General features: G+C 39.9%; 2 protein-coding genes and 3 pseudogenes across 2 annotated transcripts; 4 read left to right on the plus strand and 1 right to left on the minus strand.

Moving 5' to 3' along the window:
* Positions 1-22,709: 22,709 nt before the first annotated feature.
* Positions 22,710-23,706, plus strand: LOC124967980 (putative gustatory receptor clone PTE01; annotated as a pseudogene).
* An 11,747-nt stretch (positions 23,707-35,453) lies between these two features.
* Positions 35,454-36,414, plus strand: LOC124967981 (olfactory receptor 7E24-like; annotated as a pseudogene).
* An 11,649-nt stretch (positions 36,415-48,063) lies between these two features.
* Positions 48,064-48,957, plus strand: LOC124967982 (putative gustatory receptor clone PTE01). The gene has a single exon (XM_047530397.1). The coding sequence runs from the start codon at positions 48,064-48,066 to the stop codon at positions 48,955-48,957; it is 894 nt and encodes a 297-aa protein (XP_047386353.1).
* A 5,369-nt stretch (positions 48,958-54,326) lies between these two features.
* Positions 54,327-55,220, plus strand: LOC124967831 (olfactory receptor 7E24-like). Its single transcript, XM_047530186.1, has one exon. It carries the CDS (start codon positions 54,333-54,335, stop codon positions 55,218-55,220), a length of 888 nt encoding a protein of 295 aa, XP_047386142.1. The 5' UTR covers positions 54,327-54,332.
* Positions 55,221-67,576: 12,356 nt separating this feature from the next.
* On the minus strand, positions 67,577-68,439 carry LOC124967983 (olfactory receptor 7E24-like; annotated as a pseudogene).
* Positions 68,440-72,089: the final 3,650 nt, after the last annotated feature.

The raw sequence follows: 72,089 nt of genomic DNA on the forward strand, positions 1-72,089 counted from the left end.
CTGGCCACCATTGTGGCCTGCACCTCCGAGGACCTGTTCTTCTCTCTACCCTAATTCCCTGGGAACACTAGTGTTTCTTGATCCCTGGCCCGTAGCTCTGGAGGCTCTGACCTCCAGTGTCCTCCGTTGCAGCCCCACTCCAAGACCCAGCTCCCCAGGCCCCTGACCCTTACGCCCTGTCAGCTCAGGGCGGAGGCAGAAATGCGTCTCTGGCACGCCCTCAGGGCCGCCACCTCCCGGGCCGCTCCTCAGTCCTCCTCCCGCTGTGCCCGCCTGTCCCCGCCTGGTTCGGGAGGGAGGTGGGGCGCATCCCGGGCTGGTCCCGCCGCCCGATTCTCCCCCAGCCGCGAGCCCCCAACCCCGTCGGCTCCGCCCACCGAGGTTCGGTCCCGGTGACCACAGCGGGGACCCCGGGCTGCGCCCATGTCCGCGGCTCCTGCGGGCTGGAGCTAGTGCGCCCCGCCGCGTTCCGGTCTACACCGCAGAGACCTCGGGGCGTCGGGCCGGGTCTCCGCAGCTCTGCGGATCTGGGCTGAGAGGGGCTTTCCGTCCCTGGTCGCCCGCCTAGAGCGCGGGTCTGCCCCCACCACGGGCCTGCTCCACGGGTCACATTCAGGTACAGGAGCCACTGATTTTTAAATGTGCCAACCCGCCTTGTGGCAGGTGCATTTGGTCGTTGATAAAGTGACGCATTGAGCCGCGTGTCTGTCTGCGGCGCTTTAACTCACGGGAACGTGCTCACCTGCCAACTTGGACTTTTCCTCTCCGTTCCTCGTACTTCCTTCCCTCTTGAGTTGCTTTGCTGCGCTGGTGAGGCTTTGGAGTTCAGTGGAGAGTGGCGTTCAGGGTACATCCTGGCCTCCTTCTGATATCGGAGAACTGATCTGCCCTTTTCACTGTTAATAGGACGTTTGCTGTACATGCTTGTATTTTATTCCTAATGAGACTTTTCCCTTCTAGTCCTCTAGTAGGCTAAATTATCACCACCCATGGGTATTGAAATAGTCAATGTATCTTGCTGAGGGAATGAGCCAAATCATCTTTTTCTATTTATGTCGTGAATTAATCAGATTTGAGTTTTAAACATCCTTTATTCCCAGGATGAAATGAATTTGGTTTATGATTTATACTTAATTGTTCATTTCTCAAGTGTACTGATATTTTTATATTTATTTGCACTTTGTGTATGAGATCTTGTTTCAGGTTGTACTCTTTTGGTCCTGGAAATACTCAGGAAAACAGTACCTCTACCCGACATTGGGTTTATGAATTTCTTCCTTAATTGGTGAAACTTCCTGTAAAGGAATTTGCAACTTCCGTTTTCTTTGTGGGCATACATTAACCTGTTTGTTTGTTTGTTTTTTAATAACTGGTTACAACAAGGAATTTGTGTTTCTTTTAGATCATTGTTGGAAAATTGTAGTGCTTTCTAGAAATTCATTGATTACTTGTACATTTTGTGTCTATTTAATTTTTTATTCTTGCAGTGTACTGGCATCAGCTGCTGCCATTATTCTGTCCTCAACACCCCATTTTTCAACCCAGATCGTCAGTCTGCAAACATCCTAGCCAGCTATTGGTCTGCTTGTCAGCCTGGGGCAAAATTTGACTACTTAAGAACAGCTCCACCACCATTCTCTTTCCCTTGCTCTTGTATGTGCTCTTTTGTACTCTCTCTCTTTTTCTCTCTCTCTTTAATCTCTCTCTCTCTCTCTCTCTCTCTCTCTCTCTCTGTCTTTCTCACACACACACACACACACACACACACACACACACCCTCACACCCTGTGGGCAGACACTCTGCCTGTCCGCTTAATAAAATCTCTTGCTTGAGTTCCCAGGTCCGGAATGGTTTCTGGGTGCTTTCACAATGTATATAATTATGATTCATTCTTAGAACTATCATTTTGTTCTATTCTCTGTTGCTCAAAATTCCTGAGTTTGCAGTGTTATTAATTTTCAAAGGATATTTCTTTAGATTTTCTGATTGTAAGGTTTTTTAAACATTACTAATTTTGTCCTATTTCCTTTCTAAACTTTTATGCTGTTCTTTTTCCACCTCCTGAACCAATGGTTAGTTATTCCACGAATACTAATTTTTATTCTCCTGGAAGTTGAAGCTCATACATGTATGAACTAAACCAGCTATGGATGTCTAGTTATTTTAATTCTCTGCTTCTACCCTGCCACATAAACAGTCCAGAGTCACTATATATAAATATGTGTCTCCTTAACCCTATACTGTGATGTATTTCTATGGAGCATATACCACAACTTGATATGTTTTGTTAATTTAACTATCTTCCCCCCAAAAGATTCTAACATTCATGTTAAAATTTCTGTTTACTATTCTATTTTATTCAGTGCTTCATTTCCCATGACTCTGTTTAGTGAAGTCAGGGTAAGTATGACCAAAATAAATATGTAAACGAAGGAACAGGAGATAAGGGCCTTGAGAGAACCATCCTGGCCTGAGACCTAGGACTTGGGGGAAGGAGTACAAAGAGGGCATATTTGAATGGAGTCTCTCAGTCTTCTCTCCAGAGTGCCCAATGGGATTTTGGGTCAAATGCCAGTAATGCTAAGGAGTAATGGATATAATAATAGCAACTAAATTGTAAGAAGTGTTCAGAAATGTGCTCATTGGACATTTAGACTTTAAAAACAAATAGCCTTGCATTCATACCCTGCTGTAGCAACTTTGTAATGGGGTAACACGTGCATGTGGTTAATAATACTCCTCAACTCTAAACTGGTGGTCAAAATAGCTGATTTGCAGTGTTTCAGTAAGAAATAATTAACCTCAGGTGTAGACATCTCTGCACATTGACTCACATATCAGCATTACTCCAATGGCTTCTTTTATTATAAATTAGTAAAGAGTGTTAAAAATGTTTTCTTGAGTTTTAAATACACTTCTTGTTCACTGCAGAGGAACTGTTGAATTTTCATTGTTTGAAATGTGTGAAACAGCACATATCACTATTAGGAGTGACACAAATCAAACATTCCTCCCGCTACTAGTATACTGTCCAGGGAAACTTAGCATGTGAATCACAGTAAAGCAGGAGTCTTTGCTGCATCCATATGGAATTCTGTGAACTGATGATCACAAACTAGGTTTGAGAGGAACTGTGCAGTTCACTGGTGTGGAGGGTTGTCAGGGACCAAGAAGTTCTTATTCTGAGAACATTCTGATCTTTACAATAAGCAGCAGCGCCCCTCCCTTTCCGCCGGCGCAAACTTCACCTTCCCGGCGGCGCGAACCTCACCTCCCGGCCGGCGCGAATTTGCACCCTATCAGGAACCCAGCAGAAGAACACAGCCAACCAGCCTGCACCTTGTCACACCCCTCCTTCCCTCAGTATAAATACCCTGTGTGAACAATAAAAATTTGCAGCTTGATCAGAATTCCTGTCTTGCTGCCTCTCCCTGCGTCTCTTGTCCCTTCATTCCTTCTCTCTCAGGTTTGCGGTCCCGTGTTGATGTCCCGCGGGCCGGGACAGTTGGCGCCCAACGTGGTCGATTGGAAACTTTGAGAAGCGGAACGCTGCCCTCCGGGGAAGACTTGGCCAAGCAGGATTCGGGATCGCCCTGGTAGACGCAACCGGGAGTCAGATCCAGGAGGAGAGTGAGGTCAGCGCAAGGTAAGTGACGTACCATGGGACAAGCAGTTTCGTCACATGATTTGTTTCTGACGGGTCTCGAGGAGGCCCTCAAGACTCGGGGAGCGCGTGTTAAGAAAAAGGATTTAAGATTATTCTTTTCATACATAGAGGATTTGTGTCCTTGGTTTCCCCTCGAGGGATCAATTGATGGTAAAAGGTGGCTCAGAGTAGGAGACTGCCTCAAAGATTATTATGAGACTTTTGGTCCTCAAAAGGTGCCCGTCACTGTCTTTTCTTATTGGAATTTAATTAATGAGATTCTTAAAAGTTCACCCTTTGACAGTGGTACTTTAAAACTTGTAAAGATTGGGGAGCAGGCAATGCAATCTACCTCTCGCCCCCCATCGGCATGCCCTTCGGTTAGTATTCAAATGCCCCCTGCTCAGGCTTCTCAGGACCCTGGGACCCTCCCAGACCCTGGGAACCTCCCAGACCCCACCTTACCAAAGGAGTCCCCTAAAAATCCCCCTAAGATTTATCCGGTTTTAAATCCCTATGATGACGTGACCCCAGAGGAGGAGGCCACCCTGGAGGAGGCAGTGGCTCAACACCATTTTCCAGACCTGCCACCTCTTACAAATCCACTTCCCACTTATACACCCCCTGCCTTTCGTGCTCCGGCCCCTCAGGGACCTACTGCCCCCCCAGACATTTTTTCCCCGCTTCCCTTGCCTAATCTAACCCCTTTACGCGAGTCTCTCCAACATAGGCGGGAACAAATCCAACTTTTAAAAGAACTAAAAGCCCTTGATGCCGAGCTTCGCTCACTGGCCTTGGGCACGGAGTTAACACAAACTGGCCCAAAACCCCTTAATACTCGTAAGGTGAAGCCACGTGGTCAGCCTGTTCTTGCCTTTCCAGTCACTCGCAGTCAAGCAGATCAGCCCCCCCAAACTGAAGCAGAGAATTTAGAAGGAAGTCAGGAAGAGGAACCAGGGGAGGAACAAGAGGTAGAACCAGAGAGGGAACAAGAGGAGGGCCAGGAATCAGGGGATGAGGAGGAGCCCACCTCTGGACAGAGTGGAGCCCTTGGTTCTTATAAAAGGCTGAGCCTCCGCTTTCTTGGAAGAATTAAAAAGGCTTGTACACAGTATGGCCCCACTGCACCTTATACACTGGCCTTGCTAGAGAACCATAGTACACAGTGGCTCACCCCTAATGATTGGAAATTTTTGGCCCGAGCCACCCTCAGTGCGGGTGACTTCCTGTTGTGGAACGCAGACTTTAGGGAATACTGTCGGGAAACTGCCCAAAAAAATTCAACCAAGGCTTCCTCTAAATCCTGGACCTATGTTAAATTAGTGGGTAATGCGCCATTTGATACCAACCCTAAACAGGCGCGCTTTCCTACTGGGCTCCTAGTGCAGGTTCAAACTGCTGGTTTGCATGCTTGGAGACGGCTCCCTCAAAAGGGCTCGGCCACCACCTCCCTAGCAAAAATTCATCAGGGTCCAGGCGAGCCTTATAGTGACTTTGTTGCCCGGCTTAATCTAACTGCGGAGCGCTTACTTGGACCAAGTGAAAACGAGAGCTCCTTTGTAAAATATCTTGCCTTTGAAAATGCCAACCCAATATGTCAAGATGTTCTTCGGCCTCACAAAGATAAAGGGGACCTTTCTGACTTCATTAGGCTGTGTGCCGGGGTAGGAACAGCCCATGCCATGGGTCTCGCCATTGGTGCCGCCTTCACCAAGGCCCTTCACCACCCTGGCCCACGTACTTGCTTTACTTGCAAACAACCTGGCCATTTTGCGCGAGACTGCCCAACAGGGAAACTGGGTCAAGGACCCATATTTCCTCAAACAGGGGCTAAACCACCTCCGCTCACCCTTTGCCCTAAATGTGGTAAAGGTCGCCACTGGGCCAAGGAATGTAGATCCAAGACCAATGCCCTTGGACAGCCTATTCCCTCTAACTTCTCAGGAAACTCCTCTCGGGGCCAGCCCCTGGCCCCGACCACCCCCAGAACAAACCCAGGGGCAATAAGGTTTGTTCCCTCTCAGACTCCCAACCCAATCCAGGCTCCCTGTCCTTCTCCACAATCACCTCCCTCCAACGTGCTACCCCAGGCAGCGCAGGATTGGACCTCTGTGCCTCCACCGATACAATATTAGACTCTATGCAAGGACCTCAAATAATACCCACTGGGGTTGTAGGCCCCCCTCCACCTCATATGTGTGCTCTTATTCTTGGGAGAGCTCCTACCACCTTACAAGGTGTTCAGGTCTTCCCTGGCATTATTGATGATGATTACACTGGAGAAATTAAAATACTGGCCACAGCTGTTAACGGAGTAGCTGCCATCCCTGCAGGAACAAAAATTGCACAATTAATACTCCTTCCCCTCAATTCAGGAAATTCACCAGGAAACACAGCCTCCTTAGGTTCCTCTGATGTGTATTGGGTCCAACCTATCTCCCACAAAAGACCCACTCTTACCTTATTTATTGAAGGAAAGAAATTCCGAGGGATCCTAGATACTGGTGCGGATGCCACAGTTATTTCTCAAAAATATTGGCCATCAGAATGGCCCCTCACCTCATCACTAACTGACCTTAAAGGAATAGGGCAATCAAGAAACCCCTTAGTTAGCTCCAGGGTGCTTAATTGGACTGACACAAAAGATAACACAGGGAATAAAGGAACCGTTACCCCCTTTGTTGTTCCTGATCTCCCTGTCAACCTTTGGGGACGAGACATTCTAAGCCAAATGAAAGTTATTCTTGCTAGTCCCGACTCTTTAGTCACTCATCAAATGCTTCGTATGGGCTTTATCCCTGGTACAGGCCTTGGGAGGCTAGGACAAGGACAGGTTGAGCCTGTACAGCCCATACAAAAAACAGACAAATTTGGACTTGGGTATGTGGATTTTTAGTGTCGGTCCCTGACCCTCCTGTACCCCATGCAGACAAAATTATTTGGGAAACTCAAACTCCTGTGTGGGTGGATCAGTGGCCCCTTACCCAAGAAAAATTAGAGGCTGCCTCCATGTTAGTACAGGAACAGTTGACAGCCGGCCATGTGGAACCCTCAACCTCACCCTGGAATACTCCTATTTTTGTTATTAAGAAGAAATCAGGCAAATGGCGCCTTTTACAGGATTTGCGCGCTATCAATAAGGTTATGCGCCCGATGGGGGCATTACAGCCAGGCATCCCTACACCGGTAGCTATTCCTAGGGACTATTATAAAATGGTCATCGACTTAAAAGATTGCTTTTTTACTATTCCTTTACATCCTGATGACAGACCCTATTTTGCTTTCAGCCTCCCCCGCATCAATTTTCAGGGCCCTATGCAAAGATTTCAATGGAAGGTCCTTCCCCAGGGTATGGCTAACAGCCCTAGTCTTTGCCAAAAATATGTTGCTCAAGCAGTAGACCCTGTGAGAGAGCGGTGGCCACAAGTTTATATATTACATTATATGGATGATTTGTTAATTGCTGCACCTAATACCTATGATCTTAATAATTGTTATTTGGATCTCTATAAAGCCCTTACTGCCTTGGGGCTTCAGATAGCCCCTGATAAGGTTCAGACACAGGACCCCTACACCTACTTGGGCCTCAAACTTCAAACTAATCAAATTCAAATCCCTAATATACAATTGCGTGTGGACCATCTCCACACTCTTAACGATTTCCAAAAACTACTAGGGGATATCCAATGGCTAAGACCATATTTAAAACTGCCCACCTATGTGCTTTTGCCTCTTAATGATATTTTAAGGGGAGATTCTGACCCTTCTTCTCCTCGAGAGCTTACTCCCGAGGCACAGCAAGCATTAATTCAAGTCACAGAAGCCATTGCTCAACAATTTGTTACACAAATATCTTATAACCTTCCTTTGGTTTTGGTTATATTACACACCCCTCATACACCCACGGGACTATTCTGGCAGCGGGATCCACATTTTAAAAATAAAGGTTGCCCCTTGCTTTGGGTTCATTTGCCCGCCACATCCTCTAAAGTTATTGCTGTCTATCCTGCTCAGGCAGCTTCTATCATTATTAAAGGTCGCTTGCTTTCTCGACAACATTTTGGCAAAGACCCTGATAGCATTCTGATTCCATACACTAAGGATCAAACCCAATTTTTGCTACAGACGAGGGATGAATGGGGTATTGCTCTATCAGGCTTTTTGGGAATAATCGATAACCACCTTCCCAATGACCCCCTTTTGCATTTTGCTCAGTTACATCCATTTATTTTTCCTCGGGTTACTCGGAAGGCTCCTATTCCACAAGCCCTTACTGTTTTTACAGATGGCTCCAGCAATGGCCGTGCAGCCTTTGTTGTTGATAATCAGCCCACCACCTTTGACACTGCCTATCCATCAGCACAGCTTGTAGAATTGTTTGCTATAACACAAGTCTTTATGACATTTTTTGATAAACCTATTAATATTTATACAGACAGTGCTTACATTGCCCATTCTGTGCCCCTATTGGAGATTTCACCCGCCATTAAGGCTTCCTCCAATGCAGCCTTTTTGTTTAACCAGCTTCAACGACTAATTCAGGCTAGAAAACATCCATTTTTCTTAGGACACATTAGAGCACATTCTGATCTTCCCGGTCCCCTATCACGGGGTAATGCTCAGGCTGATGCAGCCACTCGGTCCCTTTTCCCAGTTCTTATTGGATCCATCCGAGAGGCCACAGATTTACACAAACTTCACCACTTAAATTCTCAGAGCCTTCGGCTACTTTGTAAAATTACCAGGCAACAAGCAAGGGAAATTGTAAAAGCGTGTCCTGCTTGCGTTGTCTCCCTTCCTATTCAACATCTGGGTGTTAACCCTCGAGGATTACTGCCCAATCAGATTTGGCAGATGGATGTTACTCACTTTCCTGAATTTGGGAAAACAAAGTACATACATGTTTCCATAGATACCTTTAGTGGCTTTATTTTTGCATCACCGCATTGCGGAGAAGCTACCAAGGATGTCATTTCTCATCTTGTCTCAGCCTTTTCCATAATGGGAAAGCCAGCACATATTAAGACAGATAATGGCCCTGCATATACCAGTACCAAGTTCAAACAGTTTTGTGCCACTCTTCAAATCTCTCATACTACTGGAATTCCATATAACCCTCAAGGTCAAGGCATTGTGGAACGTGCACACCTCACCTTAAAAACCTGGCTTACCTGCCTTAAGGCCTCTTCCCTTGCATTTACCACTCCCAGGGATCGCCTTAATCATGCATTATTTGCTCTTAACTTTCTTACCCTAGACAATGAAGGACATTCGACCGCAGACAGACATTGGCATCCCTCTTCTAGTTCTGCTCGCCCATCTGTTATGTGGCGCGATCCTTTAACAAATAAATGGAAAGGCCCAGATCCCGTCCTCATTTGGGGACGAGGCTCAGCTTGTATTTTAGATCAAGAACAAGCAGCCCCAAGATGGTTACCAGAACGCCTGGTCAAACAGGTCAATGATTTACCACAACCCAGGGACGGAAACCTTCCCCCTGAGGATGAATCTTCCTCTCTTATAGATGCAGCTAACAATCTATGCGAAAAATCCCCTGAATGACAGACCCTGTTCTTGCACAACCTCTACAGCAGTGGCCTCAGGTACTGCTGGTTTGGGGGTCTCTCTTACTCAATATACAAAATTATCCAGACAATTGATTTCTGATGTACAGATACTCTCAAGCACCATACAAGATCTTCAAGATCAGGTGGATTCCTTAGCAGAAGTGGTCCTACAAAATAGGAGAGGTTTAGACCTTCTAACTGCCGAACAGGGAGGCATTTGTCTGTCTTTGCAGGAAAAATGCTGTTTCTATGCCAACAAGTCAGGAATTGTTAAGGACAAGATCAAACAGCTGCAGGAAGACTCAGAAAAACGCCGACAAGCACTGGCTGATAATCCACTATGGACTGGATTCAGTGGACTCCTTCCCTATCTTCTTCCCTTCTTAGGTCCCCTCCTTTGCTTGCTGCTTATTGTATCTATAGGTCCTTTGATATTCAACAAGATCATGGCTTTTCTTAAAGCTCAAATTGAGGCTATACAGGCGAAACCTATTCAGGTTCATTACCATCGACTGGAGATGATGGATCGTGATGATGATCTTAAAAGACCATCACCCCTGTGAGCTGAACTGGACAGCCAATGACGGGTAAGATTCGTGAGAGCTCATACCAACCTAAGACAGGAAATGAGGGCTAGAGCCTCATTATCCAATGATGGGTAAGGATGCTGCTCTGCCACGGACAACCTAAGACAGGCGCAGTTCCCGAGGGATTGTCACTCCAGTTCTGTACCTGTTCGGGCAAGCCGCGCCCCCGCCTCAGCGCATAGCCTCTATCACCCCCTTAAAATATGGCTATCGAAAAATGGTCAATAATTTTATATAAGAAAGGGGGAAATGTCAGGGACCAAGAAGTTCTTATTCTGAGAACATTCTGATCTTTACAATAAGCAGCAGCGCCCCTCCCTTCCCACCGGCGCAAACTTCACCTTCCCGGCGGCGCGAACCTCACCTCCCGGCCGGCGCGAATTTGCACCCTATCAGGAACCCAGCAGAAGAACACAGCCAACCAGCCTGCACCTTGTCACACCCCTCCTTCCCTCAGTATAAATACCCCTGTGTGAACAATAAAAATTTGCAGCTTGATCAGAATTCCTGTCTTGCTGCCTCTCCCTGCGTCTCTTGTCCCTTCATTCCTTCTCTCTCAGGTTTGCGGTCCCGTGTTGATGTCCCGCGGGCCGGGACAGTGAGGGTGGTCAAAGGCAGTGTTGGAATGCTTGCTAGCTGGCCAGGGGCAGCTGAAATAGATGTGTGTGAAACTTGTAGAAGCCTGTTGTATAAATCATTGTTTTCTTCAACTTGAAATAGGGAGGAGACATTCTTAGGGTTGAAGGCACTTGCTTAACAAATTTTATGTTTTTTGTTGTCATGGAGAAATTGACAGCCAAACTTTTTTAGACATCAGTTAACTTACAGAATGTCGCTCTTAATCACTATGATCAGCAAAGACAGGAGCACCCTTTTCTGGCTCTGAGGGAGAGGTAAGGTTATTTTGCCTTCATGTGTTTGCTTGGGCATCGTGGGTGTGTGTGCTTGGGTTTTCAGGGGAGTTGTGACATTGATGTACTGCAGCGCACAGGCACAGGGGCGTGGGGATTGTGGGGCGGTCTGGATTCCAGTGTCAGCTATTGCCTTTCCTGTAACTTCTCCACATCACGGAAGAAGAAAGAATAGCTGCTAAACCTCAGAAAGCAGTGATACAGTTAAGCCAAAGGTAATAATTCTCCAGAAGAATATTTCCATTCAACTAGGTGCCCTAGGTGCTTTTGAGCACAAGTTAGCAATCTGTTTTTTATTGGAAAGTATTTTAGGTTTTGAGGGCCGTAGAGTTTCTGTTGTAATGAAACTTTCATACAAAATCATCTATAGAGAGTACATAAACAAACGCTTTATTACGTTCCACTACTTCATTTACATAGGCAGGTGGCAGGCTGAGTTGGGTTCCTGTACTATAGTTTACTGATTCCTGGCCTAGAATACAAGAAAATATGACCAACTGTGGGGCTGGCATGGAAGAGGCACTTGTTTAGGGTCCTGGGTCTCTCAGGTTTGTGAGGAAAACAAAAATGAGAAAAGTGCCTTTTCCCTCAGTGTATGGCAGGATACTATCTCCAGGAGGGAATCAGTGCTGTTCGTGTTGTGATGATCACTATGATGGAAATCAGGTAGCAATGTAATGAGGCGCAACTTAAGAACAGACCGATCACCACTGAGACGTCCAAATTTGAGAGTCTTTGTTAAGCTGACCGGCTGACTGTCTCACACAATGCCCCAAAAATGACTATTGGGAGAAAAGCCCCGACCACAGGGTTGTAGAGGTTCTTATACCAAAAATCACATCGATCATAAGTGTCTGTTGCTATGATTCAAAATTACAAACTAACATCATGAGATCATCGACAGAGGGGGAAGTGGGTCAAACTGACCCTTACCTAGGTACAAACTAAAGAATGGTTGCTAACATCCACACAATTACCATTTACATGGTACATTGGTTAAGAGCAATAGAAGTCAAAGGAGAGCAATTTTTACTACATAGGAGTTGCCATTGTATATTATTAAACATGTCATGCTAAGTAACTGATGATGGGCACAGAAGCGGGGTGTTCCCATAGGAGAAACTTATTTCTTACATAACATGGAGTTTCAGAGCAAAATGGAGTCTGTTTAGTCATTTCCCTTAGAGTCTGGCCTACAACATTCTCATGGAGCCAGATCTGTCAGCCCATCACAGCAAGTGATTGTTTCTGTAACAAGGAAATTGACAGTGTCAGTGTGGAAATTATTTCATTTTAGTGCATTTCTCTCATTTCCGTCGTGTGTCGTGGACTGTTCTGGACCATTGCAGAACTGCACTGGATCACCATCTGTGATGATGGTCAGTATATGGTTGATCTTAGACCAATGTCCTTGGCATAGGGCTCCTGAAATCTGTGTGGCCTGCCTGAAGTGGTAAGAGCCTAAATAGCCTCGGGATGTTTGTTCTGGAAAGAGGCAGGTGTGATTGAAGAGATGGGACTTTTCACCCCACCCCCATCTCCAGAGGTGGGAGAGGACCTGTGGTTTAAGTTCATCACCAGTGGTCAGCTGTTGAATCGGTTACACCTACTAGTGCAGCCTCCATAATATCCCAGTAAGAGTGGGTTTGGATAGTAGAACATGTGGAGGTTCCTGGGGAATGGTACCCCAGTAGGCATGGAAAATCTGTACCGCTTCCTACCCACCTTGCTCTCTATCCATCCCTTCATCTATTTCTGTGTACTTTGTAATACCCTTTATAATAAACATATAAATATAAGGAAACTCCTCTTGAATTCTGTGAGCTGTCATAGTTGATTAATCAAACTCAAGGAAGGCTAATGGAAGCCTTGATTTTTAGCCACTTGATCAGAAGTATAGGTGACAACTATACTTTTTGTGATTGACTTCTGAACTGGCCGTTCTGTGGGACTGAGTCACCAACCTGTGGTATGATACTATTGTTAGCTAGACAGTGTGATTATTTAATTGAATTGTAAGATATCCAGTTACTAAATCCGGCACACATCCAGTATCAGAAGTGTTTTGTGCTGTGGGGAAAATCTGTGTAAGAGTGACTGTGTGATCTCATTACTATAAACTGCAAAGAGAGGAATTTGATGTTTTAGGATTATAAAGGTTATGATACAGGATTCATTCAGTCACTAAGTATATGTGGGTGGAAAGGGAAAGAGATCCGCTGACTGGGTCCTAACATAGATTCTGGGAGACAGAATCTTCTGAACTTCCTTGAATTGATTCTCAGGTCCCCAGTGCTGTCAGCCTCACCCATCCTCTTGCACACACTGGAGGAGTTGTACCTATCTAAACAGAATTCGTGGCATCTTTTAGGACTTGGTGACCTTTGAGGATGTGGCTGTGGACTTCACCCAGCAGGAGTGGGCTTTGCTGGATCTTGCTCAGAGGAGCCTCTACAGAGATGTGATCCTGGAAACCTTCCAGAACCTGGCCTCACTAGGTAAGATGGGCAACATTAGTTCACATAGTGGTTTAGAAAACAATTTTATCTCACTGGTTGACCTTGTTCCAGGATTTGGGCTGAGGAATAGGCGTGTGTTGGTAAATAAGACAGATGTGGTCACAGACTGCGGGGTGCTTACAGTCTGGAGGCTTCGTCATGAAAATGAACCTCAGTACATTAAACTTCCTTTTTCTTTTTCTTATGGTTGAAAGCCTTAAGATGTATTAAGTGTTGTCAGTGTGGACATTCAGGGGTCACTCTGGGGCACAGGGAGAGTTTGTGATCTGAGACCTTTGAGGATTCTACTGCTGTGAGTGCCCTTTACTCAGAGACCACCAGGAGAACATCTATAGTTAAACAAATGGGGTTTATTTTGCAGTGTGTCATGGGAGAGCACACCCCATGGAGACTCATGGGGCATCATAGTAAGAGGGTATTAGAAAGTCCCTATGACAGGATTTGGCCTTTTCTTGCATGGTTCAGGAATGATTCTGTATAAGTGGGTTATATCAGTTCCTTGGGCCCCCTGTAATGAAGTACCATAAATTCATAGCTAAGAAGTTCAGCAATTTAATCTTTTGTTTCTGGAGGCTGGGAGTATGAATTCAAAGTGTCAGCAGGGCTAAATTCTTTCTAAAGACTCTAGGGAAAAAGTCCCTTCCTGTCTCTTCCTAGCTTTGGGTGGTTGCTGGCAGCACTTGGTGTTCCTTGGTTTATAGATGGATCACTCATTCTCCGCGTCCATCATCTTCTTCCTGTGTTCCTGTATCTCTCTCCTAATAGGAATGCTAGTCATTGGATTTAGTGCTCACTGTAATCCTAATAACCTCATTTGGACTTAACTTATTTACAAAGACTGTTTTTCTATAAACTTACCTACATACCTACCTTCCTTCCCTTCTTCACTTTATTTACTCTTAGAGCAGTTTCAGGTTTGCACCAAAATTCACTGGAAGGTAGAGAGATTTCCATATAACCCTGTGTAGCCTCTTCCACTCTGAACATCCACCACCAGAGTGGTAAATTCGTTACAATAAACGAACCTACACTGACATATCATCTTCACCTAGAGTCCATAGGATATGTGAGTGGTCACTTGTGTGGTATATCTTCTTTGGGTTTTGGGCCAATGCATTATGACATGTACCCACCATTGGTACATGTGGTATCCTTCAGAGTAATTTCATAGCTTTAAAAATCCTCTGTGCTCTACCTTTTTTAATCCTTCGTGCCCCTTAACCCTTTGGGAACCTCTGATCTATAAATTCTCTCTAGTTTCATCTTTTGCAGGAAATCACAGAGTTGAAACCATATAGCATGCAACATTTTCAGATTGACTTCTTTTACTTAGTAATATTCATTTATTTATTTATTTATTTATTTATTTATTTATTTATTTGCAGTACCAGGGATTGAACTCAGGGGCACTCGACAACTGAGCCACATCCACAGCCCTATTTTGTATTATATTTAGAGATAGGTTCTCACTGAGTTGCTTAGTGCCTCACTTTTACCGAGGCTGGCTTTAAACTCACCATCCTTCTGCTTGAACCTCCTGAGACACTGGGATTACAAGCATATGCTATTGGGCCTGGCTACAATACGCATGTAAATTCCCTTCATGTCTTTTCATGACTTGATAGCTGATTTCTTTTTAGTGCTTAGTAATATCCCAGGATCAGGATTTGCCACTGTTTATTTATTCATTCATCTACTGGTGACATCCCGATTGCTTCCACATTTGGGCAGTTATGAATACAGCTGTCATAAATATTCATGTGCAACTTTTTGGGTGCATGTAAGTTTTCCACTCCTTTGGGTGGATTCTAAGTGGTACAGTTCAGTTGTTGAAACGTGTGGTAAGAATATGTTTAATTTATAAGAAATCACCAAACTGTCTTCCAAAGTGGATGTCCCTTTTTGCCTCCCCACCAGCAATGGAAGAGAGGGAGTTCCATGCTTGCCAGCATTTGGCATTGTCAGTGTTGCGAATCTGGGCCATTCTAATAGATTTACATTGGTATCTCATTGTTTGAAATTGCATTTTCCTGAGTCTGTCTGATGCAGAACATGTTTTTACATACTTATTTGCCATTTGTGTATCTTCTCTCGTGGGGTGTCTGTTTAAGTTCTTCAGCCAAAGTTTTTTTTTTAATATTTTTTTGTTTTTACAGACACATTTTGATTCATTGTACCCCAAACAAAGTTTTTATGAGGTTGTGTTCTTACTGTTGAGATTTAGAGCTGATTGACACTTCTGTCAGTGAGCCCCCTAATAAATTTTATTCTGTGCAATTCTTTATCTCTTTCTTTGGTCTTACCATACTTTGGGGTCCTTCCTAATATGTTAGGATCAGGCTTTTCTGGAACAGATTGATGGGAGAATATGAAAAATTTTATCTCAGAGAACAAAATTTATAATTTGGTTCTGGAATGGTCTGGAATTCTTGTTCAGAGTTCTGCTGTCCTCTCACACTGGTCCTAGCTCCTATAGGCATCTCTCTAAGCTGTCCCTTAAGCAATCCAAAATTGTCATGCAAGAGATGATGAGATTGTAAAAAGAGATTATAAAAAGGGGATTTATTAGATCAGAAGCTGGATAGCTCTGCAATGGCCATCTGCAGGCTGGAGAACTGGATTCCTTCAGTAGCTTCTTAGTCCCAAAGCTGGGGCCTCAGAACGAGAGGGATCAAGGATGCAGCCCCAGTCTGGGATAGAAGGCCTAGAAACTCCCTGGAGAGCTGCTAGTTAGAGTCTGCTTTGGAAGAGTGACAGAGCTAGAGTTTGATGTCCTCAGACAATTGCAGGAGCATTCAAAGCACTCTCTCAAGAAGAATCAAGCTTTTTAAGGAAGTCAAATCCTAAGCTAACATGGTGAACATTTGGGCCTACTTTTTCTTCTATTAGGCACAGGCTCTCTGTTCTAGTGCCTAAGCCTTTGATCCACTTTGAGTTGAGTTTCATGCAGGATAAGAGATAGGGGTTTAATTTCATTTTGTTACATATGGATTTCCAATTTTCCCAGTGCCATTTGTTGAATAGACTATCTTTTCTCCAGTGAATGTTTTTGGCACCATTGTCTAGCATGAGATAACTGTATTCATGTGGGTTTGCCTCTGTGTCTTCTCTCTGTGTGTACCATTGGTCTACCTGTATATTTTGGTGCCAATAGTACGCCATTTTTGTTATTATGGCTCCGTAGTATAGTGTTGTGATGCCTCCTACTTCACTCTTCTTGCTAAGTGTTGACTTGGCTATTCTGGGTCTCTTATTTTTCTGAATTAATTTCATGATTGTTTCTTCTGGTTCTATGAAGAATGTCTTTTGAGTTTGCATCTGCTTCCTCATTCTTCCATATTTCTTTTCATCCAGGCCCCCATCTTATTGAACTGTGCTGCCTGCATTAAGGGTGGGTCCTCTCAGTTCATTGTCCTCCATGCAGCAACACCCTCACTGACACACCCAAAAGCCTTTTAATCTTAGGCATCTCTTAATCCAATCAAGTTGGCAATTCAGATGAATCATCACATGGAAGACAACAGCAACCATGACACCATGAGCCTTTATGAAGATCCTCCTAATTGCCAAGCTCTCAGCTTTGTATTCTGTGTAGCCTGTTTCATTTCATCTGCATAGTCTCCAAGTTATAACTCTTATCCTATTTTAAGGATGTGGAAATTTCTAATTTATTCTGTGATCTTTCTCAATTTCTTTGACTTGTCTTTCTCAAACCTTTATCAAAAGCATGGTCGCATATTTTGTTGATGCTGTATATGGTTTTCCTCCTTTTCCCAGTATTATTTTCTCTTACTATAAAGTCGTTTTTACTATTTTGAGAATCCCAACACCAGGTGGTAAGTATGAAGTCTTCACCTGTGGGTCTCACCTGTCAGTTGCTTGCTTACATTATGAAGCAGAAATTGGAGTGTCCCTTGCTTCAGCTGTATCACATTTTCCAAAAATGGTCCAAGTGGCCTTGGTGATATACACTACAGTCACCCCCAGGCTGAATCCCTTCATCCATAGTCTGAGAAAGAGGGACATGAAAAGTTTCTGAGAAGTCTCCACAGCAGAATGGCTAATCTCTGGACCTGGGGCTTCCTTTTAGAATATTGGTTGGGAAAGACAACAAATCTATCTATACCTGTAAATCCTGCCTCCTTGGTCTTATTATTTTTGTAGTTTAATGTTTTTAACCTCCATCATCTTACATAGTAGAGAGATGGTTTTCAGGGTTGGTGGGAGGGAGGAATGGGAACTTTATAAAAGTAGGCACTGTTCAATTTGAGAAAATGAAAAATTTCTGGAGATGGATAATAGTGATGGTTTCACAACAATGTAAATGAAGTTACTGCCATCAGGGAGTGTATTTTTAAATGGTAAATGTTTGTTATGTGTATCTTAGCACAGTACAAATAGAATAAGTAAAAATGACTCTTTAAAAAAAAAGATACAAATGAAGTGACTATTACACATGAGCATCCTCCAGAGTACACAAAGGTTTAAAAACTTTGGTGGGCATTCTTTTCCCTTACACTTCTTTCTCCATTAACATTTATTAATCCATAGAGGTTGGGATAACACAGGCCAATTTGTCTAATTATGAGCACTGTGCATTGAGGCTTCAGGGGCATATAATGGTAAGCATTCACCTTGTGTCTCCAGCCTTCAGCATGATGATTCTAGTCCAGTGGCTCTATGCCTGTGTCTGCTCTCCCATGTTTTCCTGCACCAGGAAGGTCCTGTCACTATATTCATATCAATCCTGAAGACAAGAGTCTGAAACTTCACTGGGCTCCAGGCAGAGGAGGAGTGTTGGATTCATAGTTCTTGGTCACGATGCAGCAGACACAGAGTGTAACCAAGTAAGTGCTGAGGGAGTCAGGGATGGAGGAAGGACTGGCTATGGGAGCATTGTTCCTTTATTATTGAGACAAATACAACAATTGCATTTGGCAGCAGGGAGGATGAGTATATGAAAAAAATCAGGTATGTTAACTTTAAATTCAATGTCAGTTATGGTGAAGGTGCCAAAATTCTCATCCAAAGTAATGCTTTCCACCCACACCAGTTCTCCTTCTATAGACATCTCATGAATATTAGCTAAAACTGGTCCCTGTAAATGGTTTCAGGAGTACTCCAAATCCTTTATGATGCAGACAATGGTGATGTGGAGGAGGGTGACAGTAGCCATAACATTACGTACTCATACTTGGAGCTTCCGAAGTGATAATCATGATCTATGCATCCTATGCACCTTGCTTCATTTCATGAACATAGTTTTCCCCAGATACAGACTCCTACATTGTTAATCTGATTAGGACTTATGTCATTCTTGCCAATAGAATCCTGGTAAGTTGTGCTGTTGACAACTCGACCTGATGTCCACTTCCCTTTCACTCCAGGAGATACCTTTTACTTCCTGGGGGTTCCAGCTAGATCACAGTGGAGAGCTGTGATTGGGACTTGCTGCATGAATTATAGGTAGGATAGCTTTGGTCACAGACAGTGTTCACAGAGCAGTGACTTGTAATTCAGCACAGACCTCTCTTTCCCTCACCATTCTTACAATCCTCCATCATTCTTACAATCTGCCACTCAATCTCAAATGGAGGAATAAAGTTGTCTCCTGGCATTCCTAGTCAGGTGTCTGGAGACCTTAAAATGAACTTTAGATGTCCCTGTGGTTAATGCCTCTGGGTTTCTCCTTAAAACTGATGGTTGAGAAACAAACATTTCAGTGTTCTAGATCCAGAGACTGGCAACATAGTTTTGAATTCTGTTGACTTTACTTTTCTTTCTTTCCTTCCTCCCTTTGCTTTTCCCTCTTGTGCATGCACGTTGTCTCTCTCTCCCCCTTTGTTTCTCTTTCTTTGTCTCTGTCTGTCTGTCTGTCTGTCTCTCTTTCTCTTTCTTTGGATTACTATTGGGGATTGAACCTAGGGCCTCATGCTTGTTAGGCAAGTGCTCCACCAATGAGCTGTATTCCCAATCCTCCATTTATTATTTCTGTTATGTAGGGTAAATGTTTAGTATCTCTGACACTCAGTATGGTCATCTGAATTGGATTATAGTTGATAGAACTTCACCATGTAAGGATTTCACAGATAAAACATGCTCTCTATGTGATTAATATAGAATGGATAAATGGACATAAAAATAAGTGCAAAATAAAATTTAGAAAATATTATTAATAATGATGATTTTAACCTTCAAACCATTCAACAAAAATGTCCTGTGACTTGAAGCAACTCTTTTTCTTTACCTGTTGTAGAGCATTTTATTTTTGCCATTATGTTAGTATATGCTATATATCTGGTGTGAAATGACTAACTCTCATTTCTGATTCCTCAGCACCTATTCCTTGTTCACTGAAAAGGAGATATCACAAAAACATCACTTATAAATATTCCATAGATCATTCTTTTGTTCACAGAAAATGACCATAATCAACGTGAATTCAACACAAGTGACATTTCATTTCAAGAATGTCCTATAGAACTGGGGATAACATAAAATAGCTCTTGTTTGTGTCTATGTCATGAGTTCTATAATTCCAATTATCAGCATCTGTAATATTTAGTTTTTCACAGACTGTGGTAGAGATTTTCATGGGTACAGAATGACAAAAAGATGCAGATAGAGAAGGAGGTAGAGAATTCTTATTGCTTGGAGTGAAACACAGTTTAGAGTTTCCAGTCATCCCAGGAATGAGAACGCTTTGACAATTAATATCAATAAATTAACATTCATAAGACTTGAGTTCTTTAGTTCTTTAAACACAATGGCCAATATTTATTGGGTTCTAAATTTCCCTAATGTCTCATAAGTGACATAAGTGTTATTCTTTCCATTTCCATTAAGTAGTATAAGCTCAGAGAGGTGTAAGAATTTATACACATTTTGCAGATTATAGCAGGTCAATGGTGTTAAATCAAGATGTTCATTTTCTGTCTCCCAGTGCAGGATACTCTGAAGGAGATGAAATTTCTTAGTATGATACCATGGAAACATTATTATTAGGACCACTGCAGGGATATTTTGATGGTATATCTTAATAAAAGAGGATATATTGATAATAACTAATATTCTATTTGAATAATGTGGGTGATAATAGTAAAACTATACATGTCTCAATTATTGGAAGTCAATCATTATCCAATACACACACACATATTGCATAGAAATTCTCAGTTGTGTGATGTAAAGAGAATAAGAAATTTGAAAGGACTGTCATAATGATGAAAAATTACATAATATTCCTTCCCCAGGTAATTCTGAATGTCACTTAAAGCATTTGAAGTTGTGCTATGTACTTCATAGAAAGACATAAATAAACATGTCAGTGAAAACTAGTGCATTTCAGGAGAAATGGGTCTTAGTTCCACTGGGGAGTTTTGTCAAATGCTGTTCCTGGATACATAAATCAATATGACATGGAGACAATGACAGGAAAATACACTAACCAAACTGCTGTTACTAGTGCTTTGGGGGGACAGGAGGGTAGAAAATGTAATCATGTGAGATATGAAAACTTGAAATTTCATAAGTAACCATCAAAATATGTGTCAAATATGATTTTTGAATATAGTATGAATACAGAATGGATATTTTTCTACCAAAAAGAAAAATATTATGTGAAATAAGCCAATCCCAAAAAAAAAAGGCCAAATATTTTCCCTGATAAGTGGATGATGATATACAATGGGGGTGGGGGTGGGAAGTGAGAGCAGAATGGAGGAACTTTAGATGAAGTAGAAGGAAATGAGAGGGAGGAGGTATGAAAAATGATGGTAAGAGATAGACATCACTACCCCATGTACATGTATGAGTACACGAATGGTATGAATCTACATTGTGCACAACCATAGAAATGGAATGATGTGTCCCATTTGTGTACAATGAATCAAAATGCAGTCTGTAAAAAATAAAATGAATAAATAAATAATTTTTAAAAAAAGAAAAATGAAGTTGTGTCATTTTCTGGAAATTTAGATGGAACTTCAAAGTATCATGTTAAGCCAAGTAAGACAGACTTAGAAAGATAAGTGTTTTATGGTTTCTCTTCTGTGTGGAAGCTAGAGAGTAAAAGGGGTAACAGGGATCTCACAAAAACAGAAGGAAGGCCATCAGTGTAAAAGGGAAGGGGGGAGGCGAGATGGGTAAGGGGAGGACTGGGGAGTGAAAGTGGTCAAATCATGTGCATGTGTGAAATGCCACAATGAAACCCTCTATTCTGCACAATTATTATGCACCAATAAAACATTTAGGTATTATTTTCAAACCAGTATCATTAATGTTTACATTTTAATATAGGTAGTGAATATTATTGACCTTAATAAAAATTATGTAATTTTATGAGGTCTCAGGAAATGCACATGGGCAGTGATTCTCAACTCTAGTGTAAGAAACGGGCATGAGGAACTTCACATGCAGGTAGTACGATTGCGCTGATTTTGACTTGTGGTCACTGAATCTGGATATTTTAAAAAGCTAACCAATAAACCTGTTGATAAAGGAAACTGAGAATTACTAATATATGCAATTCAAAATATTTTCTAAAATGCTTTCTTATATGTCATTTTCACCTCCGTTATGCAAATGAGGAAACCACCCAGGGGTGTCCTATTATCTTTTACAGATTTCCCCAATTGAATCAGAGTATGAGTTGGCAAATTAACGAACTTGACTTGCCTTTGGGTAGCTGAAGTGAGACAATTGCAATCCATTTGTCAGGAAGATTTGATGTTAAAATCCAACTTAACATAAGAAGGTGAGGACTCAACCCTAGGGTTTGAAACTCTTACTGACGCTGAACTGCTAAGATGTAAGAAGTATTATGGTCAACAAAACAATTAAACAGATTGTAAGGCCATTTAGGGTAGAATTTACATATTAAATGATCTTTAGAAGATAAACTATATTTGATCAAGTATATTCTTGAAGGAGGGAAATCTGAAAAATTGAACAGTGGATTTATTTGCTAGCAGATAAATGGCAAGTTTTTTGATTATAAACAATCGACTTTTATTTTGTGTGAAGATTATTTCTAGCACTTTGTTTATAAATATTCTCAGATAATTGAACTTACGTCATGGTTGTTGAATAAAATGTAGATGTATTCCAGAGTCTAAATTTCTTTCAATTAGAATGATTTTTTTCCTACATAGAGAAGAATATGTCTTATTCTCTATTTTATCTTAAGCAAGTAGGTTGTTATTTAACTGTGACCATGAACTTGTGTGTAATGTGCTTGGTCATTGAACATTACTCAGTTGAGTGTCTCTAAAGTAGTTGTGAACAAGAGGTAAATAACACAGATGCAAAGAATGGAAGAGTTCTAGGAAAACTGGATATATCATACTCAGAAATGTTTCTCAAAGTCATGGAACACAAGTGTGGAAGCTTTACTTGGGAATACTTTAATTTAAGATATATACAGAATCTTTGATGACTCTTTAATTCTGTTTCCCACTGTCTTTTATTTCTCCAAAGGTGTCCAAACAATAAAGAACCACAAAATGTAACACAGCTCTCAGAATTCCATCTCCTACAACTCTCAGAGGATCCAGAGCTACAACCCATCCTCTTTGGACTGTTCCTGTCCATGTACCTGGTCACAGTGCTTGGGAACCTGCTCATCATCCTGGCTGTCAGCTCTGACTCCCACCTCCACACCCCCATGTACTTCTTCCTCTCCAACCTGTCATTGACTGACATTTGTTTCATCTCCTCCATGGTTCCAAATATGATTGTGAACATCCAAAATCACAGCAGAGTCATCTCCTATGTGGGCTGCCTGACACAAATGTCTCTTTTTATCATTTTTGGATGCATGGATGATATGCTTCTGACTGTAATGGCTTATGACCGGTATGTGGCCATCTGTCACCCTCTGCATTACTCAGTCATCTTGAACACTCGCCTCTGTGTCTCCTTAGTGTTGATGTCATTCTTAGTTAGCCTTTTGGACTCACTGTTGCACAATTTGATTATATTACAATTTCCCTACTTCGAGGATGTGGAAATTGCTAATTTCTTCTGTGACCCTTCTCAACTTCTTAATCTTTCCTGTTCTGATGCTTTTACCAATAATATAGTCATGTGTTTTGTGGTTACCATATCTGGTCTTCTTCCCATCTCAGGAATCTTTTTCTCTTATTATAAAATTATTTCCTCCATTCTGAGAATCCCATCTTCTGGTGGGAAGTACAAAGCCTTCTCCACCTGTGGGTCTCACCTGGCAGTTGTTTGTTTATTTTATGGAACAGGCTTTGGAGTGTACCTTGGATCAACTGTGTCAACTTCTCCCAGAAAGGGTGCGGTGGCCTCAGTGATGTACACAGTGGTCACTCCTATGCTGAATCCCTTCATCTACACCCTGAGGAACAAGGATATTAGAAGAACCCTGAGGAAACTCAACAACAGCAGTTTAATCTCATGAACTTTGGTTTCCATCTTGGAATATAAGTTTGGAAATACAGCCAAAGTAAACATGTAAATCATGTCTTCCATGTTACATTAGATTTGTACTTTGTGTACTTTAATTATCATCATGTTTCATAGTAGAATGGAGGTAGTGTTATTTGGGAGAAGGAGAAATGGGAGAATTTTAAAATAGACACAAAGTTTCAGTTTAGAAGGATGAAAAATTTCTTGGGATGGACATCATTGATGACTGGACATTGATTTAAATGTAATTAATGTCTGAATTTAACACTTTTTACTCCATGTCTTCTTAGTTATAGTATTACTTTTGGTTAGCTCTTCTGACTCCTGGCTGCAGAAATTGAATGCCTTACAATTTACGTTAAGGAGGTAGAAAATTCCAACTTCTTCTATCACCCTTCTCCATTTATTAATACTGCCTGTTCTGATACTTTCACTAATAACATAGTCATTTATTTTCTTGGTGCAATATCGTGTACTTCCTATCTCAAAGATCCTTTTTTTCTTATTATAAAAGAAAAAATTATAAAATTATAAAATTATCCATTTCTTCATTCAGAGAACCCTATCATCAGGTGAAAAGTATAAAGCCTTCTCCACCTTTGGGTCTCACCTGGTATTTTTTCTTACTTTATCAGACAATCTTGGGGGTATGCATTGGTTCAATTGTTTCACATTCTCCAAGAAACTGTGCAGAGGCTTCAGTGATGTACACTGTGGTGACCCCTATGCTGAATCCCTTCATCTACAGCCTGAGGAAGAGGGACATGAGGAGGCTCCACAGCGGAACACTCTACCTTCAGGTCCTGCAGCATGAACTAGGACTGTAGTTTGGAAAAGGCAGTCAAACTAAGCTCACAGACCTGTAGTCGCAAAATGCTAATTTGCAGTTTGAGTGCTTAATTCCTCTTCTTGTTTCACAGTAGAATATTGTCAGATACTGATGGGAGATAGAGGATAAGGGACTTTTAAAAATGTGCACAAAATATCAGTTTGGGAACAGGAAAATTTTGTACAAATGCATGGTGGTGATTATTATTTTTAAATTTTGATTCATTGTAAACAAATGGAGAACAACTATTGTTTCTCTGATTGTACACATAGTAGAGTCCTACCATATGTGTACATACCTGTACACAGGGTAATGATGGTTGTCTCATTCTATTTTATTTTCTTCTCCTGCCCCTCCCCACCCCTCAATTCCATCTACACATTCCATCCTTCTTCCATTCATCTCTTACCTCTTCCCCCATTATATATATATCACCAAACACTTATCAGATAAATCATTCAACCTTTGGTTTTTTGGGATTGACTTATTTCACTTAGCATGATATTCTCTAACTCCGTCCATTTACCTGCAAATGCCATAATTTTATTCTTTATGGTTGAATGATATTCCATTGTGTATATATACCACAGTTTCTTTATCCATTCATCTATTGAATGGCATCCAGGTTGGTTCCACAATTTAGCTATTGTGAATTGAGTTGCTATAAACACTGATGTGGCGGCATCACTGTAGTATGCAGATTTTAAGTCCTTTGGGTATAGGCCAAAGAGTGGGATAGCTGGGTCAAATGGTGGTTCCAGTCCAAGTTTTCTAAGGAATCTCCATACTTCTTTCCAGAGTGGCTGAACTAATTTGCAGCCCCACTGGCAATGTATGAGTGTACCTTTTTCCCCACGTCCGTGCCAACACCTATTGTTGCTTGTATTCTTGATAATTGCCATTCTAATTGGGGTGAGATGAAATCTTAGGGTAGTTTTGATTTGCATTTCTCTAGAGATGTTGAACATTTTTTCATATATCTGTTGATTACTTGTAGATCCTCTTGTATGCTCATTTCCTTAACCCATTTATTGATTATTTGTATTCTTAGTGTAAAGTTTTTTGAGTTCTTTATAGATTCTGGAGATTAGTGCTCTATATGAAGAATGTGTGGCAAAGATTTTATTCCACTCTGTAGGCTCTCTCTTCACATTGTTGATTATTTCCTTTGTTGAGAAAAAGCTTTTTCATTTGAATCTCTCCCAATTATTGATTCCTGCTTTTATTTCTTGTGCCTTGGGAGTCATGTTAAGGAAGTCTGGTCCTAAGCTGATATGATGAAGATTTGAACATACTTTATCTTCCATTAGGTGCAGGGTTTCTGGTCTAATTCCTAGATCCTTGATCCATTTTGAGTTGAGTTTTGTTCAGGTTGAGAGATAGGGGTTTAGTTTCATTTTGCTACATATGGATTTCCAGTGCCATTTTTTAAAGAGGCTATCTTTTCTCCATTATATGATTTTGTCTAGTATGAGATAACTGTATTTATGTGGGTTTGTCTCCATGTTATCTATTCTGTAACATTGGTCTACCTGCCTGTTTTGATACCAGTACCATGCCATTTTTGTTACTATTGCTCTGTAGTATAGTTGAATGTCTGGTATTGTGATACCCCCTGCTTCACTCTTCCTGCTAAGGATTGATTTAGCTCTTCTGGGTCTCTTATTCTTCCAAATGAATTTCATGATTGCTTGCTCTCTTTCTATGAGGAAAGTCGTTGGGATATTAATTGGAATTGCATTGAATTTGTATAGTGCTTTTGGAAGTATGGCCATTTTGACAATATTAATTCTGCCTATCCAAGAACATGGGAGATCTTTCCATCTTCTAACATTTTCTTTAATTTCTTTCTTTAGTGTTCTGTAGTTCTCATTGTAGAGGTATTTCACCTCTTTTGTTAGATTGAGTCCCAAGTTTTTTTTTTTTTTTTTTTTTTTTTTTTTTTTTTTTTGAGGCTATTGTGAATGGGGTAGTTTTTCTAATTTCTCTTTCAGAGAGTTCATCACTTATGAATAAAAATGAATTAGATTTGTGAGTATTGATTTTATATCCTGCTATGTTACTATATTCATTTATGAGTTCTAGAAGTTTTCTGGCAGAATTTTTTGGCTCCTCTAAACATAGAATCATGTCACTGGCAAATAGTGATAGTTTGAGTTCTTCTTTTCTTATTCATGTCCCTTTAATTTCTTTGGTTTGTCTGATTTCTCTGGCTAGAATTTCAAGGATGATGTTGAATTGAAGTGGTAAAAGAGGACATCCCTGCATTGTTCCAGATTTTAAGGGGAATGCTTTCAGTTTTTCTCCATTTAGAATGATGTTGACCATGGGCTTAGCATAGATGGCCTTTACAATGTTGAGGTATGTTCCTACCACCCCTATTTTTTCTAGTGTTTTGAGTTTGAAGGGGTGCTGTATTTTATCAAATGCTTTTTCCTGCATCTATTGAAATAATCATGTGATTCTTAACTTTAAACCTGTTGATGTGGTGGATTACATTTACAGATTTCCAGATGTTGAAACACCCTTGCATCCCTGGGATGTAACCCACTTGATCATGGTGCACTATCACTTTAATATATTTTTGTAAGTGATTCACTAAAATTTTGTTAGGAATTTTTGCATATATGTTCATTAGGGCTATTGGTCTGAAATTTTCTTTCCTTCATGTGTCTTTGTCTGTTTTTGGTAACAGGGTGATATTAGATTCATAGAATGAGTCTGGAAGGGTTACCTCCTCTTCTATTTCATGGAATACTTTGAAGAGTGTTGGAATGATTTCTTCTTTGAAGGTCTTGTAGAATGCAGTTGAGAATCCATCTGGTTCTGGACTTTTCTTGATTGGTAGGCTTTTGATGACTTCTTATATTTCATTGTTTGAAATTGATCTATTTAAATTGTGTATGTCCTCCAGATTCAATTTGCATATATCATATGCCTCTAGAAACCTGTTGATGTCTTGAAGATTTTCTATTTGGTTGGAGTATAGATTTTCAAAGTAGCTTCTAATTGTATTTTGTATTTCAATAGTATGAAATTAAATGAAATAGGTAGTTACCATGAGAAGAGGGAGAAAGAGTCTCCAAGGAAACAGATAGATAAGAGGAAAATAGAGTGAGAAAAATATTAATAAAAGAAAAAAGTACAAATAATAGTAGGTATAATAGGAATAATTATAATAATACTACTAATAAAATATTCTACAGTAAAACTACATTGTACTGTTTAATCCTCCTAGTCTTCAATAGCCTGATGCTGAGAGGAACTTGATAATATGGTGACCCAGGAAGGCTGCTGTCCCACTAGGGATGGTGGCCTTCAGATCAGGAATAATCAATGCTAGTGGGCAAAGGTGACCCCCCATGTTGATGGAAAGTCAGCTGCATCCCGGACACTAGACTGTGTGGGGCTCAGGCACTGGACACAGAGGCAGGCCGCGGTGTGGGCCTCTGCTTGGCCTGGGAGATTTGTGTGGGCCCATGGAGGTGATTATTGAACAACAATGTGAACCTAATCAATGCCACAGTAGTATGCACCTAAAAATGGTTAAAATGGCAATATTTCTCATGTATTTTTACCACTATAATGGATGGAACTAAAGCAAAAATGTTCTCTAAAAATTGAAGATATGATAGAAGTTAATATGCACAGCCCAATTCACAATAGCTAAGTTTTGGAATCAGTTTAGATTTCTGTCGACAGAAGGATTTATAAAGAAAATGTGTTGTATATACACAATGGAGATTTTTTTCAGCCTTAAAGACATTATGTCATTTGCACTAAAATGGATGGAAGTGGACAGTGTCATGTTCAGTGAAATAAGTCAGACACAGAAAGACAAATATGGTATGTTTTGTCACATATATGAAGTTAGAGGGAATAAAAGAAAAAAGTGATATCATGAAAGTAGCCAGGAAACATTTGGGTAGATGAGGGGAGGTAGGAGGAAAGGTAAGGGGAGGCATTGGAGATTAATGCTGACCAAATTATGCTATGTACCTGCACCAATATACCCGGTAAAATCCACTGTTCAGTTTAATGAATGTGAATCAATCAGTAAATAAGTAATGTATAAATAGTGTATATTACACACGTGCTTCTTGCTCAGTACTAGAGGAGTCCACCCAATACCTTTGTGGACATTCATTTTCTCTTGTTTTTTACTCCACTAACATTAGAAAGTGCCTACATATTAGTGTAACAGGGATCAATTTGGCTAATTATGAACTCTGTACAAGGAGTCTCCAAGGTCATATAATAGAAAATAATCAGCCTGTACTTCCAGCCCTGGACTTCAGCATTCCAAGTCCAGAGTGCTCCATCCCTGTGTCTCCTCTTCCCAGGGTTTTATGCTTCGGGAAGCTCCAGGCTCACACTGCACTCACATCAGTACAAGGCATGGCCTTTAATTAGGCATTGGAGGGGAGTGAATACTTAGTCCTTGGCTATGACCCAGCAGAGCCTCCACTTCATTCAGTAAGTGCTGAGGGAGAGGATGGGTGGGGACATTTCTTGGAAGTTTTGTTTCCTCATCATCAGGACAAATGATGTGTTGGGTAGAGCGATGGTAGGACACCATCACACAGAATGTAAACTATGTGGAATGTGAAGTTTTTGTTCTTAGTTTTGGTGGGAGTCCAGAAATGTCATTCAAAACGTTGCTTTCTTCCCACACTGTTTCTACCTCCCATAGAAATCTCCTCCATGATAGCAGAAAAATGGGTCCCTATCCGCTGTTTCCTAAGCACACCAGGAGGATTGTGAAGATGACGGTAAGGATGAGAGTGAGGATGGTAACCATGACATCAGGAAGCACTGCTCCTGGTTTCCCAGGGCCAGGGTCTGAGCTGTGCCTTCTATGTAACTTGTTTTATTTTATCTGCGTCATATTCCTCTAGTTGTGATTGTCAAAACTTCACTATTTTACAGAAAAAGAAAGAGCAACAATTTTTGTGTCAAATATATGAGGTTGCTTAGTAGAAGAGACTGAAGCTGTTTTGAGTTTTGCTGTCCTAATGAAACACAGGGCCTTATATCAGGAGTAACCTGGTGACGGAATAAGCTCTTTCCCTTCCCTGTTTTTTCTAGAAGAGAACCCTGGCTCCCCATGTTCTTCTCTTCCAAGATTCCTGATGGATCACAGGGGAGAGTAGTGACTGGCACTAGTTGTTCCTACCAGAAGGGTGACTAACCATGACAAGCAAAGATCACACAGAGGGTAGATGCATAATAATTCAGCACATTTCTCTCTTGTTCCCAGTCCAGGGTGCCCTTGAAGCCCTCTGCATCTTCCTTTGTTCTTATGAATGTCACTGAATCTCAAAAGGAGATACAAAATCAGACATTGTTTTAATTCCTGCTTAGGAATCTGGAAATAGTGCTTAAGGTATCCCTGTGGCTTAAAACTCAGGTCCTCTGCTGAAATATTTCTGATGGTTGAAAGCAATTAAAATGTTCATTACTTTGGATTCAGAGAGTGACAATTACTTTTGAGTCCCACTGACTCCACTTAGTATTTCTGTGACACAGGGCAGGTTGTTAGTGTCTCTGAGACTCGGCATTGTCCTGGTTTTGTTTTTCTAGTTGATACAGCTGTGCTGAGTGTAGGTTAAATAGGTACTGGATGTTTCATATGTGATTAATATGTGGTGGCTGCATGAAATAAGGAGAAATAAGATACATTATTATTAACATCAGGATTTAAGCTAATCACTATATTTCTTGACTCAAGTATCCTGTTGACCTGAAGTTAAGCCTTCCCTGGTTCCCTGTAGAGCATTTCAGTTTTGTGAGTAAATATGGAATCTTTGGAAAGGAATTGCAGGGACTCTCATTCTGGTTTTCTAAAACCCATACCTTGCTTGGCAGAGAAGAGGCATCAAAGATTAAATCTCTGCTAAATATGTTTAGACCCTTCACAGAAATAGAGCATGGAGTATGCTACCCCCAAACCCCTGGGGCCATCATGCCTGTGTTCTCCTCCTTTCCAGGGATGTCTCAAAGGACCAGAGACAAGATAAAGCAGTATTTATTTGTGTCTGTATTTTGAAAAAAAAAATCATCTATAACACTCAAATATTTAAAAATCATGGAATAAAATTCAATAAATATGAAAATTAAACAACAGAAAGGGATAATAAACTTTATTGCTTAGGCTTAGACACATTTTAAGGCTTCAAGGTATTCTGCATTTAAATGATCTTTTTTAAAATTATTTTGTTGTTGTTGATGGCCCTTTATTTAATTAACTAATTTATATGTGATGCTGAGCATCAAACCCAGTGCTTCATACATGCTAGGTGAGTACTCTACCACTGAGTCACAACCCAAGTCTGCAAAAATGATCTTTAAGTGGTTACACCTGTGTTCAAATTCTCTTAAAGAGATTGTAATTGTGTTCATCAGTAAATTAGTTAACCCTTAATGATTGAATTCATTAAAAAATGACTGCCTGATTATTAAAATTCAGACTTCTTTGAGATGCTACCTATGTTGTAGATGTGAATGTTATTCTCCCCTTTTCCAGTGAAGAACTTGAGCTAGAGAGGTGGACAGATGAGAGATCAGGACTCAGCTATTGGTCCCTAGTTGATGGGACCAAATATACATGTCATTCTTAGAAGAAATGATAACATTTCTTTGTGAGTTATCATGGAATCATAATCACAAGAGAGACTTTAAGGATATTATTGATTGCATATCTTAATAATATGAAGATGTAATTTCTGGTTACTGATTTTTGTGTTGCACCACAGATGTAGCTAATTAATTATAAAATTGAACATGGATCCACTGTTAATTTTAAGTAACCATCATGTATATTTTATCTGGAAATCCTTTTTAAATTTTCTCATAACTATTCTATTTTAATTATGCAAAATAATTCTGTCTTGATGGGATTCAGTGTGGTATTTTAATACATGTATATAGTATGGAATAATCAAATCAGGACAATTTGCTTGTCCATTGCTTCCAAGGCATTTCTTTGTGTTGGGAATATCTGAAATCCATTCTTTTAATCCAATCCTTTAAAATATACAATTATTATTGTTCACTATAGTCATCCTACTGTACTATGGATAGCCAGAACTTACTTCTCTTCCGTAAGGGCATTTTTGTACCCAATAGAGAACCTCTTTCTATTCCCCACCAATACTCCCTTACAGTTCCTAGCCTTGGAAGCCCCCACTCTACACTCTATTTAAATGAAATGCACATTTCTATCTTTCACAAGCGAGTGAGAAATGTGTGTTTTTGTGCCTGATTTACTTTACTTAATCTCCTCTAGTTAAATCCGTATTGCCAGAACTTCCTCATCCTTTTTCATGTCTGAATGAAATTTGATTGTGTACATACACCATGTGTTCTGCGTTCAGCCAACCACAAGTGGACATGTTAGTGGATTATCTTGGCTATTGTGAGCTGAGTACGTGGAGGGCACTGCAACAACACACTTACATGAAGTGAGGTTCCTCTGTCCAACAATGACACGCATCACTCAAAAGTGTTTAGAGCAGGCATGCAGCCTAGGCTTAACATGCTGATACAAACCATTTCGTTTCAGGTATAATTGTAAAATTGAAATGAGCTTTGGGTACTTTGTAGGCAACCTTTTAATAAGTGTTCTAAATTTATTAGATAATATTAAAATAGAGAAATATAAAATGATTAATTATGTACTTCCTGCAGATAATGTTGTGCACTAGTTAAAAATATTTGAAGTAGATATGTGTGCCTTACAGAGAGATTCAAACACAATGCTGTTGTACTAAGATCACTTCATTGAAAAGTGCCTTGAAGAGGCTCCACCACAGAACATTCCAACTTCGGGACCTGCGTCATCCATCTGAAATATATGTTGGAAGTGACAGCAGCACTAAACAGCAGTACCTGTAGATCCTGTCTCCTCGGTCTTGCTATTTTGGTAGTTTGATGTCTTTAATTCCCACCTCGTTTCATCACAGAATGAAGGTAGTCAGTTTGGAGAGGGAGGATGGGGAGATTTTTAAAATAGGTACGAAGTTTCAATTTGGGATGATAAGACTTCCTGGAGATGGGTGTTCCTGATGGCTGCACAACAGTGGGAATGTAATTATGATCACAGATATTGGACATAAAAGCTGTTAAAATTGTGATTTTTAATGTATACTTAACCACAATCAGTAATGGAAATAAGACGCAGACAGGCCTTTCAAAGCATAAACCAGACACAGAAAGACTAGTATCACTTATTCTCTCTGATATGTGGAAACTAGGAGTGTAATAGTGACCACCAGGAACTGAAGACTGTTTGCACAGGGGGAGAAGGAAGAAAGATGAATGGCAGAGACCCAGGGGCCCTGTGTGCTGTATGGAAATGTGGCACGGAATCCCATCCGATATGCACCTGGGAGGTGTTAATGACAGTCACTGGGGACGTGAGCACTGTGCCTCAGTTTCCTGCTGAGTAGAGGAAGGTGCTTTTGCCTTAAGGGCTCATCCATTTTGTCTCACTTTTCTTCCTCCACTAATATTAGGAAGTCCTGAGAGGTTTAGAAAACATGAACCAATTAGCCTGACATGAGCCCTGTGCCTGGAGCCTCCAAGGTCATATAATATTCCATAATTGGCCTGTCTCGAGTCCTTCAGCTTTTTATGCCAATCTGGATGGTCCACTCCTGTGTCTCCTCCAATGTTAGTCTGCATCAGGAAGTTCCTGTCAGTCACTGTCTTCATATCTGTCCTGAGGATAGAAACCAAGTCTCAGCTAGTGATTTGGCAGAGAAGGGACATTGGATCCTCAGCCCAGGGCCACGAGCCAGCACAGACCCAGCACTATGGGGTAAGTGTTGAGGGAGATGATGGATGAGGTGCCAGTACTGGAAGCATGGTTTCCTAAGCATCAGGACAAGCATGCAGATGCAGAGGAGTGGACACCAGTGTGAATCAATTAGGCTATGAGGACTGTGGAACTTTTGTTCTTGGCTGTGCTCAGAGTCTCAGAAATCTCATTTGGTGTTTTTCTTCTACCCACAGTGGTTCCATAGCCCATAGATATATGTCAGTTATTTGTATCTGTCAGATCTGAAATGCACTTTATGAAATGATTGTATTTAATATACGCAGTGGGTACTATTACCAGTAATAGCAGGTAGTGCAAATGGAACATTTGCTAAGTGCCTGGTAATTTCAAAGCAGTGCTCAAAGTTGATATGAAAGAGGACCACCAAGACCTTTACATGCAGATATTTTGATACAATTGGTTTGAAGTAAAACTATAGAATCAATATATAATTAAATATTCGCAGGTACATATATTGATCAATGAAACTTGAGATTCAGTCAACTTAAAAGATTTATGAACATCTCTCTTACAAAGTAGAAATAAGAAGAGGGTAGAAGGGGGTCAGTGGAAGCAAAGAGGGAAGAGTAGGGGAGGCACCGGGGACTGAAATTGATCAAATTGTGCTATGTACATGCACCAATGTGCAACAGAGAAGTTCACCATTCTGCATAATTAATGTGCACCATGAAGATCTAAGCTAGAACTCAGCTGTGAAACTGTTTGGTCCTATTGCCTTTATAATGGCCACTGACAGTTCCTTTTTGATATGATCATTTATCTATTTGTGCATGTTTGACACATTGAGTTAATTTTGTCCCTACTAAATTTCATTCAAATCAAAACCCTATAAATGGATAAGTAATATATCTATTTTAAAGATGGGAAAATAGTATCATTGCTTGCACATAATTTCTGGTACTTTTGTATTTTCCACAATGAAATCATAGTGTGAACTGACAGAAATAATATACTGAAGTTGTCTTTATGTAGCTGCAGTCGGGGAGCTGCAGTCCACGGTCAGGACTCCATGTTTAAGGTCTTCATTGTGCATATTAATTATGCAGAACAGTGAATGAAAACCTATTAATTTGGCACAAGGAGGTTCCAACTTCCCATTAACATTTATGATTTGGAGACCTATTTTTGGCTCTAAAGTTTTCAAATGAAAATTAAAGCCTCATGATTACGAAAATAATGTAGCAGTGTTAATAGGTCATTGTAGAATAAGAATCAAGAGAAAAATATCTGTCTTCCTTTGCGGTATCACACTGAAATAGTATAAAACTGTGCAAAAAAAAAAAAAAAAAAGAAAACCCTGCCAAATATTTAAAAATTAAAAAAAGAGTTTTTTAACATTGCATTATCTTTATTGACTGACAGCTGAACTGTACATTAATGACACATTTGTGATTATGATGTCCTATTATTACATCACTTAACCAAACCTTCACCATGTGACCATTACCAAAGCCAGGGTTAATATTGTTTTTAAATCACACAATTTTTAAAAGCCAAAAATTTGATAAGGTCTATCTATTCACAATAGAGGACAATCAGAAAGTAAAAGAATGATTAAAACAAACAAAAAATCCTGGGAAATGACTGGTAAATAACAATGCTTTCTGACAATCAGCTGTTCAAATAACAGTTGTAGCTACAATAGAGGATGTATAAATATTTTAAGAAAGGAAAATCATTCTATTATCTTAAAATAAAAAGGTATATTTGATGATTTCTTAAATGACAATGACTTTTTTTTCCTACAATGGCAAAGTAATTCTTGTTTTCTGTTTTTCTTAAAAGTTTGTACTTTTCTGGGAACATGGACTTGTTATCTGTAATGCTCTTGATCTTCTAATGCTGCTTTGCTCAGTATCACTAAAGTAGGAGTATTTATAATGTGGTGAATAATAGCCACCAATAATGGGAGAGTTCTGAGAACGCTAGGTTTGTTAAAACTCAGAAGAATTTCTGAAGGTATATGGAAGTCTATGTGAATATTTCAGTTGTGAATTTTGAAATTCAAAACCAGTAGAGAGTGCTGGGTGCTGATTCTTTTGTTTCCTTAATCTAATCTACCATTATTCTAATGCTTTATTTTCCAATTTAAAAGGTGTCCAAGCAAAGGTGTCCAAAACCTAACATCTGTATCAGAATTCCTCCTCCTGGGCCTCTCAGAGGACCCAGAACTGCAGCCCATCCTCTTTGGACTGTTCCTGTCCATGTACCTGGTCACAATGCTTGGGAACCTGCTCTTCATCCTGGCTGTCAGCTCTGACTCCCACCTCCACACCCCATGTACTTCTTCCTCTCCAACCTGTCCTTTACTGACATTGGTTTCATCTCTACCGTGGTCCCAACCATGCTAACGAACATCCAATCCCACAGCAGAATCATCTCCTATGTGGGTTGACTGTCACAGAAGTCTATTTTTATGCTTTTTGTTTGTATGGATAGTCTGCTTCTGACTGTGATGGCCTATGACCGGTATGTGGCAATCTGTCACCCTCTGCACTACCCAGTTATCATGAACCCCCACCTCTGTGCCACCTTGATTTTGATGTCATTGTTAATTAGTCTTTTGGACTCCCAGATACATAATTTAATTGCATTACAGTTTACTTATTTCAAGGATGTGGAAATTTCCTGTTACTTCTGTCACCCTTCTCGAGTTCTTAATCTGGCCTGTTTTGATTCCTTTAACAGGAACATAGTCATTTATTTTATTGGTGCTGTATTCGGTTTTCTTCCTGTCTCAGCAATCCTTCTCTCTTACTCTCAGATATTTTCATCAATTCTGAAAATTCCGTCCTCAAGTGGGAAGCACAAATCTTCTCCACCTGTGGGTCTCACCTGTCAGTGGTTTGTCTATTTTATGGAGCAGGTATTGTAGAGTACCTTGGTTCAGTTGTGTCACATTCTCCGAAAAACAGTGTGGTGGCCTCAGTGATGTACACTGTGGTCAGCCCCATGCTGAACCCCTTCATCTACAGTCTGAGGAACAGGGACAGTCAAAGTGCCCTGAGGAGGCTGCACAGCAGAGCAGTCTTAACTCAGGAGCCGTGGCATCAACATAGAACACAAGGTAGAAAATAAACAAAAGCACTCTTAAAGACTCCTGAGTCCAGGGTCCTGGGTCACACTATGTTTTAGTCTGTGTGCTTTAAGTCCTCAGCAGCTTTCTTAGTAGAATGGTTTTCAGACTTACGAAAGAGGCACAAAGTGTGCTTTTAAAAAATGTGTTCAAAATTTTAGTTTTGGAATTGAAAAATCTTCTGGAGCTTCATGATGGTCATGATTGTGCAACTGTGTTTGAGGATAATGCCCCTAGAATGTACAGTAAAAGTGATAATTATTTTATGTGCTATTTTTTTTTGCCTTTTTTTACCTTTAACAATGGAATATAATGAAGTTGATTCTTTAAAAATAAAGAAAAAAATTCAATTCAGACACTTCCTGCTCAGTAATAGAAGAGTCTAAAATCTGTGTGGACATTCTTTTACTCTTCTTCTTGCTCTACTGCTATTAGGAAGTCCCTAGAGACTTCCATATCGTGGATCCTTTTTGACTAAGTGCGAGCTCTTAGTCACTCATCAGCCTGAGTTTCCAGGCTTTGTGCAATGGCCCTGGGCCACTGGGCTCCAACCCCATGTCCTTCTCCCATGGTTGTCTGCACTGGGAAGCCCACCTCACACTGCACTCATATCAGTCCTGAGGACAGAGCCCAAACTGTCACTTGACACAGAGCATGGTGGATATGCATTCTTACCCTCCTGCATGACCCAGCAGAGGCACAGCACCACTCAGGAAGTGCTGAGGGCCAAGATGTATGGGAAAAGGATCATCGGGTGTTGTTTCCTCATCCTCAGGACATACCTAGCGTTTTGGGAAGCCTGGTGGTAGGATGGAAATACTCAAAACTGAAGCTATGAGGAATGTTGAGTTTTTGTGCCTGGCTGTGGGCAAGTCCTGTAATGCCATGCAAATATCTGCTTTCCTTCCATGCTGACTGTCCTGTCTGGGGACATCTCACTTGTGATCACAGAAGATGTATCCTCCAACCTGCCGCCTAAGCACTCCAAAAGGATAATGAAGGTGCTGACACAGAAGTGGGACACCTGTGTCCGAACACCACGCCTGTTATTAAGGGCATCTAATGCTAGCCCTTAACCCTCTGACCTGTGTGTCCTGTGGAGTCTGTTTCACTTCATCTGTATTTTTCCCTCAGGTACAATCAGTAAATTATAATTGTTATACAGAAAAAGAAAGGGCAACAATTTTTTTGTTAAACATACTACATAGTTAGGTAGAGACTATGAAGCCATGTTTGAATTTTGCTGTTTGATTAGAGAAACTGAGTGTCATATCAGAAAAACGCTGTCAGACTGACTTTTGACAAAGAAGCCAGCTGTTTTTCTGCCAGGTCACCCTAGGAAGATACCCTTATTCACTGTGCTTTTCCCTTCTGAGGTTCCTGTGGCTCTCAGTGGAGAATGGTTCTTGGCACTTGCTGTCTCTGCTGTGGAAAGGATGACTAGGGGTGGTGGGCAGAGGTCACAGACGGTGTAGGTGCGTAATAATTCTTCCTGACAATTCAAGTTTCTCTTTTGTCTCTAGTTCAGAATCCCTAAGCAGGTCTCTACGTCCTCCTCTTTGTAAACTGTGCACTGAATATCAAGAGGAGTCAGGAGCCGGTTGTGGTGGTGGATCACACCTGTAATTCCAGTGGCTTGGGAGGCTGAGGCAGGAGGATCACAAATTCAAGGCTAACCTCAGCTACTTAGTGAACACTAAGAAACTTAGTGAGACCCTGTCTCAAAATAAAACAAAATAAATAAATAAAAGAAAAGGGAGACTGTGGATTTGGCTCAGTGGCAAAGAGAACCTGTTTTAGTTTCCAGTATCAAAAAAAAAAAAAAAAATCAAAAGGAGATAGAAAATCAGACCACGATTTTATTTGTGCTCGAGAACATGGAAATAGTCAGATAGTCTGCCCAGGATGTCCCTGGGGTAAAGTCCTCAGGACCTCTACTAAAATCTTTGTATGGTTGAGAAACAATTAAAATGTTCCCTACATTGGATCCAGAGAGAAATCATCTAAGTTTGAGTCCCTATATCTCCACCTATTTCTGAGACGTCTGGAAGTTTGTTAATATGTCTAAGTCTCAGCATTGTCATTTGTCTGGATTTCCACGTGATACAACTGCATTGAGTGTAGATTAAAAGGATACTGGATGCTCCCTATGTGATTGATAGGTGATGGACCCATAAAAAAAGGGAAAATAGGAGATATCGTTATTATTGCCATGAAGACATAGGCTAATCAGTGTATTTTGACTTATATATCCTCTGACCTCTAGTTAAGGCTTTCCCAGTTCCCTGTAGGACTTTGCATTTTTGTCCTCCTGTGAATAAATGCTGAATTTTGGGGGAGAAATTACCAAGTTTGTCATTCTGATTTCCTGGAGCCTATACCTTACTTGGCACAGGACAGGCATCAAGGGTTAAAATCCTGTTCCATACTGTTAACCCTTCCTTGGTTCTGAGGAACCGAGCTGGGGTGTGGCTGCCCACCCTGGGGCATTCATGTCTGTGCTCTCCTCCTTCCAGGGGAGTTTCACAGGACCAGAGATGAGATCAAATAATGCTTTTGTCTATGTCATGGAAACAGGAGACTCATTTAAAAAAAAAAAAATCAGCAACATTGAATTATTCAAAAGTCATGGACGAAAATTTCATAAATGTAAAAAGTAGAGGTATAAAGAGAAAAGACAGGTAAACTTTATTGCTCGGGCTCAGAGTCACTGGAGGATTTCCAGTCCTCCCATGCTCTTAGGAAGTTCACCAAGAGACTGTGACTGTGTTCATGGCTAAACTGGCTATTTCCACAATGATGAATTCTTCACTAAAATGACCACTTCATTATTAAGACTCCATGTCCTCGATGTGGGTGTTTTTAATCCCTATTTCCAGTAGGGAACTTGAAAACAGAGAGGTGGATAGAAGAAAGTTCAGGGCCCACTAATGATCCCCTGATCCTAGTACCAGGGGCCTGTTCTCTCCAGAGGAGCCAAATGGACTTATTGTTCCTTATACAGAAAATAAAATTTCTTTGTGCTCTATCATGATTATGGATTACATACCTTAATAATGGGAGAATGTTTTATAGTAACAAATTTTTGTCTTTCACCACAAGTGCAGGTAATTGATGGATACATTGAACATGCACAAACTGTCAAATTCAGGAAACTATGATGTACATGTCACGGAGAACGTCTCTTTTTAAAGCTTTTTGTAATGACTTTTAATTGACAGATTATGTTGTATGGTGTGACATTGCAAAACATGTATACAACGTGGATTATCAAGTAAGTAAAATTTGGTACCTATCATCTTAAACATACATCATTTCTTTGTGTTAGAAACATTGAAAATGCATTATTCCAGCTGTTTTGAAGTACACAATAAATTATTGTGAACTATTGTCCCCCACCTGTGCTATAGAGACCAGATTTAATACCTTTCCTTTAAATTTTCTCTTTCCTTCCTTTCTTCTCCTTTTCCTCTTCTTCCTTCCTTCCTTCCTTCTTTCCTTCATTCCTTCCTCCCTCCCTCCCTCCCTTCCTTCTTTTCTTCCTTCCTTTTTTCCTTTCCTTTCATACTTGGGATTAACTGCAGAGGAACTCTGCCACTAAGTTACATTCCCATCCCTTTTTACTTTTTTCTACTGAGATAGTGCTTCATTAAGTTTTTGAGGCTGACCTTGAACTTGTGATCCTCCTGTCTTAGCCTCCTATGTAGCTGGGATTAAAGACTTGCACCACCATGACTCACAATTCTCTATAAAGATATGTTCACACTTAATAAGCAACCTATCTCTATGCCCCTACTCCCGTATGCTTCCCAGCCTTCACAGTAATTATGCTATTCTCTGCTTCTTTGACATCCACATTTTTATCTTCACATCTTCCATGTGTGAGAATACATGGATATTCCTTTCTGTGATTAATTTCATTTATATGATATCCACTAGTCAAATCTAAAAGATGAAGAATGTATTATGTGCCAAAATTATTCATCTTTTACAACTGAATAATAGTCTATTGAGTATATGAACCAATTTTTCTTTATTCATCCATCCATTGAGGAAACCTTGACTGATTTCCTATCTTAACTATTAGGAGTTGAGTCAAAAATGGAGACACATAGGATTTTGAAGATAATGTTGCAAAATAAACTGAAGAATTAAGTGATGTTCCTTTGTTGCATAATGACATATCTGTAAAAGAGTTTGAAGTAGATGTTCACTGGAAGACCTAAAATGTTGAAGTAAATCAGTTTTCTTCAGGAACAATAGGCATTATATACCATTTAAACAAGACTTGGCTACCTTTTAGGCAAACTTTTAGGAACTGTTCTAAATTTATTGGATATATATTGAAACAGAATTATAAAATCACCAATTGGAAAATTATGTACTCCCTGCAGGTGATGCTGTGCACCAGTTAAAACACTTGAAATAGATATGCATACTTTGCCGCGAGACCCAAATACAGTCTTGTGGTCACAAGGCCGCTTTGGGGAAGCATGTGCAGGATGCTATTCAGGTGTTAGTGCTGTGGCCTCTGCTTGCAGTTTCTGTGCAGGGGGGCAGGTTTCAGTGCCTTCCACAGTCACTGCGCTATGAGTTCATTTCTGGTTGATCCATGTGCAATGGGTAAGGTTTACACAGAGAAACCATGCTCCTTATAAAATGTGAAAAATGCATAAAATGAATTTTGATAACCTTCCAATACTTAGGTTACTCTTCATATTCCACATGATCATCCTGTGATCTGAAGCTACCTCTTCCCTGCTTCTGTCGTGGTGCATCTTATTTTCCCCCATGAACACACATTTAAGTATTTACCAAGGAAGATGCTCTTTCATTTCTGATTGCCCAGAACTCATCCTATCCTGGGAATAGAGTCAACATCAACAATAAAACTTATTTTGATCCTTGAACAAGCTTCTTCTCGGTTCACAGACACTGGGCATGCTTAGCATGGCTCCACCACTCTTGGCACTTTTCTGTCTGCACTGTTTTTTCACTTTTTATTGTTTCTTTTTATTTACACATAATCTTAGGATTCATTTTGACATAAAGGCATGGAATAAAATTTGTTCTAATTCAGTCCCTTTTCCTCCTCTCTGCCCTCAGCCTGTTCTCTTTGAAAGGAAAATGCAACGCAGATGAACAACACAGACGCCAGGCGAGGAGATCCGCACATAGAAAAGTTTATTTGCCAGTCAGGGTCGGACAAAGGCTGTCACATGGGAAAAGCCAGAGAGGCAGGAAGAACATAGCTCTAGGTTTTTTTTTTTTTTAATGTTTTTTCTAGTTGTCAATGTACCTATATTTAATTAATTTAATTATACGTGGTGCTGAGAATCAAACCCAGTGCCTCACACATGCTAGACAACTGCTCTACCACTCAGGCACAGCCCCAGCCAGCTCTGGGGTGTTTTATGGAGCAGTTTGGACATCTTGTGTACAATCACATGAGCTGCTACGAGCTGCCTGGAAAGAACTTATGATGGGCTGATGGGACAAGCAAGGGATGTTCCAGCGGGGTGGCTAATGAGAGGCGGGAAGGGGAAGTTACATTTTAACTCTTGTTTTCTCTGTAAGTACCCCTCTAGGGCAGAAAGCAACTTTTAGTAAGAATTTAAAATGACTGCATAGATGCTAAGCCTTGGACCTAATACCTTTCCCTCCACTCTACTGACATTTCTGCTATTTACTTTTAGTTTTGTTTTTGTTGTTTTTGTGTTTTAGCGTCCTGTGGATATACTCTTACTCCTTTAAGAAATGTCTTCAAAATTAGAGAGAAGATACAATTGCTCTTTGTTGAGTCTGTGTCATAGACTTTTGGGTCCTGCAACATCCTTTAGTATTATCTATGACCTCTAATTATTCTAAAATCATTGCAGAGATTTTCACAGGTAGAAAAAGGCATAAAGAAGTAGAAAGTTGTGGGTCAGGGAGATGAAACTTGGGCTGTGACACATTTTGTACTTTTACTTCTCTGCATTAGCCAGCTTCCTATTACTATAGCAAATGCTTGAATTGACTTATAAACAGAGAACATTTGCTTTGTCTCACAATCTGGGAGCATTCTTTCCAGGTTTACCTGGCCCCATTGTTTTGGGTTTGTAGTGAGGCTGGGTATGATGGTGGAGCACATAGAAGAGCCAAACTGCTCACTCAAATACCAAGGGGAAAGGAGAGGGAGAGAAGGGGCTGGGGTCCCTCTGTCACCTACCAGAACACATGTGGAATGACCCAAAGGCAACCCACTAGATTCCACCCCTTGAGGGTCCCAGTCCTTCCAATGATGAACTTGGGGATTGAGCTATTATCACATGGGTGTTCTGGGGACATGCAACATCCCAATGATAGCAGTCTCTAATATATGTGTTTAGAAACAGGTGAATAACTCCAAAATTAATGAAGCAGGAAATCTAAGAGGAATGGGTTTTTCACAGATGAGAAATATTGTAATAGGTGTTTGTTCCTCAAATGTGAGGACTTTCCTAGTGAATTGCTTCAGTTTAAAATGTAGATAATTCCTGAATGCTGATATACTTGTTTCCCTGCTTAAAAACCTCTTTTTTAAATTTTTTTTATTTTTTAATTTGAGTAGGTGTCCCAACAATACAGAGCTAAAAAATATAACTTGTTTTTCAGAATTCTATCTCATGGATCCCTAGGGTGATCTGGGACTGTAGGATGACCTCTTTGGATTGTATCTTCTCTTGGTGTTTGGAAACCTGCTCGTCATCCTGGCTGTCAGCCCTGACTCCCACCTCCACACCCCCATGTGCTTCTTTTTCTCCAACATGTGCTTAGCTGACATCTGCTTCATCTCCACTGAGTCCCCAAGATGATTGTGACATCCAGTTTCACAAGAGGCCTCTCCTATGTGGACTGCCTAACACAGCTACCTCTGTCATTTCTGGAAGTATGAATGGTCTGCTTCTGCTGCGATGTCCTATGCTAATCTGTGGCCATCTGTCACCCATGCCTTATTACCCAGTCACCATTTCAGCATTACCCCTCAGCACTATCCCCAACATGTCTTCTTAATTCTGTTATCTTTTCTTTCTTTTCTTTTTTTCCAGTCCTTTGGTTTCCCAGCTTCAATCTGATTGTCTTGCACTTTAAACACTTCAGAGAAAAGGGGATCACTGATTTCACTTTCAACTCTTGACTTTCAACACTTGATCTTGTGTGTTCTGACATTTTTACTAATAATGCACTGATAAACTTTTTTGGTGCCATATTTGGATTTCTTCCTCCCTCAGGGATCCTTTCACCTTGGTATAAAATTGTTTCCTTCATTCTTAGAAACCCAGCGTCAGGTGGGAAATAAAAAGCCTTCACCACCTGTGGGTCTTAATTTTCAGTTGTTTGTTTATTTTGTGGGTCATGCAAGGAACTTCCCCTCAGTTTAGCTGTATCACATTTGTCCTCAAATATGAGTTGGCTTCAGTAATGTACACTGTGTGACCCTAATGCTGAATCCCTAAATCCACAGCCTGAGGAACAGGAAAATTAAAAACACCTTAAAGAGGCGAACAGGAAAACAGGGCAATGTTAGAACATGAAACATCCACAGCACAACAAATTAATGTAATCAATGTCACCAAACTGTTCTTAAAAATGGCTAAAATGCTAAATTATTTTATGTGTGCTAGTATAATAAAATATGGAAATAAAAAGCAGATACAGCTTACAAAAATTGAAAGAAATTAATAGTTTACATGATATTTCCTCTGAGGAAAGGAGAACCCCAGACCTTATTGAGGGCATTTGTTTTCCATTTTTATTCCTCCATTATTGTTAGGAGACCCTTAGAGATTTGTGTGCTGAGGACAAATATGAGCAATTATTGGCTCTGTGCCCTGAGCCTCCAAGGTCTTGATGTAGTAAATACCCAGCCCGTGCCGCCAGCCTTTCATCTGGTGTCTTCTGTCAGGTGGCACCACACCTGTGTCTGCTCCTGCCCTGCTTCTCTGCACAATGCAGCTCCTGTCTGTCACATGGTTCAGATGGGTCTTAAGGAGCAAGGTTGAGCCTTAATTGCCCAAAAGGAAGGGGAGATTCATCATATCTGCCGTCCGTGGTCATGACCAAGCAGACACTGGGCACACCTGTGTAAGTGCTGAGGGAGACAGGGATGGAGGAAGAACTGACAGAAGGATTACTTGTTATCATTGGGAAAAATATGACAGTTGGGGCAGTCAGATGGGAGAATAAGAGTGTAAAGTTTCAGGTATGTGGACTGTGAATTTTATGTCCTTGGTTGTGATGGAAGTCCCAATAATCTTATTCAAAATTTCACTTTCTGCCCATAGTGGTTCTAGTTGCCAGGGACATCACACCTACAAGAGCAGAAGAAGTGTCTGTGGGACCTGTTTCATAAGTACTCCAAGGCACTGATGTGGGGGTGGGGGAGGATAATGATGGTGGCCCTGATGTCATGCACCAGTGCTGAGGGCTTCCTAGGTGCCAGGCTCCGAGTTCTGAGTTCTATGTAGCATGTTTCATTTCCTGTGCATAGTCTACTCCAAGTTGTGTGTTCCCACCCTATTACCCATTTACAGGAAGGAAGCAGCCCAGCACTTTTGTGTAACAAAGGGAAGGAAAAGGTTGTCAGAGTGAAGCCTGGCTTGAGTTGATCTGCATGATAATGACACAGGGCACTCCTGCCAGTAGGAACCTGGCAGCTGGGGCTGTTGACAATACATTCAACCATTTCACTTTCTTTTCACACCAGGAGAGATTTCTTCAGCCTATTCTTTCCTTTTGTGAGATCCCAGGTAGATCACAGTGGTGGAGATCCATGATTGGCACCTGGTGCCTGAACTGTAGGTAGGATAGCTGTGCAAAATAAGCAGGGATTAAAAAAATAAAAGAAAAAGAAAAGAGTAAGCACAAAATAATTCCATTCAAATCTTTCTCTTTCCCCAGGTCCAGGTTATCCTTGAAAGCTGTGCACATCTCCCTCCAATGTTGTAATGAGCTCACTTGATCTCAAACAGAGAAATAAGAGTCAGGTTCTGGTATCATTTCTTCTCAGAAATCTGGAGGGAGTTTAAGCATGCAATTCAGATGGTCCTGTGGTTATGACCTCTGGAAGTCTTCTTAAATTTCCTGGTGGTTTAGAAATAATAAAACAGTTTATTGTTCTAGTCCCAGAGACTGGCAATTTAATTGTGAATGTTGTTGGCTCCATGTATTATTTCTGTGACATCCGGCAGGTGGTCAGTGTCTCTGAGTCTGAGCACTGTCATGTGAGTTGATTTCCAGGGGACACTGAGTAAGGACTGCACAGGTAAATCTGTAAGCTCATAGCCCACAGATGACAGAGACAGGAGATGTGAAATAAACCTCAGATCAGCAAGCTTTCCTTTATTCTGCAGTGAAGTCAGTCAATCAGGCTCAGGAGGGCCCATATTCCAGGCATGGAAATGGCCCGGCTGGGTAACAGAAGGAGTCTGGGTTTCATAGTTTCACTGGAGACTGCAGACATTCAGTTTGGACAGTCAGGGGCTAGTTAAAACTTTAACTTAGGAAGGTAGTTGTAAAACATTCAAAACTCATTGTCACTGGGAAAAGCTCACAACTTGGAGTTCCCTGCTTATCTTCTTCCTCTGGGGCCCATTGTTACCTAGAGCTTCACTATTTGCTTTTTTCCTTCCAGGACTCATCTGAAATGGGGGAGGGTCAAAGTCCAGGGCCCAGCTTCTCAGTATTTGCCTCCTTCCTTCAAGATCTACTGGGGTTGGAAAGGGGTAAATATTTGCTTTTGGTGGAGATGCTGGGGATGAACCTAGGAAGGGATGGAAGTTTGCTTTCTCCCCTCAGGGCCCATTGTTACTGGGAAATGACTAGCGGAAGAAGTTTAATGCTTGGCTAATTTCCCTCCCTTCTCCTGGGTCACACTGTCCCTCCATTTTTCTTGGGAAGCTGTCTTGTAGGAATATTATTTTCCATAAGCCTTCAAAATCATGTTACAAATGTGAAGAATGTAAACATTGATATACAAAATTAAATGTCCCTTTATTGTAGCGAAGATCTTCTCCTACTTTGTGGATTTTCTTTTCATACTCTTCATTGTTTCCTTTATTGTGCAGAAGCTTTCTAGTTTTATGCCATCCCACCTGGTTCCTGGTTTTATTTCTGAACTCCAGGGGTCTTGTTATGAAAGTCAATGCTTGCATCCTAGGTTGCAGTGTTGAGTCTGTTTTCTTCTAGCAGTTGCAATTTTCTAGTCCAATTCTCAGGTTTTTTAAAATTTTTAATTCACTTTGAATGGATTGTTTTTGTGGGACAAGAGATAGGAATAGAGTTTCATTCTTCTACGTGTGGATACCATATTCCCAGCACCGTTTGATAAAGAAGGTTACCTATAAATCTGACCAAGGAAGTGAAAGACCTCTACAACTAAATTATAGAACACTGAAGAAAGAAATTGAAGAAGACCTTAGAAGATGGAGAGACATCCATGTTCTTGATTAGGCAGAATAAATTTGTCAAAATGGCAATATTACCAAAAGCATTATACAGATTCAATACAATCACTATCAAAATATCAGTGGCATGCTTCATAGAGAAAAAAGAGTCCTAAAATTCATATGAAAAAATAAAAATAACCAAAGCAATCCTGAGCAATATAAGCAATGATGGAGGCATTATTATACCTGATCTCAAATTATACTATCCAGCTAGAGTAAAAACAACAGTGTGGTATTGACATAAAACAGACTTTAAGACAAATGGAATAGAACAGAAGACACAGAGGCAAATCTGTATAGATAGTCATCCGATCTTTGACAAAAGTGCCAAAAACAGTCATTAGTTTTTAATCATTGACTGCTACTTTGATCCATGACACATTTATGGTAAAGGATATCATATGACTACATGGATTTAACTAAACTGTTTACCACAATTTGAGTTTCAGTATGCCTAGAATAGGAGTTATTCTGTTACATGATTTCTAAACCCCACAATTGAATGAGGCCTTATAACTATAAAAGAGGGACATAAGAAAATTCAGTGACAGTAAAACCCCTGGAAAATAACTAGCAAATAAGAATGCTTGTGCTTATAAACAATTAAATGTAGTATGCAGATCATTTTCTTGTTCTTACATGGAGTTTAAAATACTCGGAGTAAAAGGACTTTAGGCAATTGCCTTAGAATAAAATAAGAATTGTGTCTTAACATTCATAAGTAGAATGACTTCATTTATTAAGGTAGAAGGCTATTGCTACTTATTTTTTTTCTCAAAAGTGTTGGATTTGTTTTACAGTAATAAAGGACTGGCTATCTTTAATTTCCTTGGTCTTCTAACATTGTTCCTTTGAATGTCTCTAAAATAGATACACATAGAATGAAGCCAACACAGAAGTTAGCACTGAAGGAGGTTTATTATGACTAAGTGGATCACAACTGAGAAGTATTAGAAAAGCACCTTGATATTGAAATGTGAACAAATACTCTGTATACTTAAATTCAAAATATATGGAGACAGCTCAATGCCTGGAGTTGTCTTTTTCTAACCTTCATCTTTGTTTTAAAAGATGGTCACCAATTCGGAATCACAAAATCTAACATCCATATCAGAATTCCATCTCATGGAACTCACAGAGGATTCAGAACTACAGCCTGTGCTTGTGGGACTGTTCCTGTCCATGTACCTGGTCACGGTCCTTGGAAACCTGCTCATCATCCTGGCTATCAACTCTGACGCCCACCTCCACACCCCCATGTACTTCTTCCTAGCCAACATGTCCTTTGCGGACATTTGCTTCATCTCCACCACGGTCCCAAAACTGATTATGAACACCCAAAGTCACAGCAGAGTCATCTCCTATGTGGACTGCCTGATGCAGATGTCCCTTTTTATCCTTTCTGGATGCATGGATGACATGCTTCTGACCGTGATGGCCTATGACTGGTTTGTGGCCATCTGCCACCCACTGAATTACTCAGTTATCATGAACCATCGCCTCTGTGGATTCTTAGTTTTGATGTTCTTTTTGATCAGCCTTTTTGATTCTCAGCTGCATAACTTGATTGTCTTAAATTTTAGGTACTTCAAGGATGTGGAAATTGCTAATTTCATCTGTGACCCTTCTCAACTACTTACTCTTGCCTGTTCCGATACTTTAACAAATAACATCATCATGTATTTTGTTGTTACTCTGTCTGGCTTTCTTCCCATCTCCGGGATTCTTTTTTCTTACTATAAAATTGTTTCCTCCATTCTGAGGATCCCATCCTCAGGAGGGAGGTACAAAGCCTTCTCCACCTGTGGGTCTCACCTGGCAGTTGTTTGCTTATTTTATGGGACAGGTCTTGCAGTGTATCTTGGTTCCACTGTATCACTTTCTCCCAGAACAAGTGCAGTGTTCTCTGTAATGTACACAGTGGTCAGCCCTATGCTGAACCCCTTCATCTACAGCCTGAGGAACCGGGACATTAAAACTGCCCTGAGAAGGATGCACAGCAATGCATACAATCCCAGAGCCCGAGGCATCTGTTTTCAAGGGAGGCTAGATTTGCCAGCAAAACTAAACCTGTAGACCTGTAAGCAGTCTGTCTTGCTCACATTATTTTTGTGGGTTTAATTCCTCATCATGTTTCATGAAGGAATGGTCATTACCATGTTTGAGAGAGGGAGGAAGCTGGGCATGGTGAGGCAGGCCCGTAACCCCAGCAATGTGGGAGGCTGAGGCAGGAGGATGGCCAGTTCCAGGTCATCCTCAGCAACTCAGTGAGGCCCTCAGCAACTCAGTGAGACCCTGTCTCTACATAAAAAATATAACAGGGCTGGGGTTGTGGTTCAGTGATTAAGGACCCCTGGGTTAAATACCCAGTATCAAGGAAAAACACACAAAAAAGAGGGAGGAATAAATTTTTTAAATGGTTACAAAATTTAAATTTGTGAAGAGAAAATATTTCTGGAAACAGGTGTTGGTGATAACTGTATAAAAAAGTGAATGTAATTAATTCCACTGAATGGTACACATAAAATTTTAATTTTGTCATATATTTTACCACAGCAACTGAGGGAAAAATACAAATGGATCTTTAAAAATAGGCAAGGAAAGACAGGAAACAAATTAAGTGAGCAGTATCTGGGACTTCTCCCAAAGAGGAAGAGCCTAGAACTTTGGTGGACATTCACTTCCTCTTTCTTGTTCTTCTACTAATGAAGAAGTCCTCAGAGAATGGGATTGCATGGGCCAATTTAGCTAATTGTGGGCTCTGTGAACTGAACCTTTGTGGTTGTTTTATAATAAATAACCAGGCTTCAGAGTGAGGGCTTCAGCCCTGTGTGCCGCACGCCTGCATCTGCTCTCCCCCTGGCTGCCTGTCCCAGGATCTTTGCCTCATCCAGTCCATTCATTCTGAGCCAGAGTGGGGTGCTGAAACCTTTGTGGGATTTGCACTGAACTCTCACTGCTGGGTCATGACTCAGAAGAGAAGCAGCTTAAGCCAGTAAGTGCTGAGGAAGGAGATGGGTTGGGGAAGCTGACAGAAGCACTGTCTGCTCACCCTAAGGATGAACGTGAGAGGTGAGGCAGGTAGTGGTGGGAGAGCAGCATGCAAGTCTTCAGCCACTCTATGGGACGCTCTTGCTCTGTGCAGAGCTGGGGTCCTGTGACTTGTGTGAGGTTTGTTTTCTTCCCCCACTTGTCAATACATCTCACCCATGCATGAAAGCATTACTGCACCCCCACACTGACCACTAAGCACACCCAAAGTATAAGGAAGGGATGATGATGAGGAGGAGGGTAACCATCACATCCTGAACTGTATTTGAGGGATTCCCAAGTTCAGACTCTGAGCTATGAGTAGCTTGTTTCATTCCATTTAATCTGCATGGTTTTCTGCAAACCACTGCTAGTTATTTTCCCAAAAGGGAGGGAGAACTGGATTTTAAAGTAACAGCTATCAGTTGTTAGGTAGAAAGGACTGAAGGGATTTTGAATTGGTCTGTCTGAATACAGACACAGGGCATCTGCCAGGAGAATCCTGCTGGGTTTCTCTGATAACCCAACTGTCAGCTGCAATTCCCTGTCACTCCAGGAAGAGACCCCTTGCTCACTGCATCCTTCCTGGATCTCTGTTAGCCCATAGGGCAAAGCAATGGTTGGCACCTGCTGTACCAAGTATAAAAGGGATAGCTAGGATCCCAGGCAAGGATCCCAGGAAAGGTAGACTCCTCACAGGTCAGCACAGATCGCCTCTTACCCCAATGCAGATGTCATGGCAACTGTCAGCAGCCACCTGATTCTTGTTATCTGCAAAGTCAGTTTCCAAAGGAGACTGAAATTCTGGTCTTGGTTTCATTTCTACACATGAAACTGGAAAGAGTTTTTTAAAGTTCCTCATGTGACCCTGTCATTGGGACCTCTGGTTTTCTGCTTAAAACCTTCTGATATTTGGAAAAACAATGAAAAGTATAGGGTTTCAGACACAGAGACTGATGGTTTAATTTTGAATCCAACCCTCATACTTGTTATGTCAGTGACAGGCAGGTTATTGGAACCTGTGAGCCTCAGCATTGTCATCTGAGTTGATTTCTAATTGATACAAATGTGTTGAGTACAGATTAAACATGTATGAAGGCTCCCCATGTGACTAACCTGTGAGAAGCATATCAAACAATTGTGTAATGCAACTTATGTATTATTATTATTATAAGGATGATGTTAATCTTTGTACAAGTCAGCTAAAATATCATGTTATTTGTAGTTACTGTGTTCCTGTTTCTACAATGGGGAAATTGATTTTTTGTGCCTATATAAATAATGTGCTGTGTATTTGGAAAGCAATCTAATCCTTATTCATCTATGATTCCTTAGATTCCATACTTTGTTTGATACAAAGGAGGTATCAAATATAAAAGGAACTTGCTTAAAACCTAGAATAACCACATCTTGGTTCACAAAACCCAGAGTGGCTTCAATATACTTAGTGCTTTCAGGTCTACACTTTTATCTTTTTTAGGAAAGTCAGAGAGAACAAAAAAAAAAAAAATCACCTCTTAATTGTGCCTATACAATGAACACACAGATCTTAAAATTTAGTTTCACAGCACTTACACTGTTACGTTATTCAAAGGTAATAGCACAGGTATTTATGAGTATTAAAGACAAAAGATGGAGAAAGAGACGTGGGCAAGCATTCCTCCTTCTTGAGTTCATTTGTGTTTTGATTACATCATTTCAGGCTTCGCTGGTTTTTGGAAATGGTTTGCATCAATAAACTCACTATTGGTATAAAGAATGAGTTCTTGAAAAAGTGATTTAAGGACCAAATGTTTACTGGTTTCCAAACTTAACTTACATATCTTATATGTGGAAGTTATGGGTGTGTATGACTGTGGGTTAATGAACCAGGACTGTTCTATGGATTTCCTGAGTCCCATCACAGGGGACTGTGTCCTCTATTGAAACCAAATGGAACTACTAAATTCCCTATACGAGATGACATTTATTCATTAATCCTGCAGGAACACCTACCATATAGATCAGTAATAATTTTTGGCAGTATAAACTAACAGATGTAGACCTTTTTAATAGAAATGATTTTTATTGTGACACCAAATATAAATGACTGATAGTAAAATGGAACATGTATCAATTATTGAAATTCAAATAACTATCTCACACATGTATATATATATTATCTAGAAATTTTCATTTGTGCAATATGGAGAGAGACACAGGATTTTGAAAAGATTAGGGTTATAGCAAACTCTGTAAGGAAATGATGTTCCTTGCTCGGGACATGTTCTGCATTATCTGAATCATTTGACCTAGCTGCAGGTACTGCATAGAGACTTAAATCCAAGACTTTACAAAGTGGTCATTTCATGCCCAATATGCGTGTTGTGGACTAGACTAGCTTTACATACTATTTAGATAAACCTTAAAGAAACCTGATCATGAATACACAAAGCAATCCTGACATGTCTATATCAACACACAAAATTCTCCCACAGAAACATAACAGCATTTTTTAGTGGAACAGGTGTGCAGAATGGAATTATTCAGAGACACCAAGAATTCAAATTTCATAGATTTAAAATGAAATCCCTCTAAAATATTAGGTTCTGAAGCATATTTTGCTTAAAGTTTGCTTTTAATATGAGCGGTGGGTATTATTGCCAGTAACAGTAGATAACATTAAGGATGGTGGCCAATCCTTGTGGTTCTCAATCCTGGTGCTGGAAAGGACCATGAAGAACTTCACATGAGGATACTTTAAGTTGGGTTTTGTCCAAAGTGTGGTATGTTGATATTTTAAAATATTTAAAATATTTGAGTAAATATATGTGATAAACAAATCACATACACTGATAACATTATGAGAAGTATATTGGTAAATGAAACTAAAACCACTAGTTGAATTTTAAAAAATCTTATAATAACACTATAAGCCAGGTAATTATTATCTCAATTTTAGGCATAAATCAATGGTACAGATCTGTTTACTAAGGTAACCCCTAAATATTTTCTTTTGCACTTTTTTTGTAATTATATCATGATGTGACCTCACCAAATAATAACCCAGAGATGCTTTTAAGTGCTGAGAAAGTATTTATGTGAAGTTCTGTGAAGTAGCACAAGAAGGGTGTGGCTTTGCTGGTTCTAAAATCCTCAACAACATGTAAAAGGATTTATGATCAAAAAAGCAATGAAGATTATTCCAAAGTCATTAGAGAATAAGAAATGAAAAAAAAGGTGAGGGAGGCAAGGAACTCTCTTCTTCACTAGATATTTTACTGAAATTATATCAAATCGATATACATGAACTCTAATAAAATATACAATTTCAAAAATTCTTAGCATTTCATTTTTGTTTCATCATTGACACATTGACAGGTGCAGTCCAAAAAAGAACACATTTATGGTTAGTGATAACAATGGTTATATACCTCTAAAGTAAATATGAAGATCACAATTTGAAGTCCAGAAAGAGAGAAGTTCTATACTATACAATTTTTAGAATAGAAACAAAAATTGAGTGAGGACTTCATCCACAGAAAAGTGTAGAGAAAAATGGAGTCTTGTTTAAGAGTGCTTTCAAAAAGTGAAATCAGGGCAAGGAACAAACAACTTGCATGAGAAACTTAGTGGTCTGGCAGTGCCCCTGTTCAAGGACAGATAAGCTCTCAGTCCGAAAACATTAAAAAACTTAAAGACTTCTGGTTTCTGCTCTCAAGGCCTGGCTCCTGGCGAGATCCAGGTCTGAGACCAAACATACTGATAGTACTGGGCCCAATGGCTCCAGACAATAACTTCATATGTTTACTCTGGTGTATTTAAGAGAGATGAGAAGCACTCAAAGGTGACAAGACTGCTTTCTTTGGTTATGTATGCTGCGAAATGCCCATGATGTCTCTCCGGTGCTGACTTGGTATGCTACCTGGGATGGTTTTCCTTTGTATTTACTTTACATGTCTTAATAAATGCTATCTTTTCCTATACGGCTTGTGGTGGCACATTCAGCGGATCGACCCATATAAATTATAAGTCTGTGCACAGCAATGGGAAATACGTTCCCAAAGAGGTAATCAGAAAAACACAAGAAGCTGAAAATATTCTGGAAGGTAAGTGGCACATAATGTTCTCTGATATGGACTCTGTAGAATTCAAATAATGCAGTTCTAATTTTACATAGTGTTTGGGTATTTTAAGTCAAAATAATGCATACTGTTGTTTTTGTGGTAATTGATTATTGGGTATTTTTTCTAAACCTGTTTTCTTTCTTTCCTTTTTCTTTTTTTGTGGTGCTGGGGACTTGAACCCAGGGCCTTGTGCTTACGAGGCAAGCACTCTCCCAACTGAGCTATATACCCAGCCCTAAACCTCTTTTCTGTTTCAAAAGGTGTCCAAACAAAAGTGAACAAGAAAATATAACACACGTCTCAGAATTCCATCTCATGGGACTCCCAGAGGACCCAGACCTGCAGCCCATCATCTTTGGACTATTCCTGTCCCTGTACCTGGTCACAGTGCTTGGGAACCTGCTCATTATTCTGGCTGTCAGCTCTGACCCCCACCTCCACACCCCCATGTACTTCTTCCTCTCCTTTCTTTCCTTGGCTGACATCGGTTTCATCTCCACCACAGTCCCAAAGATGATTGTGGACATCCAAACTCACAGCAGAGCCATTTCCTATGTGGGCTGCCTGAGTCAGATGTCCCTTTTTATTATTTTTGGATGTACGGATGAAATGCTGTTGACTGTGATGGCCTATGACCGCTTTGTGGCCATCTGTCACCCCCTGCATTACTCAGTTATCATGAATCCTCGCCTCTGTGGCTTCTTAGTTTTGGTGTCTTTTGGTTTTAGCCTTTTGGAATCCCAGGTGCACAATTTGATTGCCTTACAGTCTATATACTTCAAGGACATGGACATTTCTAATTTCTTCTGTGACCCTTCTCAGATCCTTAGTCTTTCTTGTTCTGATCCCCTTACCAGAGATATAGTCATGTATTTTATTGGTGTGGTCTATGGTATTCTTCCTCTCTCAGGGACATTTTTCTCTTATTATAAAATTGTTTCTTCTATTCTGCAAATGCCATCATTAGGCAGCAAGTACAAAGCCTTCTCCACCTGTGGGTCTCACCTCTCAGTTGTTTGCTTATTTTATGGAACAGCCTTTGGAGTGTACCTTTCTTCAGATCAGTTATCATTCACCAGAAAGGGTGTGGTGTCCTCAGTGATGTACACTGTGGTCACCCCCATGCTGAACCCCTTCATCTACAGCCTGAGTAACAGGGACATTAGAAGTGCCCTGAGGAGGCTGCACGGGAGAACAGTGTGATCTCAGGTGTGTGGCATCCATTTGGAATGTATGCCGGAAACTCAGCAAAATTAAACATCTAGACATTAAATTTGCTTCCTTGATCACATTATTTGAGTTTGATGTCTTTATGTCCACATCTTACTTCATAGTGGAATAGTGGCTTGCAGAGGCCAGAAAAGGAGGAATTGGAAGTATCTTAATGGGTATAAAGTCTGTTTGGGAAGATGAAATATTCCTGGAGATGGAAGATGTTGATGGTTGCACAAGGAGTTGACTGTAATTACTGCTACTGAGCTGTGCACTTGATCACGGCAGAAATGACTGCATTGTCATCTGTATTTTGACAATATTACCTATGAGTCAGAAAAACCAGTGGAATTTTAGGGAAAAAACAAAAATAGAAATAAAGAGTACGTACAAGTTTTCTCCTCTCTAAGAAGAGTTGTGAAGCTACAGGAGACATTCACTTTCTCCTCTTCTTCTCCTCTGACATGAGGATATCCTTAGTGACTGGGATGTTGTGGATAAATTTGGCCAAGTATGAGCACTATACTTGGACCTGCAAAGTCTTGTGAGAGTAAATAAGACTCTGACTCCTCCATCCCTTCCGTTTGAAGCCTCTAGTCCCGTGGGCTCCATAACCGTGTCTACCCTCCCATGGTTTTCTTCACTGGGAAACTCCTATATGACCCTGGTTTTATGTTAATCTTTAGGACAGAGGCTCAGCCTTCACTGGGCACCAGTCCTTGTGTTGTGGGGTCCGGTTATCAATGCATAGTGAGACCACCAGAGACTAAAGTAGGAAAAAAATTTATTTGGGGCAAAGATAAAAAAACACTAATGCATCAGGACCACTACTCCAAGTAAGGGAAGTGGTAGGGGGAGGGACTTCAGCAAGCTGGTTTTGAACGTGACAACCATAAAATAATCCTGGCAGGCTGACAATAGGTGTCTTTTTCCTTTTTTTTTTTTTTTTTCTTTTTTCCCCAAGGAGTGCAAGCAGCCAGGTCCAGCTTATCTATTTCAGGTTGCACCTGCAAGGTTAACAGGGCGAGCTAGGTGGCGGGGAGCCAGAGCACCCATATCTGAAACCCGCAGCTTCTGGGGCCTCTGAAGGGATGGGTTGCTTCACACAAATGGTCACAATGTCCTTAACTCATGGCCACATTATTTTCTCTTGGGTACTGTCCTTGTATTTACTGCAGTCAGCACGACTCAAAGATTTATTTCACACTCATTTTGGTTTGGTCAATCTTAACTAGACGTATTTGTTTTATATCAGAGGGTCTCTACCTTTTCTTTTCATAAGGAGTCTCCACTCTTCCACACTGGGATGTTGTAACTCCATTCCTTATTCATAACCCAGCAGAGAAGGAGCAAGACCCACTAAGTGTGAGGACGCTGGTGGATGGAGAAACGCCCATCAGAATCTTCATTTCCCTTCAAGAGAACAGACATGAAAGTCTGGGTGTCAAGACAGGAGGATATCGATATTAAAAGTTCAGCTATGAACTCTATGTGGAATTCATGTTTCTCGTTATTACGGGGGTGCCAGGAAACTCATATGAGATTGTGATTTCCTCCCATGTTGATTCTGGTTACCTCAGATATTTCATCCATAAGAGCACAATGTTGATGAAAACCATTTCCTGTGTACTCCAAAAAGATGATGAAGAGGAGGATGACAGTATCCATAATGTCATGAACTGATCTTGATGGATTCCTAATTGCCAGGATCTGACTTCTGTGCTCTGCTCTGTATAACACATTTCATTGCATCTTCATTATCTTTCCACAGTATAAACTCCTATATTATTATTATTGTTGTTGTTTAGAAAAGGGAGGAACTTTGTATTTTTATGTTGGTCTGGGTCTAGGTACGGGGCCTCATGACGGAACCCCTGAACACTGCCTACTTAGCAACACGACCAGAACTTTCACTGGCCTGTCTCTGCAGAAGGGGATGCCTTTCTCCCTGTGCTAGTCCTTTGTGCAGTTACTGACACACCACAGGGAGAGGCATGGTTGAAACCCCCTGGGTCAATGCAGGGTGGGCCCTTCTAGATGACAGGTTAAGGTCACAGTCAGAGCAGACCAACAATGCGCAGCTCTGGCCTCATTTTCCCCCCATCCAGAGTGTCCCCCAGCTGTCCACAGCCTGCCCTGACCTTATACCAGCCTACTCAATCTCAAAAGAAGACATTCAAGTCAGGATTTTATACCATATCTACTTGGAACTGGCCCAAGTTTTGAATCTGTACCTGTGATTTAGAAATTTGAACCTCTGCTTAAAATTTTATAATGTTATGAAACAATGAAAATCTAGGTGCATTTGATCCATTCGCTGAGTGGATTTATGGTTGATACAGCTGCTTTAAGTAAGATTAAATTCATGTGTGTTTCCTATGTGACTAGAAATTGATGTATGTATGAAATTAGGGCAAAATAAAATTTAGGTATTATAAATGTTCCTTTATCCTCACATTTTCCTCTGCATTCATTATTATTTATTTTGTTGATAAAATTCTGTCAAGGGTTAGATGAAATTTCAGTATAGTTTTCATTTGAATTTTCTGGATTACTAAGAATCATGAAATTTATTTTTCGTATATTTATTGGCCATTTGCATTTCTTGATTTGATGAATATCTGTTTAGTTCATTTGCTCATTTTTAGATTGGGTTTTCTGGTGTGAAGTTGTTTGAGTTGCATATATAACTTATGTGATTGGAAGATACAGCAGTATTGCAAGATAATTTTTATGATTAATAAACTCAAAAAATTGACTTTTGCTTATTTAGAAAAATTAACTAGTAGACAAAAAATAAAAAAAAAAAACTAAAAAAAATGGACTCTCCCTCAGGTAATGCCATTTGAAGAAGTTCTACATACCCCATCAAGGGACAAAGCTGCGTGTCTATGGGAAGTAGTACATTTCAGAGGTAATAGGTGTTGTGTTGTAGACTGCTTAGATGAACTTTGGCAGTTTTAGGTAAGTTTTAAGAATCCAATTTCTGGATCAGTAAGTCAATACTGATATGGAAACGTTCAGCAAGGAAATATACCTGCCAATATTCTGATATTGGTTGTCTTTCAGGAACAGAAATGCATCTGAATGGACTCAGCAGAGATGCCCAGAACTTAAATTTCATAGATAATAAATCAAATCTGTACAAACTATTAGACATAAACACACATCATTAATGTTTATATATTAATATAAGAAATGGGTATTATTTGTAGTACTAAGAGATAATACTAATGGGTTATTACCCAAAAGCCAGAACACATTCTCAGGTGAACAAAACAAAAAATCAATAAGAAGCAAGATCTAAGAAGGCTGAGTTTGTCAAAGTGAGAAGAATTCTTGAAGAGGGTGGACCTCAGCTGTGAGCATTCCACTTGGGAACACTTGAACTCAGTTCAAATGTTCACCATGCTGGGTGTTATTTTTTGGTTTCATTTTTTCCAACCCGCTTTCCTGTTTTAAAAATTGTCCAAGTTATAGAGAACCATGAAGTCTAACACACACCTCAGAATTTCATCTCCTGGGTCAGTATGAGGACCCAGACCTGCAGCCCAACCCCTTTCTACCTTTCTGTTCTATCCTTGTACCTGACCACAGAGATTTGTAACCTACCTGCTCAGCATCCTGACCATCAACTCAACTGCCAATGTCAATCCCTATAAGCTTCTTCCTCTCCAACCTGCCCTAAGTTGACATCTGTCACATCTCCTCCACAGCCCCAAAGATGATTGTGGACATCCAAACTCACAGAAGAATCATTTTCTAAGTGGGATGCCTGATACAGATGCCCTTTGTTCTTATTTTTGGATATATGGTTGGTATGCTTCTGACTATGATGGTTCATGACTGTCACCCCCTGCCTTTGTCTGTCATCATGAACCTTCAACTCTATGTCTTCTTGGCTTGATGAACTTTATGATCAGTTTGTGAACTCCCAGATGCACAGTTCAATTGTTTTGCAATTAACATACTTCAAGGATGTGCAATTTTCTACTTTCTGAACCTTCTCAACTCCTTAATCTTGTCAGGTCTTATTTTCTAAAAGTATAGAAAGTATATTTTGTTGATTCAATTTCAGGTTTCTCCCTCTCTTAAAGTCCTTTTTGTCTTACTCGAAAATTGTTTTTCCCATTCTGAGAATCCCATCATCAGGTTGAAAGTATAAAGACTTCTCCTCCCCAAGGGTCTCCATAATGCCATTGGTCTGTGCATTTAACACTGGTCAATTTTTGTTATGTGTATTTTACCCCAGTATGCAATTGAAATTAAAAGGAGATGAATATTTTTTAAAAAAGTAAACATTTGAAGAGAACTCACAAAATTCATCCTGAGAAAAAGATAGCCCCAAAACTTTGTGGACATTCTTTTTCTCTTTTCCTACTTCTTCCACTAACATCAGGAAGTTCTTGGAGGTTTGAATGACATGGACCAGTTTGGCTAATTATGAGTTCTGGGCTTGGTCAATGCCTCCAGTCCAGTCAGCCCCATACCTTCAGCTAACTCTCATGTACATTTCTGCCTCAGGAAGCTCTCCTATCACCTTACTCATATCAACCCTGAGTGCAGAGCCTGAGACCTCACTGGGCACCAGGTAGAGGAGGGGTATTGGATCCTCAGCTCTTGGTCATGACCCAGGAAAGAGGCAACTTTTCCCAGTAAGTGCTGAGGGAGAGGAGAGATAATGGAAGGACCAGTGGAAGCAGTCATCAGCAGGATGCACAGTTAAGGATGCATTGATCATAAGGGTGGATATAAACATGCTGAATACCATCTGCTGTGACTTTGAAGTGTAGGTACTTTGTGGTAGTGGATGTGCCAAATGGTTTGTTCAAAGCTTTTATTTCTTCCCACCCTGGTTCTACTTTACTGTACGCATCTTATCCATGTTGTTGGAAAATGGGTCCCTGATAGCTATTCAATAAGATTTGTGAAGTTGATGAGGATAAGAACAGTAATCATAAGTCCTGAACCAATACTGAGGGCTTCCTAAATGGGAGGTGCTAATCTGTATGTTTCATGTGGCTTCTTGTATTTAATGTTCATAGTATTCCCTAGTTATGTGCCCCCACAATATTATTCTTTTACTGAAAGAGGACAATATTTTTATGTAACTTGAACTAAGTTCAAGTAGAAAACTAAGTTCAGGTAGAAAAAGTGAGGCAGTGGTTGGAGTGAACTGTCTGATTACAGAATCAGGGCATCTTGCCATCAGGATCCTGGCAGGTTCCCCCTTTCACACCCCACACAGACACTTCCCCCACATCATTCCAGGAAAAGACCCCAGGCTCACTGAGCTCTTCTAGTTGGGGGTTCCAGAGGGGTCACACAGGGGAGCGGTGGGTGGTGCCCCCTGAGTCATTATAGGACAGCTGAGATCACAGGAAGCAAAGATCACAGGAAGAGAAGGCATGCCATCTCCAACACAGATCCCTCTTTCCCCATGGCAGGGTATCCATCTAGCTGTTCTCTCTTAAAAGGAGAGACACAGTCTGGTGTTCACTTCAGTCCTCCTCAGGAAACCGATCAGACGTTTAAAGTGTGCTTCAGATATACCTGATTTACCTGGTATAAAGGACCAACCTCTATTTAAAATCTTCTGGCAATATTTTAATGGGACATTAGCAACTTAGTGCATCAGTTTCAGAGACTATCTGTCCCCTTGGAATGTCTGTGACATAGAGCAGATTATTAATTTCTATGATACAACATTATCACCATTTTAGTTGACTTATCATTGATAAAGATGAATTGAATAATGGATAACAGATATAGATGCTCCATATTTAACATTATGTACATATCAAATGAGAGTGAAATAAAATTTATGTAATATTATTCTTAAAGATAAGATTAATCTTCATATTATTTGACTAGAAGATACTATTGCTGAAAGTTACCATATCCAATTTCAATAGCAGGACATGGTATTTTTGTCCTCATGGAAGTAGATGCTAGATTTGTGGGAAGAAATGCCCAACCCTATCTTATCTTGGAACCCCTATTTCCCATAACCTGCCTGCTCCACAAGAAGAATTAATAATGAAAACCTGTTTTAAGCACTGAGTAGATCTTGTTTGGTTTGCAAAAATTGTCTGCCACTAGCATGTGCCCAATGCTCCAGGCACCTTTCTGTTTGCACTGTCCTCTCTTTGAGGAATGTCCCAATAAAATGAGATTGAAGAAACAATGGCTCTTTTTTCCTTCATCTATCATGGGCACATAGTCTGTAAACTTTCATTTAATTGCACTTAAATCATTGATTGATTCAAAGATCATGGCAGACGTTCTCCTGGGAATAAAGAAGCAAAAAGAGAAGGGGGCGGGTGAAACTTCTGGGTTGGGCTGACCCATTTTGGGGTTTCACATCATTCCAAGCTCCACTGACCTTTGATAACTGTTTTTGGAAGGAACATGCTATTTCCATAATGACAGAATTCTTTATTTGATAAAATGAGCAAATGACGAAATGTGTACTAATTTCTTTTAGGTGCTACCCATGCTGGGGAGATGGGCATTTTTCTCCTGATTTCTATAAAACATTGTGAGTGCAGAGATGGACAGATTTATATACATTCTCTGTACAGTAACAGGTCAATGAGGTGGAACTAAAATTTGGATTTCCTGACTCATATCATAGGGTACTATCTCCTATACTGCATCCCAACAAAAATATCATTCCCTATTCAATATGAAATAATCATGTAAGGATTGTTGTTAGATATATTTCAGAAATATATTTGACAATACATCCTTAAAGAAATGTTTTTAGGATTATTATTTTTTAAAGTAAGCCAAAAATGTAGGTTATTAATTAAAGTGAAATATGTCAGTCATTGAAATGCAAAGAACTATCCCCATTCACATATGTGTGCAAATCTTACTTGTGTGATATGGAAACAAGCTAAAGATTTTGAAAAGTTGGTTCTAAAAATAATCTGATGAATGTCATTGGGATTTTAATTGGAATTGCATTGAATTTGTATAGCACTTTTGGTAGAATGGTTATTTTGACAATGTGATTTCTGCCTATCGAGGAACATGGGAGATATTTCCATCTTCTAAGATTTTCTTCCATTTCTTTCTTTAGTGTTCTGTAGTTTTCATTGTAGAGGTCTTTCATCTCTTTTGTTAGAATGATTCCCAAGTATTTCTTTTTTTTGAGGCTATTGTGAATGAGTGGTTTTTCCTAATTTCTCTTTCAGAGGATTCATCACTTATTTATAGAAATTCATTAGACTTATGCATATTGATTTTATATCCTGCTACTTTGCTGAATTAATTTATTAGTTCTAGAAGTTTTCTAGTGGAGTTTTTTGGATCCTCTAAATATATAATCATGTCATTGACAAATAGTGACAGCTTGAGTTCTTCTTTTCCTATTTGTATCACTTTATTTTTTTTGCTCTGACTAGTGTTTCAAGGACTATGTTGAATAGAAGTGGTGAAAGAGGTCATCCCTGTCTTGTTCCAGTTTTTAGAGGAAATGCTTTCAGTTTTTCTCCATTAAGAATGATGTTGCACTTTTGGTAGTATGGCCATTTTGACAATATTAATTCTTCCTATCCAAGAACATGGGAGATCTTTCCATCTTCTAAGGTTTTCCTTAATTTCTTTCTTTAGTGTTCTGTAGTTCTCATTGTAGAGGTCTTTCACCTCTTTTGTGAGATTGATTCCCAAATACTTTATTTTTTTCGAAGCTATTGTGAATGGGGTAGTTTTCCTAATTTCTCTTTCTGAAGATTCATCGCTTATATATAAAAATGCCTTAGATTTATGTGCATTGATCTTATATCCCGCTACTTTACTGAATTCACTTATGAGATCTAAAAGTTTTCTGGTGGAATTTCCTGGTTCCTCTAAGTATACCATCATATCATCAGCAAATAGGGATAGTTTGAGTTCTTCTTTTCCTATTCGTATCCCTTTAATTTCTTTGGTCTGTCTAATTGCTCTGGCTAGAGTTTCAAGGACGATATTGAATAGAAGTGGTGAAAGAGGGCATCCCTGCCTTGTGCCAGTTTTTAGAGGGAATGCTTTCAGTTTTTCACCATTTAGAATGATATTAGCCATGGGTTTAGCATAGATGACCTTTACAATGTTAAGGAATGTTCCCACTATCCCTATTTTTTCTAGTGTTTTGAGCATGAAGGGATGCTGTATTTTATCAAATGCTTTTTCTCCATCTATCGAAATAATCATGTGATTCTTGACTTTAAGTCTATTGATATGGTGAATGACATTTATTGATTTCCTGATGTTGAACCAACCTTGCATCCCTGGGATGAAACCCACTTGATCATGGTGCACTATCTTTTTAATATGTTTTTGTATGCGATTTGCTAAAATTTTGTTTAGAATTTTTGCGTCAATGTTCATTAAGGATATTGGTCTGAAATTTTCTTTCCTTGATGTGTCTCTGTCTGGTTTAGGAATCAGGGTGATATTGGCTTCATAGAATGAGTTTGGGAGAGTTCCCTCCTCTTCTATTTTCTGGAATACTTTGAGAAGTATTGGAATGAGTTCTTCTTTAAAAGTTTTGTAGAACTCGGCTGAGAACCCATCTGGTCCTGGACTTTTCTTTGTTGGAAGGCTGAACAAAAAATAATGATCTACTGTACTAAATTAATCAATAAAAAATAAACTGGCAAATAAAAAAAAAAAGAATGATGTTGCCCATGGGCTTAGCATAGATAGCCTTTATAATGTTGAGGTATGTTTCTACTATTTCTAATGTTGGAGTTAAAGACATTTCCTCACTCAAATATTGGCTTATAAAACAGAGAATTCAGATTTCTCAGGAGCAAATTAACTGCAGGTGCCCTTTCTGTTTCCTTTCTCTTTTCCTCTCATTTTCTCTCTTTCCCTGCAGGGAGACACTCTGTTTGCTTAATAAATTCCCTTATGTGATTAAAAAAAAGTAGATGGAGATTCTTCTTTCAGGATTTCTTAGACAAGTGGACTTGTACAGAAGATGCAGGACACTAACAAAAATTGAAAATACTGGATTTATGAAAGAAAAAGTTTCTTTGTGCTTTCTTGGACAGTTGTAATTTACTCAATGCTATGCAAGTACAGATGTGCCCATAATTACCATCATTGTGCTATGTTTTGATATATAGATGAATGGTGTTCATTCTATTTGCTTAACCTGGTCAAGATATCATTGTAAACATAAAACTGTACCTATCAAGCATCCAGGGTTAAGGCACACTGAAGTCCAAATGATTTATTGGGATCGCATCAATCTTGGAATAGAGGATAAGGATATATCTTCTTATGGATTCTTACCATGTTCACACACTTCCTGTTTAATCCTAGGGGACTACAAGCAATACCATTAAAAATAAAAATGCTGACAATTTCATAGTTAGTTATCAAGTTCTGGTCCACAAAGCTGAAAAATTCAGAAGCTAATATTAAATCAAATTTTCTGCCTGCCAAGTCATTAGTTGAATCTATTAAAATGAGAATAAAAGTTTAAAATTATCAGTTTGTTTTAAAACACTAAAGACTGTCTTGATCAATACATTTAACTACATTCTCTAAAGCACCCTCTTCATTAAGTCTTTTTTCCCCCCACAAATAAACACTTGAGGAAGTTTAACAGAATGAATTTTGTATCATACAAAAAATTACTATATTTACATAAGATCACTTTTAAATCCCTGGAATGCTGAGTTTTCAAAATGGACTTATTTAAAGTGAGAAGAACAATATCTTTCAATAGGAAACCCTTTGCCTGGTCTTCAACAAAATTAACTATGATAATGACAAAGCCTCAGTAATAAGCACTGTGGCATTTAACCTGCTCCTGTAGGATCTGAACGTTAGATAGGAACCTGCAGCATAGTCGGGAAGACAGAGCAACATGGCAGCCAAGGTCCTCCAGGAACCAACTCCCCAGAGATACACCAATTTGAGCAGCTATTTGCACATGAGTTGCCCTCACTGGAGATGAGGCTGTCAGGTGAGAACATAGGACCATTTTGACCATAGTATGACTCTTAACTACCAAAGGTCTCAAATACTGAGCTGATTTTTTATAGTTAGAGATATTTAAATCCCACACTTTTCTACTCTCTGTATTAGCTCATTCAATCATGGATTGCCACAGCACTCCTAATTTAACTTCCTGAGATATTTCCTATAGTCTTTTCACATATTTAGATTTCTTTGTGTTTTCAGCTCTTGGACATTTTAATGTAGATGTTTCCTGGTTGAAATTTTTCTCATGTATAAAGTAAGATTTATGTGAATAGTGCTCAGTTTCAATCGTGTGTATTCTGTCCATGGAGCTGTGCTATGGAGGTGAGATTTATTTATCCTGTACTTAGATGAAGAATATCATGGTATATACATAATTGGTTGCATGTAGAGGAAAGAACATGGTTAGCAGTACTTACTAACCTGTGAGTGGATAAATTATCCAGGTGTGTGAGGGAGACCAAATGGCAAGTATGGAGTATGAACAGGGATGGAAGAATCAGTGCTGAGTCATTTGGAGTGATTAGGTCATAGCAAAAGTATTTTTATGTTGAAAACATGACATTGTGGTTGGCAGGGATAAAATACAGAGGCTATTGCCAAAGAAGAAAGCATTTACAGGGTATGGCATAAAACAAAAACAAAAACAACAACAAAACAAGGGTAACTATGTTGGTATAATAAAATGTTATATATATTTTGTTTTGATTTTATTCTGCTTCCTTTAATGACTGTCCTGAAGAAAAAGTGATCCCAGAAATTCTGACATTCTTTGAATATTTGATTAAAAAATTGTGTCTTCATTATTTTAAACTTCATTTTTATAGAAAAGATCAAAATCTATTTTTTATTCCGTAACTCTTAAATTTGGGGAAAATAATTCCCTCAAGTTATTTGATAATAAAAATAAAAACTTACACATGTCTTTTCTCGAGTTTATGGAGTAGAAGTCAAGTAGTCTGGTGAATTATGGAAATATTGGATATATATTCTTAAACATATCTTCAACATTTCTTGTGAGGTAGTGTGGAATTTAGAGGAATCTTGATGAGTCATGACTACCCAGATACTTGGGTATGTGTGTTTGAAAGCGTTTAATATTTATTAGTTGAGATTAACATTTGAATAGATGGATTGATTAATGCAGATTGCCCTTTTGTATTTGTATGTTTTCTGTTGCTATAACAAAATACCTGAGGTTATGAAACTAGTTAAGAAAAATGTTTATTTAGCTTGTAATTTTGGAGTCAGACATTCAAAAAAACATGGTGCCAAATCCAATGAAGGACTCATGGCAAATGGGTATATTATGATGTTAACACATGTGAGAGGAAGAGAACACAGAGCAAGGCAGGAAGCCACAGAGAAGGGAAGGACCAATTTTAATCTTTCAAGGAAAATATGTAATACAACACCATCCCTGAAATCTCACTCACTTGGACACCATGAACAAGAATTTCATTTATTTCTTTATCACATTTTAAAATATTGCAATTTCAGACAATCCACAACATAACTTTTCCCCATGTTACAATTTATCATTCAGGGTACTATAAAAATAAAAACAAATCTAAATATTTTAATGGAGAGGAAGGGAAAAGGGACTAGTGAAATATACTGGGTTTTCTAGTGAGAGTAGTGACCATGGTGAAACTTGTGTAACAACCAAACAATATGGAAAATGCAGAAGTGATTCCAAGAGCCCCCAGTCAGCATGAGGATATAACTACAGAAGGGTGAGACTGCAGGAGGAAGACATTCACTTTAAACCAGTGCATAAGAAGCTACATGGGGTTGATGGGCAGTGTGTTGAAAGAGGAGATTTGCCTGGTGCTCTGATAGGCTTAGCTCTAACTTACCCATTTGAGCCTGATCCCTTTAAGAACCAACAAATGAACCTTCTTAGAAGGTTCTAAATATTTAATTACTCAGATCCATATAAAAGGGCATCCATAGGCAAGAGACCTAGTCAAAAATGTTTTTAACTTCTCAGGTGCTTACAATGAAATCTAAACTGGAGACCCAGTGATCTGGCCCTGAGATGTAGCATGCCTCAATACATATCATAGGTGCAATTCTTAAAGAAAATTCACAAGAACTTTAAAGGACACTGATTTTTAACTACATAAAAATAAGAGTTTAGCATTTCACCTGGAGTCCAGTGTGTTGCTGAGAAGTGAGAGGTTGCCAGTCATGATGTTTACAATGAAAAGGGATCTCAGAAAAATCATGAGATTGAATTAAAGACACTCCCATAAAACAGTGTTCAATCATGAAACATGACGTGGAATAAAAACGAAGGCAAAACAAAAATAATGATTCCAAAATGAAGCATCAGAAATTCTAGATGATTGATTTCCTAATCAACAGTAAGAGAAGGATGGAGAACAATGAGATTAGACCATCCTGCTGTGCAGCCTCCACAGGGCACTTTTAATGTCCCTGTTCCTTACGCTGTAGATGAAGGGGTTCATCATGGGGGTGACCACAGTGTACATCACTGAGGCCACCATACCTTTCTTGGGGGAGGATGACACAGCTGAACCAAGGTATACTGCAAGGCCTGTTCCATAAAATAAGCAAATATCTGAGAGGTGAGACCCACAGGTGGAGAAGGCTTTATACATCCCACCTGAAGATGGGATCTTCAGAATGGAGAAAACAATTTTATAGTAAGAGAAAAGGATCCCTGAGACAGGAAAAAATCCAAAGATGGCACCAGTAAAATACATGAATATCTTATTGGTTAATGTATTAGTACAGGAAAGATCAAGTAACTGAGATGCATCACAGAAGAAATTAGCTATTTCCACATCCCTGAAGTAGATGAATTGTAAAGCAATCAAATTGTGCAGCTGGGAGTCCAAAAGGCTGACCAGAAAACACACAGAAACTAAGAAGCCACAGAGGCGAGGGTTCATGATGACCGCATATTACAAGGGATGACAGATGGCCACATACCGGTCATAGGCCATCACAGTCAGAAGCATGTAATCCATACATCCAAAAATGCTAAATAGAGACATCTGTGTCAGGCAGCCCACATAAGAGATGACTCTGCTGTGAGTTTGGATGTTTATAAGCATCTTTGGGACTGTGGTAGAAATAAAGTCAGTGTCAGCCAAAGACAGGTTGGAGGGAAAGAAGTACATGGGGTAAGGAGGTGGGAGTCAGAGCTGACAGCCAGGATGATGAGCAGGTTCCCAAGCACCACAACCAGGTACATGGACAGGAACAGTCCAAAGAGGACAGGCTGCATTTCTGAGTCCTCTAAGAGTCCCATGAGATGAAACTCTAAGACACCTGTTAGATTTTCTTCTTCTGTATTCCTTGTACACCTTTGGAACAAGAAAAATGATTGTAGAGAAAACAAAGTTACTCAGAACTCTACCTATTTTCAATTCACCTTTGAAATTTATAAACTCTTAGTAATTTTTCTCAGTTGTAATGAACCCAGTCTTTTTAGAACTCTTTCATTATTGGTTTCTGTTTTATTCACCTCCTTCTGTACAGAACTACTTTAGAGATGCTCAACTGAATAGTTTTCAAAGACAAACAATATTAGAGATAACAAATACACATCTCGGTAAAATAAAACCTACTCATTTAAGAAAAAGATAACAATATCTATTTTGTCAAGGGCAGACTCTGAGGGCCCCAGAGCCGCACTGATCTCTAAGATGGCGCGTGGCAGCTTGCCAGACATAGCTGCACTCATAAACAAGTTTTAGGAAGTAACTCTGGTTGGCTGTTGTACATGAGGCAATCCTGGTATCTGCCTGGAGACTGTTCCTTGATAGGCTGACTTTCCTGGTAGTCTACTCTCTGATAGGCTGATGTTCTCAATATAAGTCTGAGACTTGCGGAATAAACTCCTTTTGGTTCCTGTGATCAAGAAGAGCGTACGCGTTGTGATTGTCCTCGCGGGCAGTGGGGCGATCATAAGTGGTGCCGAATCCCGGGACTCGAGTTACAAAGAAGGAACTAATCAGGTAACTAGAGGGTAAGTTAAGTACAGTCTGGCCAGGTTAAAGTTTGCAGATAATCGACGGAGTTAAAGTTCGCGGGATAAGCGATGGAGTTAAAGTTCGTGGAATAAGTCACAGAGACTGTGTTTGTGTGTACTTTCGCTTTTGTTTTATTAGTTAAAGTGGTCTGCCTTTTGGTTTGTAGCGGTAGCTAATGGGCACTGAAATGTCACGAATGTGCATGGAAGGTCCCTTAAAGGATTTGCCCTACAGACCTAAAAGGTCCCTTACCTCCTGATACTGTTGGAATTTTATTAGGTAGGAGCTCTAGTGCACTCAGGGGATTTAGTTATCCCTGGAGTTATTGACTCTGATTTTACAGGAGAAATTAAGGTTCTTGCACATTCTCCTCAAGGAATTATCTCCATATCACCTGGGGACCGCATAGCTCAGTTTTTGTTTATTCCCAGCCTTCATAATAATTTTCCATCAACCACAGCAACCAGGGGAACTGCAGGTTTGGGATCTTCTCGGGTTGATTTTGCCTGTCTTACCATGGACTTAAAAAATAGGCCAATGCTTAAAATAAAGATTAAAAATAGAGAATTTTTGGGACTCCTAGATATAGGAGCTGATACTAGCATTATTACCCTAAAAGATTGGCCTCTACCAGTAGTGGAACAAACCCTGAGGGGATTGGGTGTATTGACATGGAAAAACGATGAGGGCCAACAGGGAACATTTCAACCTTATGTCTTAGACGATTTACCTGTTAATTTATGGGGCAGAGATATTCTCATGCAAATGGATTTAGTACTCACTACAGAAGGCCATTATAGCCAAAGGCTCAAAATCTAATGGTAAAACAAGGTCATAAATGGGACCAGGGGATAGGCTGCTATGGCCAGGGAAATACTCAGTCAATTAGTGTTAATGGCAATCCAGGTCGCCAAGGCTTGGGTTTTTCCTTGGGACCACTGAACAAAAGTATGTAAAAATAACTTGGAAATCCAATGCACCAGTGTGGGTCTCTCAGTGGCCCCTGACATTAGAAAAACTTAAAGTGGCCCAAGAACTGGTACAACAACAATTAGAAGCAAATCATATTAGACCTTCAACTTCTCCTTGGAATACCCCTATTTTTAATACTCCAAATATATTATTATGCCACTCTGAGGAAGATATTTTAAAGGATATTTACTCTGAATTAATAGAACAACTCAAATTATGGGGACTCATTATAGCCCCTGAAAAGGTTCAAGTTGGTACTACATAAGAATTCTTAGGAGCCCAATTAATATCTTACAAGGGGATCCCCATCCCACATCTCCCACAGAGCTCACTCCTGATGCGCGTCTGGTTTTGAATATTATTCAAAAAAGATTAGATGTGGCCCAAGTAGATCGCATTGATCTCTCTCAGCCATTACAATTCATTGTTATTCCTAACAAGAAACTACCCACTGGAGTCTTTTGGCACGAGGGTCCCTTGTTTTGGGTCCATCTAGCCTGTTCACCCAATAAAACTCTTTTACCCTACCCTGAAGCAGTAGCTCAAGTAATCTTAAAGGCACTTAAATCATCTATCACAGTGTTTGGAATTCATCCAGTTACTATCATTATTCCCTATGATAAGCATCAACTTTCTTGGTTATGTAATTGCATGGATTCTTGGACTGTTGTTAGATGCTCCACTCAAGTTAACTTTGATATTCACTATCCTAAACATCCTTATATACAATTTTGTAGTAATAATTCTGTAATATTCCCAAGAGTTACCTGACAACAACCTATTCCTAAGGCTCCTGTGATTTTCACTGATGAAACCAAAACAGGGACTGGAGCTATTTGTTATCTAGATAAAGTCCAAACATTCCTTTTCCCTACTCAGATAGTTTATATGTAGTTCAAGCTCTCAGTACTTAGAATGTGCAGGGCTTATTGCCTCAAACTCTACTAATTTTTATCCTTTACGAACTTTACAACAAATGATTTGGGATTGTTATAATTCTTTCTTTATTGGACATATCAGAGCTCATACCAATTTACCTGGACCTTTAGCTCTAGGGAATAATGTAGCAGACATAGCAACTAAGGATTCCCACATTTTTTCTGCGTTTGAGACAGCAAAATATTATCATCAACAATTCCATGTTAATTCTACAACATTAAAACTGAAGTTTCCCATTACTAAAGAAACTGCACGTGCTACTGTTAAATCTTGTGGCCAGTGTACAGTCCTCCATCATCCACCTTCTATAAGAGTTAATCCTAAAGGACTGTTACCTAATCATCTATGGCAAATGGATGTTACTAGTCTGCATGGTGGGGAAACTGAGGAACCTTGCAGGAATAGGGCAAGGGAAAATTCAAGATCCACCTCCGGGAATAGGTACGGCAGGAAAAGTAGGATCCTCGCAGGAGTCTCCGGCCAGAGCAGTTTAAGGGTGAGGGATAGTAAAAAGAAATAGGGTCAATCAAAAACTAAAGGTCACAAAGGACACTAGAGTTGAAGTGTAAAAATGCGTGTATTTTGTGTTTGTGTGTTTGTCAAATTCAAGAGTCTTGCTCTAAGTAGCGAGGTAAGCTGAGGACCCTGTCTCTTTCTCTGAGGCAGTTAGGTACTCAGATCTAAGTTGAGGACCTTGTCTCTAGGGCAGTTAACCCCTGTCCTAGGGCAGTTAGGTACTCAGGTAAGCTGAGGGCCCTGTCTTCTAAGGCAGTTAGGCACTCAGGATAGCTGGCCAGGTGATGAAATATAAAGAGGATCATAAAGGAGCTCCGGAGTATGTGTATTGAGTGTTGTTTGTGTGTTTGTACTGCTGTTAGTGTGGCCTTTGTACAGTGAAGGATGGATTCAGAAATATCACGAAATCAGTCTGAAAGGATAATTCAAAAAGGAGGCATGA

Source organism: Sciurus carolinensis, chromosome 17 (assembly GCF_902686445.1).
Source record: "Sciurus carolinensis chromosome 17, mSciCar1.2, whole genome shotgun sequence".
Classification (NCBI taxonomy): domain Eukaryota; kingdom Metazoa; phylum Chordata; class Mammalia; order Rodentia; family Sciuridae; genus Sciurus; species Sciurus carolinensis.

What these genes read in the sequence shown, in the direction of transcription:
- LOC124967982 (XM_047530397.1), top strand. Translation starts at nt 48,064, where the DNA reads ATGTACCTGGTCACGGTCCTTGGAAACCTGCTCATCATCCTGGCTATC.
- LOC124967831 (XM_047530186.1), top strand. Translation starts at nt 54,333, where the DNA reads ATGGGACTCCCAGAGGACCCAGACCTGCAGCCCATCATCTTTGGACTA.